This window comes from Callithrix jacchus, chromosome 2, assembly GCF_049354715.1.
Source record: "Callithrix jacchus isolate 240 chromosome 2, calJac240_pri, whole genome shotgun sequence".
NCBI classification, from domain to species: domain Eukaryota; kingdom Metazoa; phylum Chordata; class Mammalia; order Primates; family Cebidae; genus Callithrix; species Callithrix jacchus.
The window spans coordinates 176,596,280-176,668,368 of NC_133503.1; the positions used below are offsets into that span (position 1 = coordinate 176,596,280).

General features: G+C 33.4%; 1 long non-coding RNA gene across 1 annotated transcript; it reads right to left on the bottom strand.

The window, feature by feature from the left end:
• Nucleotides 1-8,784: 8,784 nt before the first annotated feature.
• LOC144581516 (uncharacterized) lies at nt 8,785-39,801 on the bottom strand. Its single transcript, XR_013532408.1, has 2 exons — nt 39,617-39,801; nt 8,785-9,410 (listed from the first exon to the last, which is right to left on the bottom strand). It is a non-coding gene; the product is annotated as an uncharacterized LOC144581516 (long non-coding RNA).
• Between the last annotated feature and the right edge of the window lie 32,288 nt (nt 39,802-72,089).

The following is a 72,089-nucleotide window of genomic DNA, read 5'->3' on the forward strand; positions in this document are numbered from 1 at the left end:
ATATTTAAATGATTTTATTTAATACTGGAAAATAACATATAACAATATATATGGTTCAATTTTTGTATACTATCAACTCATCTAGAAAAAAATAAGTAAAAATTAAATTGAGTAAAATGTTTTTCATAGACCCAATAGGCTTACTATTGCTAAGCCTTTACAACTGGGATGTAGTCAACAGATTTTAAGAAATAATTCATTTTAAAAATGTACAGTAAATAAAATATATGTTGTTTTTGTTATAAAATACAAATTTACTAAATTAGATATCAGTTTTTACCTATGAAAATTATAATATTTATGAATTAATAAACTAAGGTTTACTAGAGATACATACTCTTTTTATCACACTACTAATAAAAGTTTATATAGCTAAAATAAAACATAATGGAACACTTGGTAATATACATTCAACAACCCAAGTTCGGTGTATTCTTTGACTTTTTACTTTATTCACTGTATTGTGTTTTATTATGGACACTCCCCAATACAAACAAACAAACACAAACTCATTGAATTTTCCTTTGGGTTTTTGCTATACAAAATTGATTTTTCATGGCTTACCCATATTTTTGAAAGTATCTACAACATCATATCCTTGATATTTTTTACTCAAAATAATCAAATAAAAATAATAAAAAAGAATAAAAATGAATTATTTTATTTTTGGCCTTCAAATATGTCAGTATTATCATATATTCCACCTCTGAATCATATTTGATTGCATTATTTTCCTTATACTGTCATGATCTCTCTCTTAATCCATGCTCATTATTTTTGATTTAGACAGTAACTGAGTTACTCACCTCCTTTCTTTATCTCTTCTACCTCTTTAATTCATTAACCCATTTTAGCCCACTTGGTTCAGATAATATACAGGTAAATGGGTTGAAAATACAGAAAATAAACAACGTTCTCATTCAACAACGTGCTCTGGATTGGACAAAAAGATTCTAAAATAGAGATTAAAAAGTTCATGTCAGATAAAAAGAAACTCAGTTAAGGACTTACTCTAACCCTTGAAGGATATAATGGCAGAAAACATTGGCAGATACAGGAGCAATGAATTCCAAGTAGATGGAGCAATGTACTGATAATCTAAATCTTGAAAGTACTAGTGTACTCACAAGTTAGTGTGTCTAGAAATTAATGAGTAAAAAAAGTGAGTGAGTGATCTTTGATCCATTTAGAAAAGTAAGTGAAAGCAGAGCATTCAGAGTTTGGTAGGGCATTGTAAGGAGCTTTAATTTTTTTTTAAAACAGTGGAAAATCTTTACATATATTAAGAGGGAAACAGATGGAAACTCTTCTGATCTGTTTGAACAGATCATCCCAGCGCAATTAACATTGAAAATATAGTTGCAATTCTATTAATTTCTGGGTTGGAAAACATTTATTTCAAGTGTTTATTATTTATTTACTTTTTATGCTTTGATTTTTATCTCATTCTAGGAAATTGTTAATTTTAATCATTAATTTAAGAATATACTTTACAGACCTTTTTTTAAATTTTGCTTTGTTTTGTTTCTGTGAATCACTGACAGAACAAATTATTGCTTCTATCCCACAAAATTATCATTTTCTGTAGTTTCTGCATTTCGCTAGAGATTATTTACTTTGGAAGTAAAACTGTGGAATGTCTAAGATAAAATGTGAATGACTACGTTTCATGAATTTTAGTTTGTGTTTAAATCGGTAGCCTTAAATATTTATGAGAAAAAAATGAAAAGGATGAATTTAAGACATAAACAGCTATGTCATGTATGTAATAAGACAAAAAACACAAAATTATTAAGAGGAAAATAAAAATTAAACAAATTGAATATATGAAAACAGTATAGTTTAGAAAACTTAAAAATTATAGATATGCACTATGTGTGTCATAGCACATGTACTATATATAAATAATGTATAGTTAGTTGATCCTGTATATTATACTTTTATACAGCATAAAATAAATTGGTGTAGTCATTATGGAAAAAATCATGGTAGTTCCTCAAAAAATTAAAAAATAGAACTACTCTATGACCCATCAATCTTACTTCTAGGTATATATCCAAAGAAAGAAATCATTTTCTTGAAAAGATATCTGCACTCTCCTGTTCACAGCAGCACTCTTCACAATAGCCAGGATATGGAAACAGCCTAAGTGTTCATCACTGGCTGAATGAATAAATAAAATATGATACTGCAGATAGATATGACCTTATTCAGTATTAAAAAAAAAAAAAAAAAGAAATCCTGCCATTTGCCACACATGGATGTATCCATAGAATATTATGCTAAGCTTAGCAAATAAGTCAGGCATATGATCTCTCTCTCTTTTTCTTTTGAGACAATGTCTGGCTCTGCTGCTCAGGCTGGAGTGCAGTGGCAAGTAATCTCGGCTCACTGCTAACTCCACCTACTGAGTTCAAGCCATTCTTGAGCCTCAGCCTCCGGAATAGTTGGGATTACAGGCATCCGTCACCATGCCTGGGGCTACTTTTTGTGTTTTTAGCAGAGACGGGATTTCACTATCTTGGCCAGGCTGATCTTGAACTCCTGAACTTGAGATCCACCCACCTCTGCTTCCCAAAGTGTTGGGATTACAGGCGTGAGCCACAGTGCCCAGCCCATCTCTCTTATATGTGCAACCTAAAAAAGTTTAACTCTTAGAAACAGAGTAGAATGAGGGTAGCCAGGGGTTGGAGGGTGGGGGAAATGGTTGAATGCTGATCAAATAATGCAAATGTTCAGTTAAACAGGATGAACCAGTGAACAAGTTCTGGAGCTTTAAAGTCAGTATAGTGACCATAACAAGTTATACTAAATTGTATACTAGATATTTGCTGGGGGAATGTTTTCAGAACAACAAAAAGGAAACCATGTGAATGGTGCACATCATCACATTGCACGATGTAAATAAGAGCATACTTAATTGTTCAACTATACATCAACAAATCTAGGGGGACAAAAAAAAGAGAACATAAAATGGGACCAAAAATGAGGACTTAAAACATGTTTTCTGTCATATTTATGAAATTGTGCTTAAAATTATTCTATAGTATTTCCCTATAGAAAGGGGGAAATACACATTTTAGACCAGAACTTTTGTGTTTTTGTACTGAGCAATTATGTGATATAAAACATTTGGATTTTTCTATAGATAATTAGCTAAGTGTAACCTAGCAGTAGCAATTAGAATACTGTAAATAAGGCTGGGCACGGTGGCTCACACCTGTAATCCCAGCACTTTGGGAGGCCGAGGTGGGTGGATCATGAGGTCAAGAGATTGAGACCATCCTGGTCAACATGGTGAAACCCCGTCTCTACTAAAAATACAAAAAATTAGCTGGGCACGGTGGTGCGTGCCTGTAATCCCAGCTACTCAGGAGGCTGAGGCAGGAGAATTGCCTGAACCCAGGAGGCGGATGTTGCGGTGAGCCAAGATCGTGCCATTGCACTCCAGTCTGGGTAACAAGAGCGAAACTCCATCTCAATTAAAAAAAAAAAAAAAAGAATACTGTAAATAATTTCAACCTGAAATATTTTCAGAGTACGGCAATAATAAATATAATTTATTGCCTTACGATGGCTGTATTACTGAATAACTGCTTTGCAGGTTTGCAAATACCCGTTATTTTTTACTTTTCTGGATAAATTACTTCATTAATGACAAAAACATGAAACCAATCTTTATTTTATTTTATTTTTTTTCTTTTGAGATGGAGCCTTGCTCTGTCTCCCAGTCTGTAGTGCAGTGGCACTATCTCAGCTCACTGCAACCTCTGCCTCCTGCCTCCTGGGTTCAAGTGATTCTCCTGCGTCAGCTCCCCAAGTAGTTGGGATTATAGGCATGTGCCACCACGCCCAACTAATTTTTGTATTTTTATTAGTGATGGAGTTTTACTATGTTGGCCAGCTGGTCTGGAACTCCTGACCTCAGGTGATCCAACCATCTCGGCCTCCCAAAGTGCTGGGATTACAGGCATAAGCCACCACAACCGGCCAAAGATCAACTTATTCTTCATTTTGCAGAAATGATGCTTCACAAAAGTGCCAATGTATGCTTTAATATTTTCTGAGGATATGAATAGCATTTTTTCAATATTTTTATTTTAGTAAATGTGTTATATCTACAAAAGGAAATGGAATAAAATATTTTGAGAAAAAATGAAAACAGTTTTATCACACTTGCCATTTCAATTCATCTAAAACAAGACACATGTCAACTGGAATGTACCATGCATTATTGTATTGATTTATTTTAGTTACACACCAATACACATACACACACAATACTATGGAAGAAAGTTAAAATGTTTTATGGTTATTTAGTATACTCTCATGGTATAGAACACTATGCAAAGGAAAAAATAATAAATTAATTGACATAGAATACATTTTATACATATGTGAGAATTAGCTGTCATTCAATCTGTAACTCCTTTATACAATACTTCCTATAGTAAAGTATTACAACCACAGTAAGTAAATTCTTTTGAAATTAGCTGTGGATATTTCAAGCCTCATGAAAATAAAGTATGTTGTTTGTAAGGGTTACAATAGAAGATTAAATATCTATAGGAGCTATAACTCCCAAGATACCACAGTGGTATAGATTACCCATAAATCCTATGAACCGTAGCTATTCCTATCAAAAGAGTAACAGCCACTCTGTAAGGTGTCAGGAGGTTATAAAGGAACTTGGCAGTCTTATGAACCATATCCATTTATTTTATAGGAACATGTACCAGTACTTCCTTTATGAGATTTACGAGTATTTCAATAAAAAGACATTATTGAAAAAAGTAATTGCAGTAGTAGTGATTTCTTTAATTTTGTACTTTTCAAAAAAACACTAATCCACTTATGGAAAATAATAAACCTACCACTTAACTTTTACGAATGTCAGCTAAAAAGATTTCTTTCTGCCTGTTACAGATATTCCCACAATTCCACAACAATCTATTCCCTCAGTATTACTCATTGAGTTTATATACTCTAAACTCAGCAATTAATAGATTTATTACCAAAAGGATGACATTAGAAGTTATAATACTTAAGCCACTATTATGTTTTTTTTAATTGTACCTATAACACTCGAATTTTAAAATCAATAAACACATATAATCATTGATATTTACTGAATATATCGATGTTTTTAGATAATTTAACATTTTTTTTAATTGTACCTATAACACTTGAATTTTAAAATCAATAAACACATATAATCATTGATATTTACTGAATATATCGATGTTTTTAGATAATTTAACATTTGACTATATTTAGTTTAAGCTGTATAATTGATATAATTTAATTCATATTTATTATTGTTTTGAAAAATTACTTTTAGCTGCAGGAATCCCTTTCTTTCACATATTAAATGACAAAGTTGCAAAAATTGCTGATTTCATTTCATGACTAAAATATATTAAGCAGTTGGGCATGGTGGCTCACACCTGTAAGCTCAACATTTTGGGAGGCTAAGATGTGAGGATTTCTTGGGGCCAGGAGTTCAAGACCAGCCTGGGCAACATATGAGAACCGATTCCATGCAAAAAAATTAAAACAAAAATTTAGCTGAGTGTGGCAGCATGAACCCGTATTCCTAGCTACTCAGGAAACTGAAGTGGGAGGATTGCGTGAGCCCAGGAGTTAGAGGCTGCAGTAGCCAAGGTATACTCAAATTAAATTTTCATGAACATATGAATAAAGGAAATGTGGTATACATATAAAATGGCACACTATTGAAATATAAAAGAGAAATAAATTTTGTCATTCATAGAAACATAGATGAGCTTGAAGGACATTATGTTAAGTGAAATGAGCCAGGAGCAGAAGAAAAATAGATCTCATGTTCTCACTCATGCGTGGAAGCTAAAATTTGGTATCAGAGAAGTAAAGAGTAGAATAGTCATTACTAGAAGCTGGGAAGGATGGGAGGAGAAGGGAATAGCCATAGTTTGGTTAACAGATACAAATTTACAGCTAAATAGGAGGACTAAGTCCTAGTGTTTCATAGCACTTTGGTATTACTATAATTAACAACAATTTGTTGTATATTTTCAAATAGCTAAAAGAGCAAATTTTGAATGTTCTCAACACAAAGAAATAAATGTTTGAAGTGATGAGTATGCTAACAACTTTGGTTTGATCTTTACACATTGTATGTACACATAAAAATTTCATATTGTATCTCATAAATATATACATTATGTAGAAATTAAAATTAATAATACAATCAAAATATAAAGATGCTACAATGTTAGAAGCAGACGAAGAGTTTAAGATGCTACAATCATGCTGGATTTTAAGGCATAGGAAATGGCCAAAGTCAGGATATACAAACCGCCTCTAGAAGCTGAAAAGTTTAAGGAAAGGAATTCTCCCCAGGAGCCTCCAGAACGAACTAGCTCTGTTCACATCTTGACTTTGGACCCATGAGACTACTTCTGACCTCCAAAGCTGTATTATAATAAACATTTGTTGTTTCTGTGGCTGGAGGTAGTGATGCACAGCTGTAGTTCAGCTATTTGTAAAGCTGTGGCAGGAGGATCACTTGATCCCAGTAGTTCAAGCTTGCAATGAGCGATTATTGTGCCACTGCATTTGAGCCTGGGCAAAGGAGTGAGACTCTACCTGTAAACAAATAAATAAATACGATTTGTTTTAAGATACTTTTTGGTAATTTGTTACAGCTGCCACAGGAAATTAGTGCACCTGGGAATTAAAACTTACATCTTTCTCAAGGCCACAGGAAATTGTGGAAAGTCCACCATATTGAGGGTTATGAAGGAGAGTCTTTTATTTCCAGCACAGCATAAAAACTTCTGAGTCCTTTCTCCAAATATGAAACCCAATCTTTCTTTCTCCTTCCATGTCTTGCTTTGAAAAAGAAGTATTTGAGTTGGTAATAATTCGGTGCCTACAATCTAGCCACCTTAGAGAAACTGTAGCCTGTTCCTTCAGAGATATGCTACTGTCCCAGAGCCTAGATACAAAACCTGATCTGTGTGTCTTTGTTAGATAAAGAATAGAACAGAGAAAGAATAGAAGGAATCTATTCAGGTTCCTAACCTATTTCTTAATTGGATTATTTGTTTTCTTTCTCTAGAGTTGTTTGAGTTCCTTACATACGTTGGATATTAGCACTTATTAGATTTATGGCATGCTAATATTTTCTCCCAATTCGTAAGTTGCCTTTTCACTCTGCTAACTGTTCTCTTTGATGAGCAGGTTTTTATTTTGATGTAATTTCACTTATCTATCTTTGTTTTCATTGCCTAGACTTTGCAGGGTCAAATGTCAAAAAAAAAAAAAAAATTGGCCAGACTAATGTAAGATAGTTTTTCCTTTAGGTTTTCTTCAAATAGTTCTAAGGTGGTTTCAGTTCTTATGTTTCAGTCTTTAATCAATTTTGAGTTAATTTTCTTAGATTATGTGAAATGAGAGTCCAATTTAATTCTTTGAACAGAATTCAGTTTTAACAACACCAGTTGTTGAGAAGACTATACATTTCCCATTTGTATATTCTTGATACCTTTGAGGGAGATCAACTGACTGAAGATGTGTGGATTTATTTCTGAGTTCTCTATTTTGTTGCATTGGTTGATGTGTCAGTTTTTAAGGCTAGTACCATGCAATTTTAATTCCTATCACTTTGTAGTATAGTTTGAAATCTGGTAGTGTAATTCCTTCAGTTTTGTTATTTTTGCTCTTTTTGCTCATGATTCCTTTGTCTATTTGCATTTTTTATGGTTCCATATAAATTTTAGGATTTTTTTCTTATTCTATAACAAAGATACTGGAATTTTGATAGGGATTTTATTGAATCTGTAGTTCACTTTTGGTAGTATGGAAATTGTAACAATATTTATTTTTCCAATCCATGAACAGATATATCTTTGTATTTATTTGTGTATTCTTCCATTTCTTTAATTAATAGCTAAAAATATTAAAAATTATTGATACTATTAATCATTAGGAAAATGAAAATTAAAACCACAGTGAGATACTGCCTCACACCTTTTAGAATGGGTCTGATCAGAAAGAGGAAAGAAAACAAGTATTGGCAAGGATGTGTATCAAAGAGAATCCTTGTACAATGTTCCAGAAAATGTAAATTAGTACAACTCTTATAGAAAATAGTATGGAGATTCCTGAGAAAACTGAAAATAGAATTACCTATGATCCCTTAATCCCACTTTTGTCTGAAAATTTAACCAAAAACATAAAATCAGTATGTGGAAGACATGTCTACAATCCCACGTTTATTGCAGCATATTCATAATGGCCATATTATGGACTCAGGCATCCATCAAATGATGATTGCATAAACAAGATGTTGTATGTATACAAAATGTCATACTACAAAACCTCAAAGGCCTAAAGACAGAAATACCATCTGACCCAGAAATTCCATTACTGAATATATACCCAAAGGAATATAAATCAACTTTAAAATAAGGAAGAAATTCTGCCATTTGCAGCAACATGGATGGAATTGGAGAAAATTTTGCTAAGTGAAATATGCCAAACACAGCAAGAAAAATACTACATGTTCTCCCTGATATGTGTAGGCTAAAAACAATGAACTCGTAGAAGCAAAGACTAGAAGGTGGTTATGAAAGGCTAGGAGGTGAGGAGAATAGGGAGATGATAGTCTGTTGGGGTCCGGCACATCTGCCGGGGGGCTACTGACCTGCGGGAGTCCCCATGACCACCAACCCCATGACCATCAACCTGAGGGAGAGAGCACACGGAAGTGAAAGAAGAAAGTAAAGCGGAGTCTGGAGGTCTGAATGACTTGTAGTCAAGCAGCAGCTTTATTTTTGTGGGTCACAGCTTTTATACCTGTTTTCTTGTTACATTTAATTTAGCTCAGCAGAAAAGGGGGCAAACAGAAAAGGGAACAGAAATCACGTAAAAACAGTTATCAGGGGCTTGTGATAACAGCTCACAAAGCAGTTTTAAAGGGGCTTGTGATAATAGCTTACAAAGCAGTTTTAAGGGGGCTTGTGATAATAGCTTACAAAGCAGTTTAAGAGTTAATATATGTTTTTCAAAGATACACAGTGCAAGCAAACAATGGTTCCCTTAAGGTGGCTTGTTAATCATGTTTTCCATCAGGAGGTACAACAGAGGCTTAGCTCCTGAGAAAATATGGGCGGGGGTCTTTGCCCCTCTCAGGCATCTCAATTGCAGCAAGCCTATTGCTTACACAGAGACTAAAGGGGATATGAAGCAGTCAGCACAATGTCCTCATAAACCGCAGGCCCTTACTCTGCATTCTGTTTTTGCCTCAGTGGCTTAGCCATTTTTACCTTGACTCAACAGCCCTCGAGAGCTGGGGGAGAGCAGATAGGTCCAGCAGCCAAGATGGGGTGAGTCACGCTAACTGTCTCAAGCCCTTGGCATGAACACTGCAATAGTCAAAGAGTACAAAGCCTCAGTTAGGAGGAATACTTTTAAATTTTTAAATCACTAACACACCATGTCAACTATAACTGTACAATTCAGTATTGTTAAACTTGTCTGTACACAATTATAAAAAAAAGATCTGCATTTTAGTTTGAATCTTGCCAAATAGTCTGTGGATATTTCATTCTCCACCCCCACCTTTTTTTGTTTGTTTCCATCTACAACATATTTCTTGACCCTTCCTCCCCTAGGACACTAGTTTAACCCTGTGGATTGGTAAAAAGCAACAAACACAGTGTAACCTCTTACTGGTCTTGGCAAGAACCTTAAATCAGGACAAAAATCATTCAGGCTACACTAATAAAAACAATTGGGACATAAGTTTAATCAGGAATATAGAATCTGTTACCATCCTAGGGAAACTAGAGGTAGTTTCTTCCTTCCACTTCTGCTAAGGGACATGCAATAATTTCATAACATGGTTTAATTTCATTTACATTAATTGTTGTGAGTCTAAAAAATAAGGTAAACTTTGTTCTATCACATTTATTGTCAAGCAATGGAGGGTAATTTTGCTTGAGTAGCTTTTGTCTATTCTTTTTTCTTAACTGATTAGTTAAATAACTTTTTAAAGACTTTACACTACTCAGAGTGTTCAATGGAAAAATAGTCTACAGGACAAAACCAAGAGTCAAATGTCACCTCATTTTGAATTTTTTACTCTTTGTGCTCTTAGTTTGAAGAGTCATGACTTGGACAATGTCTAATACCTATAGTATCAGGGATACTGGGAATAAAATAAATTGTCATAAGATGCTGACTGCTAAGCCTCTCTGCTGTTGTGACTTTATACAGGCTATTTCCCGAATATTAGGTATCTATCATAGCTGAGTTGGGTTTGCAGGGTCAGTACTGAATATTTAAGGGTTAATCTGATAGCAACTCACACTTTCTAGGTATAAAATTCTTCAATCTTAAATCATGTAACCAAGGACTGTATAATTATGACACTATAATAATATTTAAGACATGAGTTTATTGTACTATAGTTATTGTTCAGCTAGTGAAACAATTCCAATATCTTCTCTAAATAACAATTTAAAAATGTCTTTCTAATAAATCAAACTAAACCATATGAACATTTTGTGAAAATTTATATTTATACATATTTCATCAAAGTAGCATCCCTAATTAGATGAATGATGGACTGAATAACCAATTTTATTGTTAATTTTTCATTCTGACATCCTATTCCATTTATTTCAATTATAATGTTTTATGTATATTATGAATTATTTGTATGATAAATTAGCTCATGCATTTTTAACAAAAAAATTGTGCTAAAGAGAGCATGGTATTTGATAAAATTTTCCTCAAATAAGGGCAGAAATTCTGACATAAATATACATATTTATTAAAAAATATCAACACTTTTTAATTTTGGTTTGTAATTCTTAACACAATGTTTGTACTAACTGTTAAGATATCAAAACAAAATTTAAGAATTACCCAATGTAATTAAATAAAGTAGTCAGATATTTATAGAATACATTAATTGTTATTGGAGATGTGAATTTGCCAACTGGGAAAAGTCCAACACAAACAGTTTGTTAAAATTATAAATATTTAAAGACAGTAAAGTGTGAAAGAAAAGAAAGAAAGAAATTATTCTATTTGCCCATATGATTGTCTGTTTTGGTTTGTAAAATTGTATCTCTTTTTTCACTAATTTTGCCTTTTCAGACAATAAAAATATAAATACAAATCAATTCTTTTGAAATGAAAATAGTCTCAGTAAGGGGCTTGGTCATTTCAAATATGAAATTCTGTGTGCATGTATATGTATTCTTAATAAAGTAATTAATTTATGCTATTATCACTATTAGTTGACATTGTCTTGTTAAGAAAAATGCATTAAAAGAATAAAAGTAAGTCTGAGCTCTAGCAATAGGACAAAGTATGTATAAATATTAGTCTTTATTACCAGGATTTTACAAAAGAGAGCCTATGGTAAATTTATGTAAATTACTAAGCAGCAATCTATTTATCACAAATCTATTCAAATTGCAAGGCAAGTTTGAAATTGTGATAGATCTTTAAAAAGACCACATTTTTTGCCATCCCTGTCTGAATATCCTTTGCAATGTGACTTTTATTTATTTATTTATTTTGGATAAATTTAAAAGGTACAAGTGCTATTTTATTACATGAATATATTGCGTAGTAATGAAGTCTGGGCTTTTAGTGTATCCATCACCTTAAAAATGTACATTGTATTCATTAAGTAATTTCTCATTACCTACCCACCTCTGAACTCTGCACCTTTTTAAGTTTCCAATATCTATCACTCCATACTCTATGTTGATATATACACATATTCTGCTCTCACTTATAATAAGGGAGAACATAAAGTATTTGCCTTTTGGTTTCTGTGTTATTTCTAGTGTAAAATATGTGCAATTAATCTAAGTCTTCTTTTAAATAACACGACACTGTTTCATGGGTAGTGTGAGGATTCTATAATAACAAAATACTCCCAGTTTCTCCCTCCCTTCTCTTTTACTATTACTGTTATTCATTTTGCTCACATTAAAGTGTCCATAAATATTATTTTATGGATATATGTATGCATTTTTATACATGAGCATACAAAATCAGATATGGTGTTGCTATCATTATTTTGTACAAACTGTTAACAGCTTTATCAAGTAAGAATAATACATATAAAAGTGTTTTATTTACTCGCATCTATTTTCCAGTTTATTTTTCTTTCTTCATGGAGATATATGTTTTTGACCTATATTAATTTCCTTCTCTCTAAAGAACTTCTTTTAGTATTGCTTTCAAGGCATGTTTACTGGCAACAAGTTCCCTCATTTTGGGGAGGTCTAAGGAAGTCTTTATTTCTCCTTAACTTTTGAAAGATAATTTCACAGGACACAGAATTCTGGGTTGATTTTTTTATCCTCTTAATTCTAAATGCTTCATTTCATTTTGTGTTGTTCATGTTTCCTAAGGAAAAGTCAGATATAGTTCTTATCTTTGCTCCTTAGAGGTAACATTAATTCTCCCATTTGGTTTCTTTAAATAGTTTTTAAAAAATTTTTTTATCTTTGATTCTCTGCAGTTTGAATAGGGATATGTGTTCATGTGGTTTTGTTGTTGTGTGTGTTTTGGTTGGTTGTTTTTCATTTATTGTGCTTGATGTTCTCTGAGATGCCCGTATCTCTGGTTTGGTGTCTTGCATTAATTAGAGAATTCTCAGTCAGTATTGGTTTAAATATTTCTTTTTTTCATTTCTCTTTCTTCTTCTTCCGGTTTTCTTTCTTTTTTTTTTTTTTTTAATGTATATTATACCTTATGTTGCTACTCCACCATTCTTGGATATTCTATTTCATGTAATAGCTCACTTTTTTTCTTTGCTTTTCAATTTTTAATGTTTCTTTTCTTTTTTACTTTCAGTTCTGGGATACATGTGCAGAACATGTAGGTTTGTTTCTATTTTTTTTTTTTTTTTTTTTTTGAGACGGAGTTTCACTCCCATCACCAGGCTGGAGTGCAATGGCATGATCTCGGCTTACTGCAACCTCTGCCTCCTGGGTTCAGGCAATTCTCCTGCCTCAGTCTCCTGAGTAGCTGGGATTACAGGCATGCGCCACCATGCCCAGCTAATTTTTTGTATTTTTAGTAGAGACGGGGTTTCACCATGTTGACCAGGATGTTCTCGATCTGTTGACCTCGTGATCCACCCGCCTCGGCCTCCCAAAGTGCTGGGATTACAGGTTTGAGTCACCGTGCCCGGCCTGTTTCTATTCTTATCGCCTGGAGCTCAGAGACTCTTCAGCCCTGTCTGGTGTATTAATGACTCTGTCATCGGTACTTTTCCTTTTGTTACAATGTTTTTGATCTCTAGAACTTTTTTATTCTTTCTGCTATTTTTATTTCATTTGCTTACCTTGACCAATTGTTCTTATATGCTGTCTATATTATTCTTTAGCACCCTTAGCAGGTAAATTATAGAGCTTTTCAATTTCCAGTCTGATAATTTAAATAGCTCTGTCATATTCAAGACTAGATCTGATACTTGCTGTGTCTCTTCAAACTGTGGGGTTTTTTTTCCCCTTATCCTATGCCTTGTAATTTTTTCTTAATAGTCAGGCATGATTTACTGGTTATAAGGACATTTGATAAGTGGGCCTTTTATAGTGTGGTAAAATATGGGGGACAAGAAGCATTCTATAGTCCTATGATTAAGTCTAAGTCTTTTAGTGAGCTTGTTCCCCTCGACTGTGAGCCTCTCAAGTGTCTGTTTTTCTTCCACCTTAGGTGGAACAGGTAGACTGGTGTGGGTTGATATTAGGTATTTCCTTCTCTTATGTGGCAGGCTATCATGATCTAGGGTGGGCATTTCCCTTCCCACATATCTGTTAGGTTGAAACAACTCCAATAAATTAGACTGGTAATACAGTTTCTCTTAAGGGCAGACCTGGTTACAGAAAAAACCCCAGAATGTTCCAACATATTTCTCAATGGTTGCTTTCCTTGTCCCTGTGTGGGAAGAATGAGAAGATTTTTTCATCTCATCTTCAGCATGAGATTCTATTAGAGCTCTAGGAGACAAAATTTACAAAAAAGAGGAAAACTTCTGTTTTTGTTTTTTTTTTTTTATGTGCAGACTTGTCCACAAAGAACATCCCACAGTTCATCAATTACAGTTGAACTTTTTCAACTGCAGTACTGAGTTTCCATGTAGGTTTCTGCTTGTGAGTTTCTGCTTTTGTAAATCATGATTTGTTCTATGTCTGACTGTCTGTCTCTCAGCTCGGGAGAGGACAGTGGTTTGCCCTATAACTTCACTTCTCTGAAGGACTTAAGAAGAGTCATTTGTTTTCTAATTTTTTCAGCTTTTTACTTGTTGTTAGAAGAGAATGATGACTGGCAATCTTAATGCATGCTGGGCTGGAAACTGGAAAACCCACCTACCGATTTTTTACCAGTTGAGAAGCTATGATCTTTAACCAGAATTTTAAAACAAGTTTTAATAATCAGATAAAATCAAATAAATACCATGAAAGTAATGAAATCTATCATTTTCAAACATATACAGACACATTTAGGTAAAAGAGACATGATCAACCTTGACAACTCACTTTCTTAAATTCATTTCAAAACACAAGTTAAATAAATAAATTGTTCTATGTGTGTTTCCATTCATGAAAGTTTTTGATAACACATAATAAATACTTTAATATCCTTTGCTATTAAAGTATCCTATTTTGTGATAAATGTAAAATATGTTTGAGAAATTGTCCTTTGTGGGCCACTATAATTTCTGTTGGTTAAAGTTTTTCAAAAAATCATTTAGTTTACATAAATCAACATTTCAAATTCACAATTCTCTTTTCAGTCTTATCTGTGTGATTAATTACCACATGTTAAAACAGAGCTATTTGCAGTTAAAAGTGATACAATGCTTTTATACTTTTAAATAGTAGTCCCCATGGTTAGCCTGTATAAGGAGACTGAGTTAGTAAGATTTATACTCATGCTCATCTTACTCCCCTTCTTTGAAAATTGGTCATTGTCTACATAGAAATTTGATAATTATTAGTCACTGAGGAATCTGGGCAGACTTGCGTCACTCTCCCATCTCAACATTAGCTTCCAGAGCAATCCTCACCTCGGTGCAGAATTCACACTTTCATTGTATTTATTAAAAATATGACATCTATTCCAGTTGTTTTTTTTTATTGGAAATTCTTAGAAATGTCTTCTGTTCTTATGAGTGCTGCAATTAAACATAGGATAATACTAAACTATATTTAACATTCAGCTGGCCCACTGTACGGGTGGGCTCTGCTTCCATGAATTCAACCAACTGTAGATCACAAATATTCAGAAAAAGAAAGAAAAAAATAACAATATAACAATAAGAAATTCAGACTAAATTTCAGTGTAAGAACTATTTACAAAGCATTTTACATTGCATTAGGTGTTACATATAATCTAGAAAATATTTAAAGTATACAAGAGGATATGTGTAGGTTATATGCAAATACTATATCACTTTATATAAGAGAATTGAGCATCCATGATTCATGGGTGATCTTCAAACCATTTATCCACAGATACTAAGGGAAGACTGTATCATAAAATTTTATAAAGATGTCAACTAGAGAAACAATCAAACAAAAACCTTAAGCTCTTTCTGTGATTTCTTTAGGAGTCTTCCTCCAAGAAAATGCATACAAATATTGTGTAGTAGACTTTTGATATTGCAGACAAATATTGCCATGTAAGTTAACTGTTTTATATATATTCAAAATATGTGAATTTATAAAATGTTATTTTTATATAATGTATAAATGTAGCTCAATGGTTGTCTATATTTAACGTCATTTCAAAAGACTTACAAAGAGACTTAGACTCCCACACAATCATAGTGGGAGACTTTTACACCCCATTGTCAATATTAGACAGATCAACGAGACAGAAAATTAACAAGGATATCCCGGACTTGAATTCAGACCTGGACCAAGCAAACCTAATAGAAATTTACAGAACTGTCCACACCAAATCCACAGAATATACATTCTTCTCAGCACCACATTGCACCTTCTCTAAAATTGACCACATAATTGGAAGTAAATCACTCCTCAGCAAATGCAAAAGAACAGAAATCATAACAAACAGTCTCTCAGACCACAGTGCAATCAAGTTAGAACTCAGAATTCAGAAACTAACTCAGAACTGCACAGCTTCATGGAACCTGAACAGGCGGCTCTTGAATATTGACTGGACAAACAATGAAATGAAGGCAGAAATAAAGATGTTCTTCAAAAGACAAATGGTAATTTTAAAACACCTTCTTTAAATAATTTGTTGTATATTTCAATACAATATCACATTTCAATCCTATGAACCTGACCAATGCTATGAACCTACAGGTATTATGAAATTCCTTTTTTCTCTTAAATTAAAATAATATCTGACATTATAGAGAATATTATAAATGATAAAACAAATGTTTACCTTAAATACCATTTTTTGTAAAGCTCTTTGTTAATGATATTGTAATTTTGTGCATAGCATAAAATTTAAAAGGAAACCTCTAAATGCATAATATAATGTTAATTTTATAAAATATTTATCCTAATATAATTGTTATAAATATGTATGCATTTCTTGTATTTTTGCAGGTTTTTTTCAATTTTGGGGTGTGTTTTTAAAAAGCATAATTTATCTCATTGTCCTGAAAAACATAATCACAAGCTATTGTCTTTTTAAGAAACATACAAAATATCTTTGCTCTTAAAAAATTTGCTTCTTATTTGTAGTATAAATTTTACTGATACCTAGCTGTGTTTAACAGGACATTATTTCACGCATTTCAATATTTCAGGCAACTCTTAAGTCTAAGGAAAGTGCATATACATGTTTATTTTTTGCATTCACACTTGAGTCTTTAAAAATAAATTGAAACATACAGTTATCATGAGTAATATCTAGTTTATCATGAAACAAATCAGTTTATTAAAAATATAAATTTCTATTTACATCATATTTCTAACATATTGGAAATATACTATTCTTAAAGTAATTTTCAGCCAGAAACCTATCATTTACTTTATTAATTTCTTAATTACTAAAAAAAACTACATAAATCTCAGTGAATATTACTGGTATATTATTAATGAATTTACCAACATTGAACGGGATCCTGTAATTTGATCATATCATAACATGAGAGAAATAAAGCATGACTTTTTCCTAGAGAAAGAGAAAAAGAGAAAGAACAAAAGAGAGAAAAATCTCCTTACCTCAATTACCCCAGCCCAGCTTTTCCCAAATACTTTTAGTCTATATATATCAAACCATTCTTTTTGGCACACTTAGAAAATTGTAAATTTCCATTTTCTCTCACTTCATTTATAAAAGAAAACAAAAATAAAGCTTCATGCTTCTATTCTTTATTAATACTTAGTAGTTTAAGTTAATTTAAGAGAAATTACCCATGGTGTATCTAGTCTTTATAAATTTTTTCAGCCGCATGTATCCTTCAACAGACAATCAACTAGCAGCTTTAAACTGACTGTGGATTTGTCATCCACCAATAACCACCATTCATTTTAAATAAGAGAAGCGTCTCTGTGGTCTGAATTGTGTTTCTTCTTTCACAGAGATTATATTTTTCCACCTACTAGATAGATTGCTCAGGTTGTATCAAAGACAAGCAATTCATCTGTGACAAACCAAGATCCATAATAGAGTTAAGAATCCCAGTACCTGCCTCCTATCCAGTAAGAAATGTTGGGTTTATCCTTCATGGATTAGAAAAAAGAAAGTAACTGACCCATGAAATAAGAAACATAGCTGAATAACTTCGGATGGCAAAGGACAAAAGTTGTTGACTGAGCATCACACAACTTTGAAGCACAAAATAGTCCAGTGCAGTGAGGGAGGGTCATCCCAGATGCATGAATCTGTCTGCAAAGTGTGATCTAATTTTTACATAAGGACAACATAATCAAAATTAAAATGGTTGTCACTAAGATTCTTACAAAATAATTTATCTTTTATGAACCTACACACACTTTGATCTGAACCAGCACAAATGTATATTTACCTGTGTAGCAATATGAGTTTGAAAACAATTATTCTTGAAGGCTTTAAAATATGTGACCTGTCTGGGTATGTAATCACTGCCTAAACAAAATAAATAATATTAATATTATTTATAGTGTTAACACATGTGACACTTTCAAAGTAGCCAGGAATACCTCAACGGTTTTATTTACAAAATGTTTAGTTGTTAGAAAAGCATTATGCAGTAGTTACCATTTGATCCACTTTTGATAGTTGAGGAAACTGAGGGATAGAATGTTGGATTAAATTTGCCAGGTCACTAGACTAGTTCACTGTGGAGAGAGAGATTTCAAATTCTGAGAGTCTGAAATCACAGCACGTACATTTAACACTCTAATATGTCACACTTTGTCTATTAACAAAAATTTATTTCTTGGCCAAATTTTAGGCTTCTGAGATTCTTCTACACCCATCTGTGCACCTCCTTGTAAAATCCAGTTTTAACAAAGAACCTCACTAAGGCAGTTTACCAGAAACTCCCTTAATATCTGGTCATTTGGTTATCTGATCAAGTTCTTCATCCTCTCCTTTCCCTCAGGCAATGTCTGATTACCTGGCTTGTTTTCAACAAAAATTCTGTAAGTCAGTTTAGCCAGAAACCCCCTTGCCTTTGATATTTCCTCTTAGCAATTTTCCATCTACTGAATCCCAACCTGCTCTGTGGCTAAAAATTCCCACCTGCCCAAGCTGTATTCAGAGTTAAGCCCAATCTCTATCTTCCTCTGCAGGACCCCTTTGCAGTGGTCTTTGTTGGTCCTAAAGAAAATCTGCTTCCTGTGCTGGTGTAATTGAATATCTTTTAATTATGTTTAATATATAAACATTCAAGCATAATTTAATATGTTTTTCTTAATCCAGCCATCTATTCTTAAGTCAAAACAAATAATAAATGTAGCATTTAATCTACATTTGTGCCAATAAAAAAAAATCCAGTATACAAGGTACCCTTAGAAAAATACCAACGCATTCCCCGTAAGTAATTGTTGGAGGGAAATAAAATAAAACCCAAGAAAATAAATGACTAGTAAGTAACTCAGAAACATGAAAATCAACTATTTTTAGTAAATTTGAAGATTTGGATGGCTCAAGTATCAAGGTGATACTTTATTCAATTTCTGGACAGCTCTGAGCTATAATTGCTTATTATGAAATAAATTTGGCTTCTGTAATTTACCTCAATAATCATAGTTCTGTTATCTATTTTTATATAAGACTTTCCTGAAATTTGGAGAAGGACTTTATTTTTATTTCCAACATGAATTTGTTTAGGCACTTCATTCTACCGTTACTTGTACTTTGCTAAATTTTGACGGTGTACATTTACTGCCACTTGTCTAAAGGTATTAACTTTCTGATGTGTATTCATGCATTTATGTAGCTATGAATTTCGATTACATTTTATATGGAATCAAATTATATATTGAATCTTTCGTATTAAAAAAATAGATATTACCAGATTTCTAGAAAGCCCCCTTGTGCACTATTTGAATCATTAGCCTATTCCAAAAGTAAACACAATTTTACAAAAACATAGAGACAGATCTCATTTATTGCCCAGGCTATAGTGCAGTGGTGCAAGCGAAGCTCACCCTGGGCCCAAGGGATCTCCCACCTCGGCCTCCTGAGTAGCCAGGGCTACAGATGTGTGCCACGCTGCCCAGATAATTTTTAATTTTCTTTTTTTTAATTTGAGAGGCACAGTATCACTGTGTTGCCTGGTTGGTCTTGAGATTCCGGTTTCAAGTGGGCCTCTCCCTCTTTGGCCTCCCAAACCTGGGATTATAGGTGTGAGCTACCATACATGGCCATAAATACTTTAAATTCCAACATCGTGGATTTGTTTTATCTTTTGACTATATTAAAACTGTTATGTTTGTGTGTGTGTGTGGTGTGTGTCACTATTTTCTGTCTGGTTTCTTTAGCTAAATAAAGTTTTTAATATTAAGTCATTGTTAAATTGTTTTAGTTAGTATTAATTCACTTATTTTCATTGCTATATGATATTATTTCAATAAATATATCATTAATTTAACCATTCTGTTGCTTCTGAGCATTGTGCTTTTTTCTTAATTGTGAGTATCTCACATGGTTCTATGAATATTTTTCTTATCTTCTGCTGAATATGTGAATACATTCTGTTGGATATTTTTCTTTATATAAACAAAAGAGTAATTTCTGACTCATGGTGTTTGTATAAGTTCACCTAATAGAAGGTGGAAAATATTTTTACACTGATTGCTTCATTAGACATTCCCAACAGCAGAATATCAGAGTTATGCTTGTTAGACATTCTCATAAGCATTTAGTTATATTGTCTTCTTTTTTTCATTGTAGATGTTTTACAGCATAAGTTATAGTAGGTATCAATTATAAGGCTTAGTTTATTTTTTTCTGGTTGCTAATGGAGTTGAGTAACTCTTCATGTTTCTATTGAGTATTTTGAAGTCCAGTCCTATAAAGTGTCATTTCAAATCTTTTACCAATTTTATATGATACTTTTCCTCTTCTACTAGACTGCTAAAAGTTTATTGTATATGTTGTATATAAATGCTTTATTAAATGTATTTTTACAATTATCTCCTGTCTTCGGTGTCTTTATGGTAAACCAATTTTTAATCTGAATATAGTCTAATATTTATTTTTTTCCTGTAGAAATAACAGTTGTTTGTGTCCTATTAAAAATATTTGCCTACTTCACTTTAACTCATCAAAGGCAATATTCATGGATCCATATAGTTAAAATTTTTTGTTATGTTTTATTTGACTTTAAAGCAGAAATTGTAATTTGGTGGTGATACCAAGCTTCTTCATAAAGCACTAATTAGTTCCCCACCACTTACAAATTTCAAATTTTGAGCTAAGCATAGGAACACAACACTTTAAACAGCTTTGGAAAATACTTCTTCCCTTTAATGTAATGTATATTTCAAATTAGCCAACCAATAATTTTTAAATATGTAACATTATAATAAAAAGTGAAGGAAGCATTTAGAGAGAAATTAGAAGTGAGATGTTTACTTTCTATTCTATTTTACACCATAATTTTTGTGTTAACTTCTCAAAATGTCTCTGTGTTTTTTCCTTTAAGTTTTCCATCAGCAACCAAAGGAACTAAGTTAGTTCAGTTCACCTCCACACAAGTTTGATCAGATTGACTAGTTAGTAGACACAAAGCTCCCCTGTCCTATATAGTATGTGATGTTTTACTGAATTTTGAGAAATGCAAATAGGATCCAATGTGGTTAATTTAAAAATATCCCACAGTAGTTTTACTGTTAAACTAAAGAGGCAATGTTAAAATCATGTGCTTGTAAAATCACATATATAGTCCAAGAATGCAAGATACCCTTAAGCTTGTGCTTTCAGACCTTAGAAAGTCATTTTTATGAAAAGTTGTGAATTTAAATGCATATGTATATGAGTGTATTTATTTTTCAAAAACATCCATAAATATCCAATTTTGAGAGTGTGTGATTCACCCCATATACATTACAAGCAACTGTCTTTGAAGAATTTTTCTTGTAAAAATAATGTAAAAAATTGCACTGAGTAAATATGGCATGCTGTTAGTTGTTGGAGCCTGTTTATGATTACTGTCATGCTGGTGTGATTCTTTTTCCATTTATACTCTCAGAGTGAACCATTTTTATAGAGTGATGAATATTAAAAGATATGAAATAGGACTTTTTAATTGACTCTCCAGTATTTTAATATTTCAAGTTTGTAAGTTTCTGGTAACTGAAAGCAGTGTTATTTCTCAACACTAAATATTATTAAGCCTTCTGTTATATATTATGTTTAAAGAAAATTATTAAATTGGAAAATGATGAATATCCACTAATGTTGCTCAGACAATTACCTTTCTCTGTACTTTAGTTATCAATTTATGATGATTAACACTGAAATATATGGAGAGACAGCAAAGGTAAGGAAGAAAAGCTTGTTTCTAGTTTTGTTTATCCCAGGCCTACATATTTGATTTTAAAATTCAGATAAAATACTTTAATTTTTATTTGTATTTTAAAAATATGTTATTAAAGTAAGACTTTAACTGTTGAGGACTTTGGGAGTAGGATTCATGGACATTCTGCAACTTTTATGTAAGTCCAAAGTATGCTTAAATTTAAAAAGATATATTACAAAATATAAAACTACCATCAAAGACAATCTCTTGTAAAAAGTCATTGTATAAAATTAAGATTGATGGCTGAAGTTGTGCAAGGATTTGGGGAATGAAAGGGCTGAGGATGCTATCCGAACACAAGATGAAAATTATCTCAAATCAACTTAAGTTGACCTTTTCAATTCTCAAGTTAGAATATTCTATAGATACAAGAAACATTAAGAGAAAAAAATCGAATAATTTTTCTCATGCATGTAGTTCACTTGTAGTCTGATAGTATTTAGTGTATTCATATTTTTTAAATAAATGTATAAAATGTATGTTGAACTCTTACTGAGCATTTTGTGAAGAAAGCCAATGATTAGATAAACCAAGCCCATCCCTGCTTTAAGAAATGTAAAACTAGTGAGGAACCTAGGAAACCATAAAATAAGCATGTAACCACAGGTAAATTTGCATCATGGTGTGTATGAGGAAACTGTGTTCAGGTTAATAAAAGTATATAGGTTGTGTAGAGGAAATGGAGTTTCTCCTATTATTGAAAATCGTAAAATTTCCTTTGATGAAGGCTAATAAGGATCTTATTGTGTTACAAACAGCTTTGCTTAATGGTCTGGAAAGAGCTGAAAGTGGACTTCCAAGGTGTCTCATTCCATTAAGGGCTGGCCCGAAACAGAGTAAAGAAAAAAAATTATCTCAGTCAGCAGAACATTGAGCAGTTCATTTAACTGCCTCCTTCCCCACCCCCGCCTTTTTTTTTAAGGATAGACAGTCTGAATATATGCTATAAAATAGTAATATCTTGGTAATAATTTAGAACAATAGTCTGGAACTAAATATGGTAGATTTTGAAAAAAGAGATGTGGGTGTCCCTCTTGATGTTGGTCCACAGCCTTAAAATATGTGTACTAGTGTAAACAAGTGATATCTCATATCACTTGCAGGGGAGGAGAACTGCTCTTCCGGGAGCTACAGTCCCAAGGGTGTCAGTCTACTCTGTGGTTCAAGGTCACCAAGAAAGACACAACTCACTCAGGCCATTGTGGGATGGAAAGCTATTGGAGGGAACAACATTTTACTCAAAGACGAGCAGATCAAGATTAGCTTCAATGGTGTCTGTTGCTTTCCCATGGCCAGTGTGTCTCATTCCACAGCACACATAGGATGAGAGGTCTCCATGCACTGTCTCATTCAGCAAGTGAAGGACCCTCTTCCCCTGTTGTTATGTTTTTTCAGAGTATTTCATTGACCCTTTTATACTCTACATGAGGGTTTCTCAGCACAGTTTGTATGGATTCCTTAATTAACAGATTAGTGAACCCCTGCTCTCACATCTTGGGAATGTGGGGGTGTGGAAGCATTTGTATCCAGAATGGTTATAGCAGTGGGGTTGGCCAGAAGCCATATGGCATACATGCTTAAGCAGAAGAAAAGATACACATTGAGTCTGAAACAGAAGAAGATATTTCCAAACATAGGCCATAAACCCAGCACAACATGTGAGAGCTCTTTTATACTATGTAAGAATGTTCTGGGCTCAAGGCCCATTCTCATGTGTCCCAGCATGGGTCAACTATCACTGCCTGCATATGACCGCACATATAACATCCATGTAAATGTTTTCCAAAGTCCTTATTGCAGAAGAGGTTCTTCATAATTTGTCTTGTATATATCATTCAGCTTCCTTTTTTCACGATCCAACGGGTTACTCAAAGGGCTCACGAACTGTGTTGACAGGTTTGCTGAAAGGTAGACTGTATCTAGGCTAAATGTTTTGTACTTTCCTCCATAAAGCTTAGCCTATGAATTTCCCATTCTAGGTGGCTGTTATGGAACTCACTGCAAGATACCATAATCTAAAGGGATTAGTCCTCACCTTCTTGAAAGCAGCAGGTTGATGACATTGGGTAGATTCCACTATAGAAGTAGAGAATGTGGGGGCAAAAAATTACCTGTATCACTGAGTATTGCATATATTGTAGATTTAATTTTCTTCGTTTCATGTGTTGCTACTTGCAGTCCCACCATCTGAGGCATCCCACACATAACCACAGAGTAGGATTCATAGTGAAAAATGTAAAGCAATATGCTGATTCTCGTGGGTGAAATGGTCTTACTATTTTATGCCACAAATCAAAAGCAGCTGAATCCATAGAATGGTAAATAGTCTTCAAAAAACTTGGATTCAGTGGATTCTAAAGGAAAAAGTATCTTTCAAGGAGAAAGTGTTAAGAGTGGTGAATGTCTGAGTTCTTGGCAGCAAATCTGTATGGATCTGCAGCAACCTCAATTCTTGCCTTCTCAGAAGAAAGAATTTGACTGAGGGGCATAAGGCAGTAAAAGGGTCCAAAGAAAGTTTCAGAGTGGGCATGGACATTTATTAAAAAGCTTTAAGGCAGGAATGGAAGAAAAGAAAGTATCTTTTTGAAAGCGACCCAAATGTACACCTTGGTGATCAAGTGTCGATTTTATCCTTGAACCTAGAACTGTATAAGCTGGCCTACTTGCATCTTGTGCCCCTTTCCCTTAATTCGTCCCTTAGAGTGAGCAACTGGCATGTGGAGTGCCTTCCTTGTACTTGGGAAGTGAGCAAGCAGTGTAATTAAGAAATTGTACCTATGCTCACCGGAGGCTTTCTTCCTTTATCTGGTGGAATGCCTTTGGAAGTTCGTGCTCCGCCATGCTGTCTCTTAATGCGCATGCTCAAGCTCACTCGTGCAGTTCCTGAGATCTTATTGGAAGTTGCTGATTACCAATTTTACGTGTTTTTATATTTGGGAAACTGCCTATTCCTGGCACTGGCTGCAACCAATTATCATTTTAGTGTGACAACTGCCAGACCACCAAGAAAAGGTCTCTCCCTGGTACCAGATGCGACCAACTATCATTTTAGAGCGGCAATGAAACAACTGCTGAACCAGCTTCTTACTGGTCGCCTAACATTCCTGTTGGGTCGAGGCAGGGAGTCCTCTCCTGCTGGGCTCATGTCTCCCTAGCTACCTATTGTAACAAAAGTACTGTCCTGCAGGAAATTTCTTAACTCTTAAGTCAATATATTGTTCGATTACTTTCATCACCAGACTGCAAAGAGACACTTCATGACTTACTAGCACATTTTGATATATTTCTCATTTTCATAAGGCCTACTTATTGAGCTTTTTTTCCCCATAATATCAAAACTAGAATTGATCTATAAGGTAGATGGGTAACAGCAGATATTGATATTTGTTTTGGCTGGATTTGTTGTTGTTTGTTGTTGTTGCTTGATTTTTTTTATTTTTACTGAATAAACCTTCATGCCACTGGGTAACCATTTAATAATAGGTCATAAAAATTATTACCCTCTGCTTCATAAATCTATAAACTTTATTACATATGCTCTAACAAAATTCAGTCAGAGTCCATGGTAAGAAGTCTCTATTTTTGCATGTAAAATGTGTGGTCATAATGTTCATAAAATTTAAAATGTAAGTAAACTAATCTCAGCTCAGAAAAGTTAAGCTAGGTTGAATTGGAGTCATTTCATGAACTGAAAAACTATGAATCCAGAAGTCACACAGTATGAATGAGTTAACAACATGTTTAAGTGAAATCTTTTTTAGTAATAATATACATCTTCAAGTAGAATCATTGGTACTCAATGGGGCTCAATTGTTCTTTAATTAAGGCATTTGCAAACTTATTTTGGAATCATGTAGATTAATTAGGCACTGTAGGAAATCTTTATGAGAGTGGTATAAGAATTTGAATCTCCAGCCAAGAAAAGAAAAACCTCTGTGATGAGTAATTAGAACATGAACCCATCAGTGAGTTGATGGAAATAGAGACAGTCGATCAGATAGCCTTTCTGTGCCAAGTCCTGCATGAACATATGCATGTCAACACACTGTTCTATTAGGCACTAAAACCCAAAGTGCCTCTGACAGCAAGAACATAGGCCAGGCTTTTCTCTATAAATAAAGTCCACAGAGCATAATGGAGAGCTAGATTCATACCTAATAGCATAAGAAGTTCAGGCAATTTCAGAATACTTACAAACTGGATTCTCTGGATCTTCTAGTGACTTGGATAGTGTGAATTTGGATAGTGTGAATTTGAGTGATGATGCTGAATGGGTAGACATGTCTGAGGAAGAATGCAGAGGTCTTCATTTAAAATTGTGTAGATCTAATTACGGTTTATCCTGAGATATATAGAGTGAGTTTCCCATAGTGCTTGGTCATAAGTGGTGTTTTATTGACCTCACATTTTATTGTCTTTTTCATCTTTTTTCTCTGTCTCAGGACTATTTTAGTGACATGAAGAAAGCTATGTCAAGGTATTTTTAATTTTTTTTATTTTAATTTGATTCCCACACTTAAGTATACACCCAATACTTTCTCTCTCTCTCTCTCTCTGTGTGTGTGTGTGTGAGTGTGTGTGTGTGTGTGTGTGTGCCTACTCAATTGATCATTGATACTGGTAAGTTCACATCTGAATGGAATGTTCACTGTTTCAGGAAAGCTATTTCAAAGTATGCAGTAACAGCCCGAAAAGAATAACTAAAATATTTTGATTTAACGATATATACTTCAAAAACTTTGCACGAGTTAGTAAGTTTCCTTCTTATAACAAGCCTATTAAATAGGAACTGTTTTATTCCCATTTTATATTAAAGATAAAGAAAAGTTGAGTAGTTTGCCTAAGCTCACACACTTAGCTGATGGAGACTGGGTGAGGAATGGCACCCTCTGACCAGCCCATTGGTGTGAATTTAACATCCATGCTATCCAGCTGTATGAATTTTGCAATAAACATTCACTTTTATAAATCTTTCTTACATTGAAATTTATTATAACATAAATTATAACAATATTATTATTATATAAAATGGTAGTATATACCATTATCTGAAATACTACAACAAAGAGAAAAAAAAAATCCTGGAGGTATATTAACTATGGTTGTGGCTGGGTGACAGTATTATTGTGGATTTACTTTTTGTACTTTTCTGCACTTTCTGTGTCTTCTCTGACAGACATATTTCATGAGGAACAAAACACAAAAATGCTTTTAGCCGTTGTTTTATGGCTTAGTTCAGTCTAGCTAAGATATTAATTACCTTTGATGGCTGCACAGAGGATGTGGCAACTTTTGATACGTTCTGTTGTTTTAAGTAGTTTTATAATGCCAAGAACAAAATGACTTATGTAACCATGCTCTTAATAAATGCTAGTGAAAGGGATAATTTTGCTATAGTAGGTAACTGTGGCCAGCTGTACACTGTTTATTTTCAAGGTGAACCACGTTGTGTAAGCCCAACTTGTCTGGTTGGTGAAAACGTTCTAAGTATAGAAATATTTTGTTTGGGAGTGATTCTCATCAACCAGTTAAGAGACAGTCCTGAGATTATATTTGTAAATATGATAATAACTTGAGTTTTTCTCAAATCATAGCTGCAGTGATTTACTTTCCTGATAATCTTATTAACATTTTTCATGCAGAAACAGAATTTGCAGGCACATCATACTTTGTACGTTTTTTAGATTCTTATAAATATTCTATTAATTATTGTGAACTAATAGTGTGCTATATGACTCCATGAATAAAACATGATTCAGGGTAACTTAAAAGGATAAATTGTGAGGGAATTTTAGTTGACTTTTTCAAAATTAGATGAGTAACACTCATTGTGTTTCAATAAGCTATTTCTACTCAGCATATGTATAAATAATCAAAAAACAATTCTATTCCTTTCTATGAAACATTAAGCTAGAAGTTTTATTGAAAATAATATACTATATGTGTTATTAAATCTGTTTTAGTTTTAACAATTCAAATATTGTGTTATAAATATAAAGATAATTAAGATGGAATAGAATTTGTAGCTTTCAAATTATAATTACAAAAACATCCAAAATATTATTAAATTAGACTAAGCTCAATTTTTCTTTAGCCTAGAAAGTAACTAATGCATTCATAAAATATACTCTACCTTGAGAAATTTAAAGAGTTTGACTAAATGTCTGTCATACATGAAAAATATTTCTTGAATAAGTAGCGTATTCTTTATGTATTATATATACATATCTTTTACTCTTTCATATCATCCTAAGATCTTACAAAGAATCCATAAGCATCAAGCATCATTATGCATATTCCCACACTCATCAGAAGATATTTTATTGTTTAAATTCCCATTATCATGTAAGTTAGGAAGGCCCTGGTTCATACCTCCCTAACAAAAAGGAAATTTTGAACTTTGGCAATAATAGAAAAGGTATGTAAGAATGGAGTTTAAAAATGATTGTTTTTTGCATTCACATTCCTGGAAATAATACGTATTATTAAACACCAATCTTTAGCCATTTTCCAGAAAAGAGAAGAAGTCGGTATTTCATGGCTTTTATTTTTCATTTTTTATAATTGATTTATTCATTCAACTAAAAAAGAATTAAATATTTGCTGTGTAGTAGGCAAAATTGTACATGTTGAAGACAAATCAGGATCCGAAATATGCAAACCTCTTAATGTCGGTTCTTTGGCTGGTAGATTTTTAAAATAGTTTCTACTTTTATATATAGATTAATTTTAAAAATAATATAGTTATGATTTATATATATTAAAAATAGTTTCTAAATTTGTATCTTTTTAAAATCTTTACTTTCATTTAAATATTTAAAAGGCCTACAGAAACCCTTGGTAGAAATATTTCAGCATGTTAAATATATCGTTATGTTAAGAAATTATATATCTATTGTTGTTTTTTTATGAATTCTTATATTAATTTGGGTTTGTAATTTATCAAAACGGCTTTTAACATTTAAGCATTTTGGAAAATCCTTAACTTATTTGTTTTATAAGGTATGAATACTAAAACATACTTTTATTTTCTTCTCTAAATCCCTCTCAAGACTGCTATGTTGGCCAATACATTTACCAATTAAATATTTATTACAGCCTATTTTGTTTTGTTATTGTTGCTGTTATTATTTCGTATATGTTGTTTTATTATGCTTTAGCATATAATTTAAGAACTGTTTTTTAAGGAAGAAAAATCTTTCAGAGTACTTCAGTCTGAAGAATGAATTGGTTCGCTATTGCTGTAAAACAAAGTCTGCTAAATGTCAGTAACTTAAAACGATTCCTAACAATTACATATTAGTCAAAAGATCACATGCAAACCTTTTGAAAATTTCTATTCAGTTCTCGTAGAAGTAGGCAATTAGCTGCGGGTCATGTAAGTGGTTTTGCTGATTTTGTCTGGGTTCCCTTAAGTTTTGTGTTAGCAAGCTGGCTGGTCTAGAATAATCCCAATTGAGACTCCGTATTCTCTTTCACATAATGCTAGACAGAATACTTTCTAGTTTATCTGTATATTTGTAGGAACAAAACAGTAACTGTTTTCCTTTTTTTGGAAACTGAGTTTCAGAAGGTTTGCTATGCAGCAACCACTGCATCAGAAATTGGTCTAGTATGGGATGTTGCCGTAACAAAATATCTAAAATATTTGACATTCTTTTCATAACTTTTAGTGGACAGAAGCTGAAAAATGCAAATTCAGTAGTGAAGGCTGTAAAATGGCAAGGGAAATGTTAACGAAGGATGATAAAAATGGTAACCTCCTAGTCTGTAGCAAAGCAACTGGCATAACTATAACCAGAAAACATGAAAAATGGAAACTTTATGTAATGAACATTTGAGTTTGACTACTGCGATGCCCATGCAAAATATTGAAATGTCAGCTAATTGCTCCTAGCTGTGTCTGATAATTGCAAGAAAGAGATGAGCCAGAAGATGATGGCCAGTTTGTACTTATAATGTAAAAGAAATATAAAGAAGTCAGGTCTTATTAGGTTAGAAAGTAACTTCTCATTTGTAGCTTCTCAATCCTCCCTCAAGGGCAGAAAATATTTCTTAACATTTAATTTGAAAATCACTTAACAGTGCCTTGAGTATATAGTGATAAATCCTCAGTTAGTAATTTTTAAAGAAATTAATGTAATTAGTCCAGACTTCAGTTTTTTTAACTCCAAAGAAAATGGAAGCCTGACTGGATGAGAACTTTTTTTTATGTCTTTTCAAATATCTGAGACATAATTCTAGCTTGTGACTGGAAAGATGTCTTGGCTTTTCATTTTGGCTTTGTCTTTTCTGGAGCTTCATTCATTCACTCATTCATGCACTTTTTCAATAGACATTATTAGGACATTCTAGTATAAAGTGGTCAGGATAGAAAAGCATGTAAAATTCAACAGCTTGCTATTATGCCTAGTGCATTCTAAAAGAGAGAGACAATCATGCTGTAAGAACTCAGACAGAAAATTGAATGTCTAGCTGTGCTTCTGAGTGTCAGAGCAGAGCTAAATCATACATTCAGTGCAATCACTGAATACCCCCAAAGAGGGCCACGGCAAACTAGAATACTGTGTGAGATTTTTATCTTAAACTTTTATTCAACTTTGCCTTAGAATCTATAAATATAAAAATTGACTTTGCTATAAATATAATTTTTTAAATTAAAAAATAATTGCGACCTTTTAAAAGACATAGCAATATGGAAAAACACACAGAAAAAAATAATTTTACTTTGGGAATAAATAAATACGTCATATAGGAAGTAATATCTGTGTTCAATATTGTAGCATGTAGTAAGATGCAAAAAGTAGAACAAAAATATGTGATTTACTATAATTACCATTTTATACATTAGAAAGCTGAAGGAGATAGAGGATAAGCATATCGTTGAAGAAAATAGAATAAAAGGTAGCGTCTGGATTTAAACTGGCAGTAAGATTCAGGAAACTTCTCAAGAGATTAAGCTAAACTTTTTTTTTTAATTGATCAACATAGTATATTTTTCCTGTATGCAATAAAAACCTACTGAAGATTTGAGCTGGGATAGAATGCAATTAGATTTGCATTTAGAGCAGCTGAAAAATAAGAAAATCAATGAGAATAATTATGCAAAGTTAAAGAAAACAAACATGAGAATTTGTGTTTTCAAAGACAGATTTCACATCATTTTCTTCTTCTTTTTTTTTTTTTCTTTTTTAGAGCCTGTCAATTTGGGCAGTAAACGAAGATTTCTAGTCACAGACTTATATGAGACAGGTACAGACTAGCAGTTCTCCCCAAATGGTGAAACACAAGAGGAGAAAAAGTTATGAAGAACAGAAGGGCTCAGTTTTGCAGATGTTCTGTTTGAAGACTAAAAGTACTAGACCCTAATCAAAGGTTAAAAAAAAAATGCAGAGACCTCGGTTTGGCATGCATGACCACTTTGGCTCTAGCAGCATTTCGTGGTATGTAAGAGGTAAAATGAGAGGCCACCTGAAACCACAATGTCTACACTTTAAAAGGCAGGGTGAACCAGAAGTAAATATATTTCCTTTCAAAATCTCAAGCATTGTGTTTAGATTAAAATGATGATCTATTGTTAGGACACAAAGTAATAACATAATAAAATAATTCTCTTAGAAGAGATAAAAAGAGCCTAGACATCCAATATTGTTTTTCCAAAAATAAATTTAATCCATAATGTCCAGCATCCAACCAAAATAATGCGGACCATTAGATGACATGCCAACATAAATAGAAAACAAAAGAAACAATAAACAATAGGAGAATTCAACAGGAAAATTATTATATTTGTCAGACACATGCTATAAAGCAATCATGCTTTTATTTAGAGTGAGATAGAAGCATGAAATATAAAATTTTGGCAGAAAACTGGAAACTATACAAATTGAAAAAGGCTTTAAAAAATTAGAAAGAAAATATGCATCATTGGGATATTACTTAAAATTTAAGGAAAATTAAAAGAACCAACATTGTAATTTGTGTGTCATCTTTGTGGAGCAGGTAAGTTAATCTTCACTGTACATTGAAAATTTTATTATATGTGCGTCAAAGCAAGCACAAGAGAAGCATCTAAACAATAGAGAGAAACTCAAAAAGCAAACAGACTAATTTTATAGAAACAAATCACTGAAAGCTGATTTTTCAACAGTAACAATGGAAGCTGAAGAGTTAAATATCTTCTGTTTGTTGATGTAACATAACAGCCAATTAAAAATTTTAAACTCACTAAATTTCTTTAACACTGACATAAAATAAAGACATTTTTTTGACTAGTGAAATAGAGTTCGTGTCATTGCACTTACACAGTGCTGGGATTTTCTTTGAGGAAAGTTTTTGATAAAAATTTTAATTTATGTTACATATGGGGTAATTTTTAAATTATTTTTTCTTGTATCTATTTTGGTAAATTGTAATTTTCAACTAATTTGTAAATTTTATCTGAATTTTCAAATTTATTGGCAAAAATTTATTTATAATATCCCTCAATGTTTTTTCATTAACTGTAAAATCTATGTGGATATCTCCTATTTTGTTCAGGATATTGATAATTAGTTTTCTCTTTGGTTTCTACATCAATCTTGAGAGATTTTGTCATATAATTTTACAGCAGCCAAATTTTGCTTTACTGATATTCTCTATAGAATATTTGTTTTCTATATCAATGCTTCTCATTTAATTTTTTTCTGCTTTCTACTTTTGTTTAAACTTATTTCTGACTTTTAAAGTTATAAGCTTACATTATTTATATTCAAACTTCACTTTTTTCTAACATTGGCACTTGAAGTCACAAATTTCTATTACCTATTTATTTAAAATAAAGATATTATTAGGTGCATAAAAAGTGTAGTATATCTGCTTGAAGTGACCATTTTGTAATTATAAAATATTTCTTTTTAGTTTTGTTTACATTTATTTTCTGAAGAACCTCTTTGTCTTTCTGAAATAAAGCCATGCCAGTTGGTTTGTATATATTCACTTTGAACCTACAGCATTGCCTTATTTAATATTTATTCTTCATCCAGCATATTTATTTTTAATTTCGTCTGATGACCTACTATATTTTGGTTGAAGTAGTACTGAATATATTTATGTTTAATTCAATTATTTATATAATTTTGTTTAGGTCTGCTATTTTATTACTTGCTTTCTCTATTTTCTGTTTTCTTCCTCTGTGATTGATGCTGCTGTTTTTAGGTGTTTTGTTCCTCAGTCCTATCATTTTTTTATTTCTCTTTCTGCATTAGTCAGGTTTTAGTTATTCAATTTTCTCCTTTACTAACGTTTGTTATAATTTTTAGTATCACCATATCTAGCAAATACCCTGTAAATTACCAAAAGTATCTGTATCGAATTTATTTATCTTCAATTTATTTTCTTATCATATTAAAAAACATGATAAACTATTTCCATTTATTTCTCAGTATTGCTATTTTGCCATTTTACTTCTAAACATATTATAAATCCCACAAGATATTGCTATTTTATTTTATTTATTTATTTATTAATTTTGAGATGGAGTCTCACGTCTAGCTCTGTCACCCAGGCTGGATGGCAGTGCTCACTGCAAACTCCGCCTCCCACTTATCATTGTGAAGACATTATTCTATTATTTGGCATATTCCATAGTTTCTGTTAAAGTTAGTCATTCTTGCTGTTTTCTCTAGCTTCTTTTAAGGATTTTCTCATTATGTTTGATTTTTGTTAGTACTATAATATTTATTTTGTGTGCAATTGTGGTTGATGTGTTTTCACCCTGTGTCCCCACCCAAATCTCATCTGGAATTGTAATCCCCGTGTGTGGAGGAGGAAAGTGTTTGGATTTCAGGGGCAATTTCCCCTATATAGTTTCCTAATAGTGAGTGAATTCTCAGGAGATCTGATGCTTTTAGAAATGGTAGTTTTTCCTGTGTACACACAGGCTCTCTTTCTCGCCTGGGACTTATAAGACATGCCTGCTTCCTCTTCCCCCATTATTGTAAGTTTCCTGAGGCCTCCCTAGCCATGTGGAATTGTGAGTCAATTAAATATCTTTCCTTATAAATTACCCAGTCTTGTGAAGATCTTTAAAACACTGTGAGAACAAATATTTATTTGTTTGTGAGATATGCCGAGTCTCTCAAATCTGTCGATCTAAAAAAATCAAATATGGAACTCTCTTGACCATTATTTCTCAAAATAATGCTCTGTCTCCTTATCTTTGCTTCTCTGGAAATCAAATTACAAGTAGATTAGATTTACTTCTTTTCTTTCTTTCTTTTTTACTGTTGCATAGTTTTCCATTTTTGATTCTGTATTTTCCATTCTTTTTCAATTTATTTTGCACATTACTGGACTCAGCAGTTTCTTTTAGCATTTCTCTATTTCAATTTACTATTTTTATTTTCTTTACCAAGTTTGTTTTCTCCAAATGTAATGTAATATATAATGAATATTAAAATTAACAATGATTAAAGTTTGCATAAAATAAACATATTTCTACATTGCTTTTAAAAATATATTTCTAAGCCAACAAGGATAAAATGACTCTAATTTCAGAATTAGATACATAAACTGTGTAAGCACTTGTGGTAAACACATGTGAGACACCCCAAGGACTCCCGAAAATATTTGGAATTAGTTTTTGGGGGCTTGAGTTTTGCATTACACAGGTATGGACAAGAGCTGTTGTAACATGAATTATTATAATTAGGTGACTACCTAGGTAGGTAAGACCAAGAAAAACTCAAGTTCTAGACATAAAAGATGTGACAATGAAGAGGCCTAGGAGTGAGCAGGTATAAATCAGCTCAAAAAGAACTCAGTGAAAAAAACAAAATGAAACAATCAAACAAAAACAAATTGTGATCTCTTATTGGAGATTATGGTGAATTCTTGTTCTTTTTTTCGGTTAAATTGGCTGCCTCAAGGAAAATTATATGCTAAAGTTTTGTTTTTTTTCATTTAAAAAAAAATCACTTTAAATTCTGGGATACATATACAGAACGTGTGGGTTTGTCACATAGGTATATATGTGCCATGGTGGTTTGCCATACCTATCAACTCATCATCTTTTTGATGCAACTACCTAGTACATGTAGGTTTTAAGGCCTGTACGCATTAGGTATTTGTCCTAATCCTCTCCCTCCCCTGGTCCCCCACTCCCCAACAGGCCCTCATGTGTGATGTTCCCCTCCTTGTGTCCTTGAGTTCTCATTGTTCAGCTCCCACTTGTGAGTGAGAACATCATTGTTTTATTTTCAGTTCCTGAGTCAGTTTGCTGAGAATAATATCTTCCATCTTCATCCATGTCACTGCAAAGGTCATGAATTCATGCTTTTTTATGGCTATATAGTATTCCAGGGTGTATATTTGCCACATTTTCTTTTTTTTTTTTTTTAGTTTTACTTTAAGTTCTGGGGTACATGTGCAGATCTTGCAGGATTGTTACATAGATAAACACATGCCATGGTGGTTTGCTGCCTCCATCCCGGGAGTTATCTCTCCATAACTCCTCATGCCCCAACAGACTTCAGTGTGTGATGTTCCCCTCCCTATGTCCATGTATTCTCATTTTTAAATATCCACTTAGAGTGAGAACATGCGGTGTTTGGTTTTCTGGTTTTTTGCTGGTATGCTGATGATGATAGTGTCCAGATTCTTCCATGTCCCTGCAAATGGCATGAACTCATCCTTTTTTATGGCTGCATAGTATTCCATTGTGTATATGTACCACATTTTCTTTATCCAGTCTATCATTGATGGGCATTTGGGTTGGTTCCAAGTCTTTGCTATTGTAAACAGTGCTGCAGTGAACATACATGTGCATATTTCTTTATAATAGATTGATTTATAATCTTTTGGGTACCCAGTAATGGGACTGCTGGGTCAAATGGAATTCCTATTTCTAGATCCTTGAGGAATCTCCACACTGTCTTCCACTATAGCTGAACTAATTTACACTCCCAGCAACAGTGTAAAAGTGTTCCTATTTCTCCACATTCTGTCCAGCATCTGTTGTCTCCAGATTTTTTAATGATTGCCTTTCTAACTGGCATGAGGTGGTATCTCAATGTGGTTTCAATTTGTATTTCTCTAAGAATGAGTGATGATGAGCATTTTATTCATATGTTTGTTGGCTGCATAAATGTCTTCTTTTGAAAAATGTCTGTTCATATCTTTTACCCACTTTTTGATGAGATTGTTTTTTTCTTGTATATTCATTTTAGTTTTTTGTAGATTCTGGATATTAGCCCTTTGTCAGATGGGTAGCTTGCAAAATTGTTTCCCCATTCTGTTGGTTGGTGGTTCACTCTAATGATTATTTCTTTGCTGTGCAGAAGCTCTTAAGTTTAATAAAATCCCATTTGTCTATTTTGGTTTTTGTTGACATTGCTTTTGGTGTTTTAGTCATGAAGTCCTTGCCTATGCCTATGTCCTGAATGGGAAAACAAGCAATGGGGAAAGGATTCCCTGTTTAATAAATGGCATTGCGAAAGCTGGCTAGCCACGTGCAGAAAGCTGAAACTGGACACCTTCCTTACACCTTACACAAAAATTAACGCCAGATGTATTACAGTTTTAAACATAAGACCTAACACCATAAAAACTCCAGAAGAAAACCAAGTATGTTTTTATATCCACCAATAATTAACTTTTGTTTTTGAAATATATATTGTACTCCTTTTTTGATATATTCCATCTTATCATTGATTTTGTTCATCTTTTCTCTCTTTTTTTTGGTTAATTGTAATGTCCAGATGATCTCTGGGTTGCTTTATGTTTATTATTTTATCTTTTTATTATCAATCTCTTTATTCTGATCTTCTGTATACATTACAAATTATTAATTTAGATAGTTGAAAATATATTTTAGGAGCCTTTCTATAAAGAACTTAGACTTATTTTTTTACTGGCAGATAGTTAAATTACTGGCAATTGTCATTAATTCTACCGATGCCTTGTTATAGTTATTTTTTGAAGGGAACATGAAAGGTTTTTTATATGATTGGTTTGTTTGTGGTTTATTTGCTTTCTTAACCCCTAAAAGAAACTAGCATTTACTTCTAGGGTATGACTCTAATTCACCCTCAGGTGGGTGTCTGGGATGCTTGAGGAATCTCTGTTCTAAGACCAACCCCCTACTATATTTCACTCTCTGTGCAATTGCTAAAATCTACTCAGGTGCATTCCTACCAGCAGCTGCTCTCTAGCAGTCTCTTTTTTAAAGTGGTTATGATTTTTTTATTTGCCCATGTTTCATGAGCTTTATGACACTGGATTCAGAGAACATGAATTAATTTTTCTTTTTATTTTTTACATTTACACCTAAAACATGTTTTTCTCATTTAAAACATTAAGTTATCAGTATATATTCTTTTCATTTATTTTGTTAACTTTATTATCAAATGTATAACTTCAAAACAGGACATAAAGTTGTCCCGTTTGTGCTGCTGTAACAAAATACCTGAGATTGGATACTTTATAAAAAACAGAAGTTTCTTTTAACACAAAATAAATATTGATAACTTATAAATATTGATATAAGTTAAGTTCTTATATTACTTATACATATTTATGTAGTAAGTAGGTATAAGTTCTTATATATAATATATAGTATAAGTTCTTATATTATTTACACATATTTATGTATAATGTTATAAATATTGATAAGATAATATACTGATAACATATTACTTATACATTTTATGTATTACTTATACATTACTTATACATTTATGTATAAGTAATTTACATAATTATTTATACATTTTATGTATAAGTAATATGTTATACATTTTATGTATAAGTAATATAAGAAGTTGTAAACTTTTCAATTTTCCAAAGTAAATATATATTGAATGTATACTAACTATTACACCATATTATTAAATAAACCTTTTGGAAACAACTGAATAATAAACACTTTTTCATTGTTTATCTCAGTGTTACAAACAAACTAAATCAGGACATTCTATGGTAGATATAAAGAATAGTACACTGTTTACTGCTATAACAAAGAAGGAGATATTTAAAAATAGTAGAAAAAATATTTAAATTAATTATAATATCAAAATATTTAAAAGAAGTATTCACTGTAAACAATAATAGTTGAAGATAAAACTTATTACATATATTATCAAGATATTGTTGGACCATTTAATAACTGCTGCATTAATTTAAGAGTAGCCATTTCAGTTTTTAACCTTATAAACTGAATTCTTAATGCAAAATATAGGTAAATATGTTTTCATGGAAATTATCTAGAAATTGTATAACAGATTTTTTAAAAAATAGGATAAAGTTGTTCTTCATTCAATGTATAAACTCTACATGTATAATTAAATTAGAACAGAGTTTAGTAAAAATCAGTGTCAAATTATTTAAACATCAAGAGTATTATTTTTTAAATTTCACTTCAAATTAAGGCAAAATTAAAATAATGCCATAATATTTTTTAGAAATTAGTTTCTTATTTACTGTTTCCATAAGCATAGATTTGTCGGACATCAATTTGTAACATGAATACATTAAGTGTTTCTTTCTACCTCTAGAAATTAAAGAGAAAATAATGTAGATACATTATACTAATAAAGTTAAATTAATTCAGTAGTTGAATTTTAAAGAATATTACAAGGTGATTAAAATTCAAAATGAGATAAATTATGTTAACATACAAGATATAAGTGCAATGCATGAATACGATAGAATATTGATAATACCAAAAGAAACAGGAAGAAAGGAAGATCATTATTTATAACACTATAAAGTTATAATGGGCTCAAATATATAATCAAAAAATAATACTGTAATCAGTTATTGTGGAATTAAATGTCAGTGAAAACCATTAAATTGTAGCTTAATTTTTCTAGCTCATAATTCAAAACATGACCATTTTGCATATTAAGCCTACATGAATACCACTATAGTTATTGGTTTGAAAATTTTATGTTGCTACTAAATAGATTTTATATTAAATTCCCTACATATTATGACTTCAAAAAACTAATCTTCTACCACAAAATATACTCAATTTTCTAAGATTCATAGAAACTGAAAGGCAAAAGGTACTTTTAAAGTCATTTTTGACTAATTTTACAAATAAAGGAATAAAAAATCCACACAAAATATTTGATCAACATATATTGTTACTTGTTTATAAAGATAACCTGATTTCTGCTTTTCTCCCTGTACTAAGAAAAGGAAAGGACTCACTTGTTATGCTGATGCTCTCCATTGAGGCTTCGCTTGTAAAAGTTTTAGAATTTTTGGTCCTGATTTCCTCCCCCCAAAATAGAAAGCAATAGAGATAAACCTTCATTGCCTTGAAATCCACACAAGAATGGCTAATCTAGTGAAAGTGCCAGCCTATGATTCGGTATCTACCCTCTTATAATGTTATTTAATTATAACTCCTATGTGAACAGGGCTAGTCCTTAGTTTTTCTTCCATGAGAAAGCCTAGATGGAGACCGTTAGTGTTGGATGCAGCCATCCACAGAAAGCAAACCATACAGTCACTACTGACACAGAAAGATTACCAAGGAGTCCTGTTGGTGCTGCTCTAACAAAATACCTGAGACTAGATAATTTATTAAAAAACGGAAGTTTGTCTTCTCACAGTTCTGGAGGCTGGAAAGTTCAAAATCAAGGCGCCGGCATGTTTGGTTGTCTGGTGAAGGCTGCTCTCTGATTCTGAGATGGTTGGCTGCTGCGTTCTTTGTAGGGGAAGGGCACTGTGTCCTCACAAAGCAGAAATAGAAGGACAAGAAAACTGAGTGCAAAATGAAGCCTCTTTCATAAGAACCTTCCCATTCACAAGGGTGGAGCTCCCAGGATGGGATTGTCTTAAAGAACCCACTTCTTAATACTATATCACATTAGCATTAAGTTTCAGCGATTGAATTTTTGAGGAAACATTTTCAAAGCATAAAACAAGGCTATTCACACATAAATCAGTCATAAATTGTTTCTAGAAATAAAACAAACTAAATGAATCCTGTAAGATCTTGTGCTAAAAATCGCCTAGAGAGTCTTAATAAAATATTGCCTGTATCCATTTAAACGCATGACTGAATTAAAAAATAAGAAATATATTGAAGTTCAATTTTAAAATTATTTAAAAACATAGTGCTAAGTGTGAGTGAACATGCCTATTCCTGTTACAATAATAGAAGCATCTAAGGTTTCATGCCTAAAGGAATTCATCAGATGAGGCCATGATCCTATATAAGAAAGGTGAAGTTTAAAAATAAGTGCCACCAAAAGCCAAACATACATTTACAAGTACCACAGAGAGATTACAAAGGTGTTTGGATTTTTGTTTGTTTGCTTTTATTTTGTGTGGATGTCTGTGTGTGTGTGTGTGTGTGTGTTTTTCCTCCCTGTCTAGTCCCTAGCTTAAAAAGTTTGGGTAGGGCCAAGATGAAAAACAAAAATTGAACAAAAACTTCAAGCGAATTTAGGGGTTTATCTATGTTTAAGCAAATTTAGTGCTTTACATTCATACTGTATCTTTGATTCACCATCTTTGACCTAGAATATAATGTGTTTGAATTAATAATGTCTCTGGTTCACGTAGTAGAAAAAGAAAAAAAACAGAACAGACAAACATAAACAGACAATGTCCCATACCGTTTCAAAAATTTATTTTTTTAGGATCTGTTTCTAGAGAATTACCATGTTTCTTTGAGGATTTAGTAACATTTTGCTTTTTCACACTTCCAGTATTATTACACTGATTTCTTCATAACTGAAGAAACAGTCACTTCTTATTTTTTGATTTACTTTCATTGGGGCAGGACATTCTTTTTCAGATGTGACTAGGACATATGTTGACTGAGGTCATTTGACTTTGCTTTTCAGTGCTTCAGCAGAGAATACTTCGTGTGGTTTCCTTGATTATAAATAGCCTTAGGGTGGTAGCATTCTCACATGTCAGTTGTAGTAGTTGTGTACTGGGCAGGTGAGTGGGCTTACAGTCTTCTGGGTAGCTGGGATGGTGTGGGTGATGGCAGTAGCAGAGACCAGAGGTAGTGAGAAGCTTGTCTTTTTCCCAAACCCTGTGCGCTTGTGTCAGAAGATGTGATGAACTGTATAGGTTGACTTTCAGGTTGACTTCTAGGTAGCACTTGCAGGTGACAGCCAACTGCAGCAGTGGCAGTAGCATTTATGCTTGACCTTTGTTAACCAGGAGGGGTACTTGGGTGTCCCAGGTGATAGGTTGGCCCATGAAACATTCAGTGGTTCAGAGGTCCCTTGCTAGGTCTCTGAGGTTTAGGGCAACTGTGGGGAGTCAAAGAAGCTAGGCAGGGCTGGTCCAGGCAAGCCTGTACTTGGAACCTGCAATAGCAGAACCAAGTGCCAACCCAGAGAGGTGTGAGGCTCCACAGACAAGCGCACAAGAGTGGGACCCATTTCAATCTCACACTCTAGACCCAGTGGGGCTCCCTTCCACAGCCCAACAGCAAAGTTCATGTCAAATCTCACTCAATTAGCACTGATAATAGTGATCTAAAGATAAAGAATCCCAAGTCAGAAAACATGAAGACCTTATTCTCAGTAGACAAGAGATGGCCAACACAAGCAACAGCCAAATTACTCACACCAACACATTTAAAATTAAAGTAGCTTAGACAGATTCAACAATAAATAAATATACATGCATATGTATATGTGTATTTAAGACATAAAGAATCCATTATGGGGGAAGCCATATAAAAAAACCATTGAAAATTTAAGAATAAGTAAAATTGAATTTATATAAAAGGATTCTGTATCTGTATATATTTATATTGAGTAGATTAGCCATGGAGATTAAAATGAAATGGCTATATACTATACAAAGATAGATTAATTTATAGATAATATTAGTAAAAAGAAAGATATGAAGAAGTAATTCATAATAAAGCCCCAAATGATTGAACAGTTGTGATATATAAAATAGAAGTAAATCAAAATAGAATTTCAAATGATACAGGTCGACATATTTCTAAGAGATTTCTCAGAAAGTGATATTGCTTTAGGGACAGAGACACAATATTCAAAGGAACAAAGATAACTGCAAATGGGTAGAAGTGCTCAAATTCAGGGAGCATAAGCAAGAGAATACACTCAGAGATTTTACAATGCCTGGCAAATGCAAATTAGTGTACATTTGAAGATAAAACACATCTAAAATATGGATCTCTCAGCCTGTGTTTCAGCCAAGGGTGTTTATGTGATTAGATTTCAGGTTAATGAGATGTAAGCATATCTGAGGTGGTCGATTTTCCAAATATCTGCAAATTAAAGAAAAGCTGTTTGTCCAGGAGTTCTTTGCTCCTGTTCCATGGTCTGCAATGTGATTTTGGCAGTGAGCACCTTTCACCTTGAATGGAGAAATTCAAGTAAAATGAGATGAACATCGCAGGGATAACACAACAAGAAAGTAGGGACCAAGGTCCCTGCTACTCTAAGACATTCATATTGTTTTATCATTTGAGGAGAAAATAATAGAGAAAGGGAGAGAAGAAGGGAGATGGTAATAAAGGGACAAAGCTGTAGGAGAGGAAAGAGACAGAAGTTTAGACTTTGTCAAATAGTCTATTTATGATAATAAAGTTAGAGAATATCAGCTTATGGCATTCATTACAGCCATGCGAAATTTGTAAGTTACTCACAGAAAACTTAGAGACTAAAAGCATTAAAATTAAAGGTTGGAAAAATACATAACTAATAAGCAAAATTACTATTGGCCAAAAAAATGTGGAAATGATATGAACAAAAAATTGGCTGAGACGAACAAACTTAAATGGCTAACAAACATAAAAAATGTCAATTTTGGTAGTAGTCATTGGGAAAGAAAATTGACATATATGGATATGTGTGTGTGTTATACATATGCATAAATGCATGCATTCATATAGGTATATATTAACCTTTAATATTTAAACTAGTAGAAATCTTAAGACGAGAAAACCTTGGCAAATAAACGTTTATAGTATATATTGTTATAAACATTACAGAAAGAAACATGCCAGTGCCTATTTAAATAAAAATCTTTACATATACTAAACCAACAATTCCACTATTGAAGTTCATCTGTATAGAAATATCTGTATATTAAAATAATAAATGTGCCTCTTTAAAAATATAAGATTCAGGTACGTAAGTTGCTAGGGCCACCATAACAAAGTAACACAGATTGAGTGGCTTAAAGAATGGCCTTTTCTTTTTTGTTTTTTTTTTGGAAGGAATCTTGCTCTGTTGCCCAGGCTAGACTGCAATGGCACAGTCTTAGCTCACTGCAACCTCTGCCTTCCAAGTTCAAGTGATTCTCTTTCCTCAACCTCCTTAGTAGCTGGAATTACAGGTGCCCATCACCATGCCCTGCTAATTTTTTATATTTTTAGTAGAGATGGGGTTTCACCATGTTGGCCAGGCTGGTCTTGAACTCCTGACCTGGCGATCTGCCTGCTTCTGCCTTCCAAAGTGCTGGGATTACAGGTGTGAGCCACCGTTCCCTGCTGGTAGAATGAACTTTTATTTTCTCCCAGTTCAGAAGGCTAGAAGTCCAAAATCAAGATGTCAGCAGAGCTGGTTTCTTTCTGAGACTTCTGTCCTTGGCTTGTAGATAGATGGCTCTGTTTTTATAAGGCCCTGTATACTTATCTGTATCCTAATCTTCTCTTTATTTTAGGACTCCAGTCATTAGATTAGAACCCACTCTAATGACCTCATTTAACTTATTTACTCTTTGAAAAGCATTTTCTCCAACTACAGTCATATCTTGAGATAGTGAGAGTTAGAAGCCTAGCACATAAACTTTGAGGAGGACATAATTTAACCTGTAACAATATGGATGGCTATTCTACTGTATTTTTAGTAATAAAAGTGCAGAAAAATAATGAATTACCAGTAAGAAATTGTGTAAAATTATAAATAATCTCTACTACAATATATTATATAACTTTAAAACATGATTTTATTAATTTATATTAACATGTTTGGATATCATAATACGTTATGCTACAGTTTGGATATTTTTGTCCTCCAAATCTTATGTTGAACTAGAATATCCAGTATTGGAGGTGAGGCCTGATGGAAGGTGATTGGCTCATGGGGCAGTTTCTCATGGTTTAACACCCTCCCCCTTGATGTTGTCAAGAAGAAAGTGAGTTTCTATGAGATCTGGTAGTTTGAAAGTGTGTGGCACCTCCTCCTTTGCTTCCTTGTTCTGACTCTCACCGTGTGACCTGCTGGCTTTCCCACTGCCATCTCCCATGATTAGATGTCTTCTCCAAAAGCAGATGCTGGTGCCCTGCTTCCTGTGTACCCGGCAGAGCTTTCAGCCAGTTAAGCCTCCTTTTTGCTTTTTTAATAAATTGGCCAGTCTCAAGTATTTCTTTACAGCAATTCAAAAATGGCCTAATATATGTTGTCAAGAGGAAAATGTAATGATACTATTTTCCTAGAAGGGGACATTTTTCCATTTTGCTTGCTAGAACTTAATTTGATAATTTATTTTCTTGCTGTTAAGTTCCTTATATATTTTGGATATTGCCACCTTACCAGATGTGTATTTTGCAAATGTTTTTCTAGAAGGGGAATTTGTGGTTGGTCTACTATGTTAATTGATCTTTTTGATGTATTGAAGCTTTTCAGTTTGATGCAATCTCATTTGTCTATTTTTGATTTGGTTACCTGTGCTTTTGGGGTCATATTGAAAGAAAAAAGTCATTACTCAGTCCAGTGTCGTGAAGCATTTTCCCACATGTTTTTGTCTAGCAGTTTTACTGTTTCAAGTTCTATATTAAAGTTTTTAATCCTGTTAGACTTAATCTTTGTGTGTAGAGTAAGATAAGCATACAATTTTAATCCTCTGCGTGTAGACATTCAGTTTTTCCAGTACCATTTGCTGAAGAGACTATCTTTTTTCCATTGTGTGCTCTTGCCAATTTTGCTGGAAATTAATTGACCTTAAATGTATGCATTTGTTTTGATTTATTTATGTGCTCTCTATCCTGTTCCATTTGTTGGCATGTCTGTTTTTATGCCAGTATCATGCTATTTTTATTACTATAGTTTTGTAACACATTTTAAAATTAAGTAGTATAATGCCTCTAGCTTTGTTTTTTAAATGATTAAAATTATCATAGAATTTAGTTATTGAAGATCAAAGTACTGTGATGAAATTGACAATGGCATATAGTTAACTGTGGTATAAATGTATAAAAGTTAAGGCATGAAGAAACAAAGCATAGTGCCGGTCTCCTTGGAAATAAGATTGTGTAGTGGGAGGAAAGAAAAAGAAAACAACATCAAAGGCAAGACTGGACTGTACACAGTCAGTATCTTAGTCAGAATTCATCAATTAGGTTAATATTTATATATCACCTATTACATCATGAGTGACCACAAAGTAGAAGCCGGGATTCTTAGGCAGGTGAAGATTCTGCCAAATAGTAAGGTAATATCAGGAATAGAAAAGATGTAATCACTTTCATCAACATTTATTTATGCAAGATCATGAATCAAGAGTCATTTATAAGATTTATGTACATGTGAGCACATCTGCATTATTGAATAATAGCACATTTTAAAATATGGTAATATTGAATATTTGAATATTCATTGAATACATTAATCTTGTTGATTTTATGTATATATTCTATATTTTGGATCAATATTTTCTGCCACCTTAAGTATCTTTATAGAAAGCTACACTCAAGAAATATACAGTAATCAATATGATTGTATGCTAACAAAACAGATATGAAAAAAGCTTAAGGACATTTTGAAATGATAATAAATAAACCACAGAGTAATGCTACAAGAAAATAAAAACATCAGCTATTGGGAAAAATCACTGGTTTTCACTAGTCTATTTCAGGTTCATTTATCTACTATGATTCAGGGTAGTTTAATGCTTAACAAATCATTTACATTAATGTCAAGAAAATAAAGTTAAACAACCATGCTAAAATTTTTTCTGCAATTTTTTTTTTTAATTTGTAAGATTTTATTTTTAAATACACCAATCATTTTCTGTTGATTCCAATAGTGATAACTTGAGGCATACTAGTATATTAGCAGGCTTACAAAATAATTATATTGAAGTTCCAGGATACATGTTATTTTTTTTTCTTAATCTGCTATTAGCTAAACTTAGGAACTTTAAAAATCTACAAAATACCTTTGTTTAGATGCTATTGGATGAATTATTAATTTATCCGTCTTCTTTTTGTATGTACATATCAACTTGAAAATGCCCATGCTCAATATCTCAGGATTCCTGTAAATTAGAACTCGTTATGTGAGAAGTAAGCAAAGGTCTCTTGGAAAGCTTTGAGAAAATTTTGTTTTCCTTGGTAAAAGTGGTTGGCAAAGCTTCTTTCCTGACGTTGCCAAGACTTTAAAGACTGAAGTGATGACAAACAACTTGTTACAATGAAAAAAAAGGCTAAGAATATTTCAGATACAAAGGCTTCACACTAGCCATTTTGTTAGTAACAGAAATGAATTCCCTTTAAATTCGCTTTTAGGCCATCTACTTGGATTTTCCATTACAATCAAAACCATTTCTAATTTATACATAAAGATTCATTTTTCTTTTTAAGCATACATAGGAAGTACAAAAAAGAGAAAGATTTTTAAGATTTAGTGTAATATAAATTATTTATGGGTTTTATTGTCTCACTTATTAAACTGATTTTCATGAATTCCTTTAAGAAGATATTTATTAAAAATTATCTATTGCATATTTCCTACAGCTCTTAATAAATAAATGTTCAAGAAAAGATAAATTATGGAATCTAAATCTTCTAAGAATGGCAACAAAAACTTGTAAGATACATTTTTCAGCATGATCTACAATTCTTTAATTTTCTTGTTATAGAATAGCATTGTATGTCCAAAATGTGCTCTTCATCTTGCAGGATATTTCTTGAAACAAAAATGAAACTGAATAATACTAAGCCAAGCAAGTTACAATTTGTTGATTACTCTTCACACTCCCTATGGATCAATTAAATAAGTATTTTTTTTCTCCATCATTTGTTTTCTCCTATTAAAATTTTTGCAATGTAGGGGATAGATTATAGATACATACCCTGATGATGGTTAGAAAATTAGGAATAAAGCAATGTATATATTGTAAAATATCACTTAAAACTGCCAGTTTTTGTTTCAGTTTTAATAAGATTTCATATTCATATTTTTTCTATGTTCTTTCTTAGAATCAATATATTATTGACATTGAGTTGGTCATTTTTTAGAAATTACCTATTAGGTAGATATATTTTCTAGCTGTTTTAATGGCTTAAATTGGTAAATATCATGTTAAGAATCATTTATAGGGTGTTAAATGTATGTCTTGATCTGTACAAATCAGCACCTTATTTCACAAAACCAATATGTAAGAACATTTACTATAATTTTATGAATGGGTAATTGAAGCCCAAATAGCATAATAATTTATCTAAGTTCACACAACTGATAACTGGCACAGATAGGATTTGAACTCTAGCAATCTCACTTCAGAAACTGACTTTATCCATTAAGGTTTTAGTGTTTTTTTTTATTTTTAATGTTAAAGTCCAAAGAAAGTACCCTTTTTAATGCTGACATTCTTACTTAGAAATAAAAAAATATTTAAAGTTTTTCTGGTCAACAAAATAAAGTATTTCTATACTTCTGATTTTATTTTCTGGCAGGGCATTTTTAGAGTTTTCTGTCATCATACCATATAGATAATATGTTGTCAATAAGATGTCCTTTTAATATAACATTTTAATAACAATTATTTTACACAAGTCAATAAATTAAAGAGTACTTTTTTTTTAGACAAAATTTTGCTCTGTTGCCTAGACTGGAGTGCAGTGATGTGATTATGGTTGACTGCAGCCTCGACCTTCTAGGCACAAGTGATTCTCCTACCTCAGCCTCCTGAGTAGCTTGGACTACAGGCCTGTGCCATGACACCTGGCTAAATTTTTGTCATTTTATTTTGATTTTTTTGTGAAGACAAGGTCTTCTTATTTTGCCCAAGCTGGTCTTCAACTGCTGGGCTAAAGGGATCCTCCCAACTCAGCTGCCCTAAGTGCCGTGATTACAAGCATGAGCCACTGTTCATGGCCCTAAAAATTACTTTAGAAGTTTTTATGAAACTGTCAATTTTAGGCTACAATTGAAATCTCAGATTCAGTATGTAAAACTTATTATATTTTCTGATAATTATTTTGGTTTATATTGGCTTTATAAGCAAATACACAAGTTATTTTGTCTAATATTCTTTATAAAAATAAACTAATGCATTGAGATTAAAAGATAATAAACATTAAATAACTTAATAAATTAGTACATAGAAAAGAGTCAAATGACAGTGTATAGATCTTAGTTATAAGAGAAGCTGTAAAACTAAAATTAATGTCTATTTTTAATTAGAAATTTTAAAAATAAGTTACTTAGTTTTTCAATTATTTTTGAAATGTGAATACATGGAATTCATAATCCATATAGTTAAATTAAATTCTTAATTGAAATTAAGTTATGATTTATTTTAACATTTTGAAAATAAAGCTTTATATACCAAATGGAAAATAAAAAAATGTGGTTTAGGTATATCTTTTCATAATTGTCTCCAACGTGATTGATCATTGATTAGCTGTAATTTTTCAATGACTAAAATTAGGAGATTTCTCTGTCTGTATGAATGCATCATTTCCCTTTCATAGCCTGTTGCAATATGGGTGTTCCAATGTTAACATAGTATTTTATACTTTTTATACCTTTAATCATAATGTCAGCCTAGGTTTTATAAACTGAATTTCTGTGATTTGATCTATGGAGTAAGTTGTTGATTATTTTTGGCTTTCCCAACAACCAGGGTTACTAAGGTGTTGTATCAAAGCAAAAACAAAATCAGAATGAATTTATAATAGAATGATTTCTGAAATAAAACAAGTTGAAAATGCACAGAAAAACAATAGTATAGTAGTCCTCCTTATCCCAGTTTCACTTACCACAGTTTTCAGTCACCAGTGGTCAACTGTAGTTTGAAAAGATTTAATGGAAAATTCCAAGAATAAACAATTTCTAAGTTTTGAACTGCACACAGTTCTGAGTAGCATGATGAGCTTGTGCCCCATCCCAAGTGGAACTGAATGTGAATCATCCTTTTGGCCCACAAATCCATGCTGTCTATGCTCCCTGTAGGTGAATCACTAAGGAGCTAGCTGTGTTATTGGATCAACTGGTTGATATCACAGTGCTAGTGTTCAAGTCACCCTTATTCTACTTCATAATGGTCCCAAAGTGCAAGAGCAATGATGTTAGCAATTTGGATATACCAAAGAGAAGCTGTAAAGTGCTTCCTTTAAGTGAAAAGGTCAAAGTTCTCAATAAGGAAAGAAAAAATATACGCACTGAGGTTGCTAAGATCTATGTATAGCACAATAAGGAATGTTAAGAGAGAGGGACCATATTCACATAATTTTATTAGAGTATATTGCTCTAATTGGTATATTCTATATTAAATAATGTCATCAATCACTCACTGTGACTAATCTGTAAACTTTATGACAGGTGTGTATTTTAAAAAGCATAGTACAGATATATATAGCCTTCAGTACTATCCATGGTTTCAGGCATCCACAGAAGGTCTTGAAACATATTCTCCATGGATAAGTGGGGACTACTGCTTCAGAAATTATTCTGAAATCACAGAACACATAACCTATTAATAAAACAAAAACAAGAACTAGTTACGTGTGGCATAGGGTACACTTTTGGAAAGCAGACCTTTATTAAAGGATCAAAAGTACGGAATTTCTTCATATAAAGATACTCTATTTCCCCTTCTTCTTCACATATAGGAGGAAGTTTAGGAACTATAATATATCACATTTATCATACTTTCTTATGTATTTGCAGGGTAACAAAGAAGTATCTAAAGCATACTTTCTAAATATATCACTTTGGATACATTTGTAATACTTATTATTTAAAACATTTGAATTCTTTAGTATTTATAAAACTACAATGGGAAACTTTCAGCCAAATCTAATATTGTTAATATAAAGACAGAGAAAATATATACACAGACCGAGTACACAGTTCTTGCAAACTATAAATCTAAATTTGTGTCTTAATCATGGCCCTAAGGATAATATACTTTTCATGGTTGAAAAATAATGTAGTCCTTCCATATCTTTTCTACATAAGCAATCTAGGAATAAATAAATAAATACAGACGATTTTTATTAGCATAATATCTCCTGACCTACCTGTGACAAAGACTCTTTCCTTTGAGTAAAACTTCAGTCAGATACTTGAGTCCTTTCTGACTAGTCCTGACCTTGGACTTTTCTCTCTGTCCTTGTAGAATCCTATCTGAACAAGAATCTTGCTAAGTCAGTGAAGGAGTTAAAAATGTTTACCCACAAAATATGCTGCCCTGGCGTATTTACTATTTTCAATAAAACAATGCCTCTGCCAAAAAAATAAAACCAAAATACCCAAGGCAGGTTCAAGAAGATCACTCTGACTTTACCCTGGTTTTTTAAAAACAAGAGTTGAAATTCCCATGTGAAACACATATTCTCTATACAAAAAGTAGTAACATTCTTACCATTAATGATTGGAAGTTGAAGCTGAGGAAAATCTGTACAAATAATCTTATTAAACTAACCTTTATCTTCCTAGTCACTTCTCTAACCAATAAATTACTGTAGCCCAAGCCCCTTTGCCTCACCACATTTCACAACTAACTACCCTTATTTAATGCAGTAAATAAGAGTTGGACTCTGCCTCTTCATGGTGGTGCACGCCTGTAATCCAGCTACTCAGGAGACCGAGGCAGGAGAATTGCTTGAACTTGGGAGGTGGAGTTTGCAGTGAGCTGAGATGGTGCCACTGCACTTCAGCCTGACAGAAAAAAAAAGTCATAAAGAAGAGAAAATACATGATTAGTAAATATATTTTCTCTTCTTCATTATATATATGATTATATCTATAAAATATATTATATATATTGTATGCTATATATATTTTTTAAATGTGATCATGCATTATCATTTTATATATATGATAATATATAAAAAAAAATCATCACGAAGGTCTTCATCCTCATTGTCCTCCTATTCAACAGACTGAGGAGGAGAAGGGAAAGGAATTGGTCACTGTCTCATGTTGGCAGAATCAGAAACATTGGAGGCTGTGTAAAGGGAGGTAAGAGAGGCAGATACACTGGTGTAAATTTTACTGAAAAAAAATTCACACATGAACACTGCAGTTTAAAGCCATGCTGTTCAAGAGTCTAGTGTATTAAATAAATCAGTATGTCTTCCTCCTATTTATCTATATTATCTTAATTTAATTCTCAGGTCCAGCATGGGACCTTAAGACAGAAGAGATAAAGTTTTGTCTTCCCTACAACAGTTTACTAAAAATTCCCCACCAATGGTAAAATACCTTATCACCGTGGTCTGCCTTCAGCAATAATTCTGTCAAGTCAGATTAGCCAGAAATATCTTGTTTTTGATGTTTCCTCTTAGTTATTTTTTATCCACTTATATTCAGTCTGCTTCTTATTTATAAATCCCTATTTGTCCTCGTTAGAGTCAGAGTTGAGTCCAATCTCTCTTCCCCGCTGCCACACACCATGGCAACAGTGCCTATACTAATGGCCCCCTTGAATAACCATCTTTAACAAGTGTCATAAATATTTTTTTCTTAAACATCAGTAATAATTTTACTATGCAAAGGTATACTTCAGACATATTAAATGATAGAGCAAATGAGAAATAGAATTACAAAAGCAGAAGAAAATGTAAGAGAATTAAAGCTGATTAAGGTTTAAATCTCATAGTCATCATAAAATTGATGGAAAAAAACCCAGAAACATTCCGTCATATCAGTAAATGGAAAGTCTATTTAGAGAGCAGTTAAAATCCCAGAAATCCAGCCCTTTGAAAGTTGATTCTCAGAAGATGATAAAACCTTTAGACACTTGTTCAACTCAAGCACGAAAATATATGAAAATCTACATTCAGAACATTGATTCTCTCAGCAACCTTGCTGAACTCAACAATAAAATCACTGCATTTCTTTAATAAAATAATGTCTCCCCAATTTTATAATGTCCACCAATCAATAGGCATTTTTCATGCAATTGTAAATTACAGTGGCTCTCAATAAATGTACACTAATCTCCTGATGGCTGAGGAAATCCTCATTATAAACAAAAACAAAGAAAAACAACAACAGAAGAGGATTGAAGAAAAATCTTGTAAATGCCTGGAGAAAAATCAATCCAATTCAAGACAAAAACAAAAAGAAAAAAGAAATGAGAGAGTCATGGAATCCTCTAAGATAAAGCAGTTGTCTACTAGGAGCAACATAGCCAACTGACAATTAAAAAATTAAAACAGAACATTTGGAGAAAAATAATAACACAAATAACCTGGAAAATAAAAGCTGGAAGCAGAAACTTTCTAAAGAATTAAAAATAACAGTTGGGGAAATTTTTTGGAGTGTAGACAAAAATATGACGAATAATAGAAATTACATGGAATTGGTGAAGTTAGTAAATGAACAGTACAACATAGCACTAAGAAATAAAATTGCACATATAAAATTTAACATATGATATATGGGGCATTTCAAATAAGTGATTAAAGTTTAGACAATTCAATACACGGAGAATTTGCTATTTATATTAATATAACTAGAAACCTACTGTATATCATATAATCACACCATTAAAGTTATAAATATAAAATTCAAAATTTTATTTTTGGACAAAATATAAGAATTATATACGGATATACTTTTATGATATTAGGTATGATCGATCTCTTTAATAAGAAAGAAACATCAAAATCTTGAATAAAAGTGTAAAAGTATTTTATAAACTTGTTCTGAAAGATTTCTTTGAAAAGATTAAAAATGCACACATATATTACACAATTAAGAAAACATCAAAATATAATTTTAAAAATCTGTGAACAAAAAGAAAAGTTATATCTAGTGATATTTCAAATGAGATGAAAGTACATTTTAAAGCGTATAATACTTGAAAAAGTTAACTTTGTAAGATAAAATCTTGACAAAGATGCTAATTGTATATATTCTCAAGAATATGAATCTTACTTATGACCATTTAGCAAAGTAATTTAGAAATATCTAGTTGAATATATGACTATTCTACCAAACAGCAGTTTAGATCATTTGTATTAGATTTCTAATGACATCTTTCATATATATTTATATACAAAAAGATTGATAAAAGTGTTAAAATTATCATTATTTTTGTAAGGCCAAATATTTGGAAATGATGTGTAAGGATATCAACAGAATAACTGATAAATTGTCATGTAGTTATTTAACATTTTACGTCAGAAAATAATCAGAAATATATATATGTAAACATGATTAAATATTGCAAACATAATATTTATCAAGGAAAGAATGTTAAAAAAGACATTAGCAGAAATTCAAATCACTCAAATTTTGATATATTCAAACCACTAGATATAATTAGAAATTTAATTATGTCTAATTATAATAATAGATCTAATTCTATGTAATTATGATTAGAAATAAGTCATAGGTTGATAGAAATGGATAGATAAGAAAGGTCATATACGGTAAGAATAAATACAAGACATTCATAATGATTGATGGTATTTTTGAATTGTATTCCTGAATGACATTCACAAGTTAAAAAGAAGTTCTAATAAGTATAGTATTATTGGAAACATTACAGAAAAGACTTTAAATCAATTTTTAACATTTGATTTATTCAGTTTATTCATGATCATTATTACAAATAAAATATTTTCTTATAGAAATAATACTTTTAAACTTAATATTGAAAAAGGTAAATGAAGAAATAACTAGAATTTTCTCTGTATAAAATATATTTAAAAATAATCCTGGGGCCAGGCGCAGTGGCTCACGCCTGTAATCCCAGCACTTTGGGAGGCCGAGGCGGGTAGATCACGAGGTCAAGAGATCGAGACCATCCTGGTCAACATGGTGAAACCACCGTCTCTACTAAAAACACAAAAAAAATTAGCTGGGCATGGTGGCGCGTGCCTGTAATCCCAGCTACTCAGGAGGCTGAGGCAGAAGAATTGCCTGAACCCAGGAGGCGGAGGTTGCCGTGAGCGGAGATTGCCCCATTGCACTTCAGCCTGGGTAACAAGAGCGAAACTCTGTCTCAAAAAAATAAAAATAAAAATAAAAAATAATCCTGAAAAACGGATTCCAAAATAGGAGGCCCTTCTCTCCTACTGTTAACTGAGATCCATAGCTGTGAACAATAAATTGAAACACAGCCTTTTTGCTTAAACATTATATGTATATATTATTATACACATTTACTCCTAACATACTTGAAGCACTGCATATTCACATAATAGTTTTAAAAAACAGGAAATATCAAAGTTCCAACATGAGACAGATGATATATCCAAATGATAATCCAGGAATATTTTAATAAAGCTACTATTTTTAAAGGTATTGATAGCTGTAGGTCAGATGTTTTGTGTTACCCTTGCGTAAATGCTTCTTTCCTCATGTGTTAACTGGGGACGTTAGGAAGCAGAGAAAAGGTGAGTAAATTAGCAGCTCATTGACTTATAAGCCACTGCTAATGAAGTTTACATTAAGCTTCTGGGTGTTCTACATCCAACTCTCCTATATGCAACCTTAAATTTATAACTGAATTCTTCTCTACATGACTAATTTGATGATTCATTGAATCAAAAAACACCCAGGACATGATGATAAGCACTGCTCTTGTTCAAGGTCCTACTCAAAACTGTCAGCTTCAGGGCTTTCCCAATAAATGAATTTAAAAAGCATGACTCAAGATGATATTTCCTAATCCAAATGTAACCAGCAAAAACCATGACTCTTTTTCATTGGTCAAACAGAATGGATCATCATTTTAGAATCTCACTGGAAGAAATATCTTTACATTCTTTGACTACTTATTCTCTAAAAATTTAACAATTCCCTGGAACCTACCCAAGTTTATAATTCATCCTTCATTGCACAGTTGCTTGTAAACACATAGGGTATTTACAAGCTCATATTTATTATGTCTAATTAGCATGATGCCATCAACATAATATCCAATGGAATCCTCTGTGAGATTTGATCATTATAATTTTTTTCCGATTGTATTATGTACCAGCAGAATATTGATTTACTTGTGGAACAAGAGAAAGACTTTTTCCTGCTTGTATAGTATTGTTTTGTAAATGCAAACTGCATGATATTTTTCTTACTGATGTGAAAACCAAGGAAGAATTTGCAGCAATTTTTATGCCAAGTGCTATGTTGATTTGCTTGAGCAAAGATACTATATCTGGAAAGAAAACTCTGATGGGCATCATGACCCGATTTAGCCTGTAACTCTCTATAATTATTATGCATTATTCAATTGGTTTATGTGCCAGGAAATCAAACAAGTTAAATGGGAGATGTAGGAATCAATATGCCTTCATTCGTGAGGTCCTTGATGATAAAAATAATCTCTTCAGATCCTCAGGGATGAAATAATTCTTTGATTTATTTTTCTTTTCTTTTCTTTTTCATGAGTATGTAGTTCCAGGGACTTCTGTGTAGCTCGTTCTGCCGTAATACTACTCCACAGATATTGAAACTAGTGTAGAAATACTTCTAATTTATTTATTTTATGATTTTGAAAATAACACAATTTATTATCAGTCTCACTGGACTTTTGTTAAATTTACCTGAACCAACATTCTTTGTATTACCTTACATTCATAAATCTCTTGTTTCACTAGTGAGCCAGAGTAGAATTGGCTCCCTGGGAAGCAGTAAAAGTTCAGAACCAACATATGATATTCTCCAAAAGGTAATACTCATTTCCTAGCACTCTGTCATCCTAATGAAGAGTTGCAGGTCTTTCTTGGGAATGCTTGAGGGAGGGTTCACAGGTTACACTTATGGGCATGTTGTAAGATTCTGTTTACATATTTTCCTCCCTCTCAGTAAAAGGGCTTCTCTTGGGTAAACCAACATCTGGAAACTGTGTAAGAGGTTAAGTGTCTCATGGTTTTCACTTGAGTGAAGGTTCTGGTGTTCTGTACTAAAATTTTTCCTTCTGTACATGCGAAATAGCTCCTTAACAGCCTGCTAATCTCTGACATTTCTAGGGACCCATAATTTGTTTGATGACTGCTGTAGATAGCACTCCATTGCCCCTTGTATCTGATAAGCATGGCTATCTAGCCTCTAAGATCCTTCTATTTTCATTGAGTTAGAGGAACTCAATTATACTCACAGTTTGCTACCATCATTTTCAACCCATAGGTGACATTTATAAGCTTTTCTTTTTCTCTTTCTTTTTTTTTTTTTGGAGACAGCATCTTGCTGTGTCACCTGGGCTGGAGTGCGGTGGCTTAATCTCAGCTCTGCAGCCTCTGCCTTCTGGGTTCAAGTGATCCTCCCGCAGCAGCCTCCCACATAGCTGGGATTACAGTTGTGCACCACCATGCCTGGCTCTCTTTTTGTATTTTAGTAGACACAGGGTTTTGACACATTGGCCAGGCTGGTCTTGAATTCCCAGACTCAGGTGATCAGCCTGCCTGAGCCTCTGAAACATAAGCTTTTGAATCATATCCTCTCCCTTCTTCTGCCAAATTTAAATGTCTGGGTGAAAGTACCATCTTCCAATTCCTCTGTGTGGTATCAGTGGATAATATTTCCACTATTCCCACTTACAAGTGGGGTTAAGGTGAAGGTCAAACTAAGAGTGGGGGCCTGAGTTGAAATATAAACAGTTTTATTTCTTCTCATATTAGAATTTTAAAAATCTGAGTAGTGTTCTATTCATAAATTTCCCTTGGAGACAGTAAGTAGAAAAATAGTTTATTTTTTAGTATTCTCCATCAAAATGTAAATATCCCTGAAACAGGCTACACAGCATTCCTGAAATGTGGTTCAAGCACAACTTGTATCAAAATTTTCTAGAGGCAGATATTAGGACTGAAGCATCCTGGGTCTCATACAGGTACAATTGAATCAAATACTCTAGAGGAAATATCTGATAATGTGCATAATTTTTTTTTTTTTTTTTGAGATGGAATTTCACTCTTGTTACCCAGGCTGGAGTGCAATGTCACGATCTCGGCTCACTGCTTCCTCCGCCTCCTGGGTTCAGGCAATTCTCCTGCCTCAGCCTCCTGAGTAGCTGGGATTACAGGCACGTGCCACCGTGCCCAGCTAATTTTTTGTATTTTTAGTAGAGACGGGGTTTCACCATGTTGACCAGGATGGTCTCAATCTCTTGACCTCATGATCCACCCACCTCGGCCTCCCAAAGTGCTGGGATTACAGGTGTGAGCCACCGCTGATAATGTGCATTTTAACAAATTTTAGATGGTAGCTATGCATGTCATATCTCAGATGCCATAATATATAGGTAGTTATAATAATCACAATTTAGAATTGTGCTACCATTAAATAAAGTATACGGGAGGCCATTGTTTTGGATTAAGCTCTGGAACTAGGCCCCAGCACACCAGACCAAACCAAAATGTAGTCACTCGGGCTAAATGCCAAATAAGCCAAATGAAATTTTAAGAAAGTAGATAAATCCCATAACAGTTCAGTTTTGTTTTTTTTTTTTTAAATTTTCTGAAAACAGGAGATTCGGGTCTACCTGATTCAGCATGAAAAGGAAGTTCCCACTGCTTTAACCCTTACAAAAACTATGTAACCTCAAGTAACTTAATGTTAATCAACTATTTTTCTATTGTTCTATTTCCTTATCTCACCTTACAGAAGCCACTTTTCTGCTATTGTTCCTTGAAAGAGCTCATTCTATTTTTTAGAATGAAGGCTTCTTCAATTCATGAATCAAGAAAAAAAGCCAATTAGATTTTTAACAGTTTGTTTTAATTTTGTTTTGAAATATTCAAAACAGATTCTCAGTGTATCAGGAAAAAGACATTGAAGAAAAAAAGAAAGGAAAAGTGGAAAAGTGCCATGTTGTCTTTATAATAACTCCCTTTTTCTTTGGGTCATAAAATAATGTCTTAATACTTACATTAAATAGTACCCACAGTATACTACTTACCACTCACCACATAATTTCCTATTTGCTTTGGTTTGCATTTCACCTCCAAAACTCATCTTGAAATTTAATTGCCCTTGTAAAAGTATTGGGAATTTAAGGTCTTTAAGAGGGATTTAGGGTATGAAGGCTCTATATTTATGATTAGATTAATGCCTTTACTGTGTGAATGAGTTATTTAGAGGTGGGTTCCTGAAAAAAGGATGGAGTTTGTCTAGCTTCCTCTCTCTGGCTGCTGTGCTCACTTGCACTTCCACTATGGGCTAACAAAGAAAGAAGGCCCTCTCCAGATACCAACACCATGCTCTTGGACTTCTCAGCCTCCAGAACTCTAAGCCAAATAATTTTTTTTATTTATAAGTTATCTAGCCTGTGTTATTCTGTTATAGCAACAGAAAGCAAACTAAGACACTACTTCTCACCTCAACTATCATAGTGATTAGAGAACAGTTGCTAAGCTCTTTATTAACATAGGATTAAGACCTCTTAAAATGGTAGTTGACAGCTGTCTTGAAGTGAGACTAGACCTAAAATAACTGCCAGTAGGGATGGATGTGATAATTGCTAGGTACAGAATGGAATCAGAAGTAGAATTTGGGACTAGCTAGGCATCAGGATGTGGTAGGATCAAGCAGTGTTTATCACATATCCCCCCACTCCCACTTTCTGTTCTAGCCATCTGCTTCCTTTTCCAAATGGTTGCTTCTCTTCCTGAAGGCTTTCACTTGAAATGATAGAGACTTAATGATGAGTGGAGTTAATAAGTCAGCTTCCCCATCTCATGAGAGGGAAACCATTGAGACACATTTTGTATGTTTTCTCAACCTCCCCTGCAGGTAGATTTCCAGGGGTTCACAACAGTTACCTGCTTATTAACTTACCATATACCATATTTCTTTCTTTTCTGGCTTACTAACCCCCCACTTAAACATGCTTCCTGGAATCTAAATCCCTTCCAAATGAACTTCTTCCACTCAAATCTTTGTCTCACAGACTATTTTTAGGTTATCACAATCTAAGACAAGAAAATATTAACTATATGAACTTGGTTATTTTTAGTTTGGCCAGGATGTGGGAAGGTGAAATTGACTATTAGAATTTAAAATAGTATAGTCTTTTCTCTCTACATTAAGATTACAAGCACCTAGCTCAAAGAGGAAACAATTAGAATTAATTTACCATAAAATCAATTAGTAAAAGAGTTGCAAATCCTTTGTTTCATGGAGTAAGCACTGTGTAAGAATCAGTGATGAGGCTGGAAATAGAAGAAAATTATTTGCTGCAATGAAGAGATTGATTTGAGGAATTACTTTAGAATTATGGCCGAGGTTAAATTTAATTCTTAGTTTTTATAGGGTAATAACAGTGCTTACATAATCTTTGAAAACTTATGCCACTAAAATTTTATATCTGAAAAAATTGACCTTCAGTTCAAAAATAGCAAACATTTTAAAGTAAAACTGAACTCAGGGAATATTCCACAATGAATTATTTGTGGAAAAAAAATGACAGCATTGAATTTTGAATATTGAATTCTTGTTAACATAATACTCTGTTACTATTTTCATGTTAACAAAAAAAATCTAGAATTAAGATCTCTTGAAAACTGACCACTGTGAACATTAACGTAAGTTATGTATAGGGAAAAAAAAAAAACAAAATGATTAAACATTGATCATGTGATAAACAGGAGGATGGATGAGATGAACAGAATGTAAAAGCGTTTACTTTGTTTTAATCTGGAAGTCAATGGATAATGTAAGATAGAATTTTAATTATTTTAAAAATTAAGTAAAAGAAGACAATGCCTGCCAGTTTTTCCTCATTATTATAGAAGATTATTCTAGACTAATAACTATCATGGAGAACCATTCACTTTAAGTTCTTAATTTTTTTTTTTTTTTTTTTTTTTTATGCAGAGTCTTGCTCTGTCGCCCAGGCTGGTGTGCAATGGCACTATCTCAGCTCACTGCAACCTCCGCCTCCTGGATTCAAGCAATTCTCCTGCCTCAGCCTCCCAAATAGCTAAGATTAAAGGTGCCTGCCACCGTGCCTGGCTGATTTTTGTATTTTTAGTAAAGTTGGGGTTTCACCATCTTGGCCAGACTGGTCTTGAACTCCTGACCTTGTGATCCACCCATCTCAGCCTCCCAAATTGCTTGGTTTACAGGCGTGAGACACCGCGCCTGGCCAATTTCTTAATTTTACATCAATTTCTGCCAAATTCAATAAAATTTATCATATTTTGCTTATCATAGTTTAAAAGCAGGCACTCAGTTTTAACTCCTGTCATCTATTTTTAGAAATGGATATGAAATTTTATAGCACAATGACAATTATTTCTCAGTAGGCGTATTCCTGGGCTTTTTTTCCCATTCTTAATATTTTTTAATGTATTCAAAATAGGCTTGCATATATTTTAAAAATCCACCGTATTATTACTACCTTCAATATTTAAAAAAAAAATAAGAAGCTTTAATATGTAACTCTATAGTTTTTACAATAGAGTAAGATAGTATGTTAGAATAGCAATTGTGTCCCTGTTTTTTACCATCATAAAATAATCTGAAACACATACTAATGTATAGGGCCGATCACACATAAATTTGTGTTTCTAAACTCCATATTTGTTTTAAATCACGTCATATTTTAGTTTCAGTGTTTCATCAGTATGCTTTTATGCATTTTCAATCATACAGGCATTCATGGCAAATTTGTGACCTCCTCATATTCATTCTCCTGCTCTAAGCTTTCCTGTGTGTTTCATATTCTAGATAGACATAGCTACTGTTGATGTCATTGGACTTTATGTGGAGGGGATCACCATCTTGGACCAGAAATACAGAATACTGCTTTTTTTTTTTTGTTATAATTAGATAATCTTCAGTCCCTGGAGTTTTCAAAGCTGTGTCTATTATTCTTGAAAGCCTTGTGTTCTTGTGACTATTATCCTTGAAAGCCTTGTGTCCTTTCCAAAATAAATAAAAGGATTGCTGCCTGCCATTGTAGAAACTCCATTACTGTCCACTTCAGCCACTAGCCACCTAACTTTCCTACCACTCAAAGCATTATTACGTCATATTACTTGCCCTATCCTTTGCCCTCTGGGCCTCCCACAATGCATTTGTTGGTGCCCTTGGTGGTGCTTTATAATCCCCTTATGCTCTCTTCAATTTTTCTCATTCTTATTTTTTTTCTGCTTCTCATAACTAAGCATTTCATTTGTATTATCTTCAAATTTACTGATTTTTTTTGCTTAGTTGTACTTTTTAGCTCCAGAATTTCTGATTCTTTCCTTGTTATAATTTATATTTCTTAGTATTCTTATTTTATTTATATATTATTTTCTTTATTTCCCATAGTTATTTATTAAGGTTTTCTTTTAATGTTTAGAGTTTAGCATACTTGACAGTTATTTTTTGTTTTAAAAATCTTATTTCTGTATATAATTATTTATAACTGGCTACTCAGGTTGTATGCATTCATGCTGTGCAACATGATGCTTTCATATATGTATACATTGTAGAATGGCTAAGTCAGGCTTATCAACAGATCCATTGCAAGACATTTATTTTAAAGTTATCCTAATGAAGTAAAAAATATCCAAGGTTTGACTTCCTTAGGGAGAATTGATGCATTACTTTAAATCAGTATATTTTTCTGTTACTTTTGTCATTTTTTGGTTAAAAAGTAGACATTTGAATATTATAATGAGGTAATTTTGGAAATTAGATTTTCTCCCTTTCCCAGAGTTTGCTGTTACTTTATTGTTGTGTTTTTGGTTATTCAATTGAAAGCTTTAGTAGTCAATTTGCTTAGTGTCTTTTGCAAACTATTCTTGTAAAGGCTTTATCCCTTGTATGCATTCAAAAATGTCTCTGTATCTTCGGTAGCGTTTACCCAGTGTTTTGACAGAGATTTCCTTTGAAAGAGAATGCTGATAGCTAAAACCAACCATCCAACTAACTAAAAAACCACTTTTCTGAATCTGAAGGGGGTGCTCTTTCAACACTCAACCAGGCTTTTTTGATCCTAAGAATCAACCAAAAATGATATGCTTGTGTCTTCCTAGATTTTTCTAAGCATTTTGTATCTCTCTGGGCCTGAGCACAGCCTTCTAAATTTGTCCTCATATAAGCATGTTGTTGAATGTCCTAGCTTTCCAAAGAAACTCTTCCTAGCTTTCACTCCCAAGCTGTCGGTATTGTATGTCTCAAAGTACCCTTTTACCACAAGAGTCTGCAGGTTATTGGGTTGGCTTGCAGTGTTTTTGAGCAATGCCTAGTGCTTGCTTCCTGTCCTGGATTCTAAATTAGTTGAAACAGATATGAGTGCCTTACATCACTCCCTCATGTGGCCTATATACAGATGAGAACACACAGATGAAATAATTTGCAATTAGTCTGTTCTTTTCACTCCACAGAGAACAGAGTATTACTCTGGGAATATGGATGTCCCTCTTCAAGAGTGCTGCCGTGCCCAAGGGGGTTGAAACAAAAAGAGTAAAAACTTCAAAAGTATTTTCTATATTTTTTGTTTTTATTTTTACTTTTTTGCGTGATGTTTTTTGTTTTGTTTTTCTTAATGTTTATTTTAGATACAGGGTACATATGCAGATTTGGTACATGGGAACATTGCATGATGTTGACGTTTGGAGTACAGATACTGACACTCCAGCAGGTAGTTTCTTTTAATCCGCAGCCCCATCCCCCATAGTAGTCCTCAGTGTCTATTGTTCCCATATTTATGTCCATTTCTATTCAATGTTTAGTTACCACTTATAAGTGAGAATATGCAGTATTAATTTTCTGTTTCTGCATTAATTTGCCTAGAATTATGACCTCCAGCTTCATTCATGTTACTGCAAAGGAAATTATTTCAATCTTTTATGGCCGTGTAACATTCCATGGTGTATATTTACCACGGGCACCTGGGTTGATTACATGTCTTTACTATTGTGAACAGGAATAAACATACAAGCGCATGCGTGTTTCTGGCAAAATGATTTTTTTTCTTTTGGGTATATATCTAATGTGAGATTGCTGGGTCAAATAGTAGGTCTATTTTAAGTTATATGAGAAACCTTCACACTGCTTTTCACAGTGGCTGGACTAATTTTCATTCCCATCCAGAGTGCATAGCATTACATTTTCTCCCAAGCGTCACTAGTATCTATTGTTTTTTTAATAGTAGCTATTCTGATTGGTGTGAGATGGTATCTGTTTGTGGTTTTGATTTGCATTTTTCTAATGATTAGTAATGCTATGCATATTTTCATATGTTCATTGGCCCCTTATATGTATTTTAATGGGAAGGGTTTGTTAGTGTTCTTTGTCCATTTTTTAAATGGGATTATTTTGTTTCACTTGTTAATTTGTTTAAGTAAGCTACAAAATCAGGATAATATACCCTTGTCAGATGCATGGTTTGCAAATAATTTCTCCCATTCTGTGGGTTGTCTGTTTACTCTATCGATAGTTTCTTTTTCTGTTCAGAGGATCTTTAGTTTAATTGGGTCCCACTTTATTTGTGGTATTGTTGTGATTTCTTTAAGAGTCGTAGTTAAAAATTTCTTGCCAAGACTGTCAAGAAGAGTATTTATTATATTGCCTTTCAGGATTTTTGTGGTTTGAGGTTTTACATTTAAATATTTAATCCATTTTGAATTCATTTTTGTGTGGCAAAAAGTAGGTGTGCAGCTTCTATCTTCTGCATATGACTAGCCAGTTATTTCAGCACCATTTATTGAATTGAGAGTCCTTTCCCCAGTGCTGGTTTCCATCAGCCTTGCCAGATATTAGATGATTGCAGGTCTTCTATTCTGTGTTGTAGGTGTGTGACTTTATTTCTGAGTCTTTTATTCTGTGTTGCAGGTATGTGACTTTATTTCTGAGTCTTTTGTTCCATTTTCCTCTGTGTCTGTTTTTGTACCAGTACAAAATGTTTTGATTACTATGGCTTTATTCTACAGTTCTAAGTAAGGTAGTGCAATGACTCTCCTTTGTTTTTGCTTAGGATTGCTTTGACAATTCAGGCTCTCTTTTGGTTCTATATGAATTTTGGAATAGTTTTTTTTCTAATTCTGTGAAGAATGACATTGGTATTTTGATAGTAATATTATTGAATCTGTAAATAGCTTTGGGCAACATGGCCATTTTTATGATAGTGATTCCTCCAATCCATGAGAATGAAATGTTTTTTCCATTTATTTGTGTCGTCTCATCTCTCTCAGCAGGGTTTTGTAGTTCTTCTTGTAGAGATCTTTCACCTCCTTGGTTAGCTGTATTCCTAGGTGTTTCATTTTCTTTGTGGCTATTGTAAGTGGGATTGTGTTCTTCATTTCCCTCTCAGTTGTTGTTGAATAGAAATGCTATTGTACCTTAATTTTGTATCCAGACACTTTACTGTATTCAAATCATTTATCAATACTAGTAACCTTATGTCAGTGTCCCTTTGATTTCTAGGTACAGATTCATATTATCAGTGAAGAGAGACAGTTTGACTTCTTTTCTTATTTAGATGCCTTTTATTTCTTCGTTGTGCCTGATTGTTCTGGCTAGGAATTCCAGTATTGTGTTAAATAAGAGTAGTGTGAGTGGACATCTTTATCTTGCTTCAGTTCTCAAGGGGAGTGCTTACAGCTTTTGTTCATTCAGTAGGATGTTTACTTTGGGTTTGTCATAGATGGCTTTCATTATTTTGAGGTATTTTTCTGATGTCATAAAGAGATGTTGGATTTTTATCAAATGCCTTTTCTGCGTCTACTGAGATGATCATATGGTTTATGCTTTTGGTTCTGTTTATGTGGTAAATCACATTTATTAATTTGTGTATGTTGAATCAGCTTTGCATTCTAGCAGTAATGCCTACTTGATTGTGCTGTATTAAATTTTTTATGTGCTTCAGGAGTCAATTTGCTAGTATTTTGTTGAGGACTTTTGCATATATAGTCATGAGAGGTGTTGGTCTGATGCTTTCTTTTTTTGTTGTATATCTCCCAAATTTTGATTTAAGGCTTATGTTGGCTTCATAGCCTTAGCAAGGAGTCCTTGTTCCTCAATTTTTTGGAATGGCTTCAGTAGGATTGGTATTAGGTCTTCTTCGTATGTCTATTAGAATTTGGCTATGAATTCATCTGGTCCAGGGTTTCTTTTTGTTCTTCACTACTAACTCAACTTCAAAAGTTAACATTGCTCTACTGAGGGTTTCAGACTCTTCCTGATCTAATCTTGGTAGATCGTGTGCTCCCAGGTATTTATTCATTTCTGCCATATTTTTGAATTTTTGATCATAGAGTTGTTCACGGTGCTCTCTGAGGATCTTCTGTGTTTCTGAGTGATCAGTTGTAATATCACCTTCATCATCACTGACAGTGCTTATGTGGACCTTCCCTTTCTTTGTCTTTGTTAATCAAGCCAGGGGGTCTCTCACAATCTTATCTGTCTTTTCAAATCACCAATTCTTGTTTTCATTGATCTTTTATGTGAATTTTTGCATCTCAATTTCAGTAAGTTCTCTCATTTTAGTTATTTTTCTCTGGCTAGCTTCAGAGTTGGTTTACTTTTTTCTTTTTCTTTTTTTCCCCTTAGGTTCTTTTATCTTAGATTGATAATTTGAGACATTTTTAACTTCTTGATGAAAGCATTTAGGACTATAAACTTTCCCCTTGGCACTGCTTTAGCTGCATCACAGATATTTTTGTAAGTTGTGTCTGTGTTTTCATTAATTTCAAATAATTTTTTATTTCTGCCTCAGTTTTGATGTTTACCCAGGAGTTACTCAGGTGTAAGTTTTAATTAAAAAAATTTTTTTGGTATCTTATTTATTTATTTATTTTGAGGTGGCGTTTTGCTCTTGTTGCCTAGGCTGGAGTGCAATGGCGTGATCTCAGCTCACTGCAACCTCTGCCTCCCGGGTTCAAGTGACTCGCCTACCTCAGCCTCCCGAGTAGCTGGAATTATAGCCATCTGCCACCACACCCTGCTAATTTTGCATTTTTCATAGAGACGGGGTTTCTCCATGTTGTCAGGCTGGTCTTGAACTCCCGACCTCAGGCGATCCATCCATCTCAGCCTCCCAAAGTGCTGGAACTGCATGTGTGAGCCACCATGCCCAGTCGCAGGCATAAGATTTTTTTTTTTTTTTTTTGAATTTCCATGTATTTGTGTTGCTTTCAGAATTTTTTTGTTGTTAACTTTTATTTTTATTGCACTGTGTTCAAGAGTATATATGATGTGATTTCAAGTTTTTTTAATTTATGGAGGCTTGCTTTATGACTGAGCACTTAGCTGATCATAAAATATGTTCCATGTGCAAATAAGAAGAATGTCTGTTCTGTAGTTGTTGGATGGAGTTTCTATAGATGTCTGTTATGTCCAATTAGTCAAGTGTTGAGTTTAAGTTCAGAGGTTCTTTGTTTATTTACTTATTTATTTATTTATTTTAAACTTAATAATCTCTCTAATGCTGTCAGCAGGTTATTGAAGTCTCCCAATATTATTGTGTGATTGTCCAAGTCTTTTTGCAGGCCAAGAAAAAGTTGTTTTATAAATCTGGGTTCTCTAGTGTTGGGTACATATATAATGGGGGTAAAGCTTCTTGTTTTACTGCATTCTTTATCATCATGTAATACTCTTTCTTAATTTATATTGGTTTAACTTGTGTTTTATCTGACATAAAAATAGTGCCTTCTGTTCTCTTTTCTTTTCCATTTCCATGGTAGATCTCACTCTACCCTTTTACTTTTTGCCTGTAGGTGTTGTTACATGTGAGATATGTCTTTGTAAGACAAAAGATGGTTGGGTTTGTCTTTGTATCCAGTCTGCCACTCTGTGTCTTTTAAATGGGGCATTTCGCACATTTCTATTCAAGGTTAGTGTTGATATGTGTGATATTAACCCTGTAGTATTGTTAACTGCTATTTATGTAGGCTTGATTCTGTAGTTCCTTTATAGTGCCTGTGAGCTATGTGCTTAAGCGTACTCTCGTGGTGGCAGGTGTGGTTCTTTTGGCTTCATGCTTATCACTCTCTTAAAGCCGTCCTGTATGGCTGGTCTAATTAAAATGTATTTCTTCAGCATTTGCTTGTCAGAGAAAGATGTCATTTATTCTTCACTTATGGAGATAAATTTGGAAGGATATGAAATTATTGGTTGGAATTTTTTTTTCTTAAGTTCCCCAATCTCTTCTGGCTTGTAGGTTTCTTGCTGAGAAGTATACTGCTAGCCTGATGAGGTTCCCTCTGTAGGTGACTTGCCTATTCTTTCTAGTGACTTTTAAGCTTTTCTGATTGGCCTTGGTGAATATGATATATGCCTTCAGGATGACTATGTTGTATATTATCTGTCTGAGACTGTTTGTATTTCTTGAATTCGTGTATGAACCCCTCAAGGGTAATTAGAGAATCTTTCATGGACTATAGCATCAGATGTGTTATATTTTCTAAGTTTTTTTTTCTTTCCTTCTCTCTCAGGAATGCCAGTAAGTCACAGACTTTGCCTCTTTACATAATCCCACATTTCTTAGAGGTTTTGTTCATGTTTCTTAATTCTTTTTTTCTTTTTTATGTCTGACTGAGTTGACTTGAATAACTGGTCTGAGCTCTGAGATTCTTTTCTCAGCTTGGTCTATTCTGCTGTTAATACTTCCAATTGTATAAAATTCTTATAACATGTTTTCTAGCTGAAGTCTTTCAGTTTGGATCTTTCTTAAAATGGGAATTTCATCTTTCAGCTTTGAATAATTTTACTGGATTGCTTGGTTTCCTTGGATGAAATTTTACCTTTCTCTTCAATCTCAATGAGCTTCCTTGTCATCCAGATTCCAAATTCTATGTCTGCCATTTCAGACAATTCAGACTGGTTAAGAACCATTGTTAGGGAACTACATGAGTGGGATTGTTTGGAAGTAAGGTGACACTCTGGCTTTTTGAATTGCCACAGCTCTTAAGTTGATTCTTTCTCATCTGAGAAGGCTGGTGTTCTTTTAATTGTAGTATAAATTGAATATAGTCTGTTGGCTTCATTTTTGAAAGTTTTCTGAAAGGCCCTATATAGGGCTTTGTTGTAGAATTCTTGCTATTGTTTTTGCAGGGGGACATTCTAAAGTGATCTCTGGTGTAGCTTCAGCTGTGATCCGGCAGAAGGCTCTTGAGAGCAATGAGCATAGATAGGCTTTTAGTCATGTGATTCCTTCATGTGTCTTGGAGTTTACAGCTATGTTCTACAGTGTGAGGGGAAGAGAGGTGACTCCATCACCTAGTCTGCTTGTAGGCTTTGGGGGAGCCACCTCTCATCACTGACACTGTATTCACTACTTTGTTTTGTTGTGGTTAGGTCTTTTGGGCCACAGGGCTCCCTTGGGAGAGAGATCTGGTAGGGAAATAGGCTATACCCTTACCAGACCTACCCTGTGGAGGAAGGCAGGGCTAGGTCCCATGCCAGCCTATAAACCTGTGCAACTCAGCCCTCTTAGTTTTCTGAGGGTGTTCAATCTGTTCAAGTGCCAAGCACAGATTACAGCTTGACACTCCTGAGCCAGAGGCCACAGCCCTGGCACACAAGGATCTGCTTGTAGCTCCCTCCTGGGGATGCCTGCGGTTGGGTTCTGTGTGTGGTATGGGATCCGAGGTGTTCCCAGGCTGCCAGAACACATGAGAGTATAACGAAGCACCCAGCCTGGGCAGCAGCAGAGGCTGCACTGTGTACACACTCCTATAGAGTGACCAGGCAGGGGTCTTGGGAGGGGCTGGTGGGCAAGCCATCCTTCCCTGTGGGACTGGAGCATATCTGTCCAGTCCCACAGGGAAGCAGATCCTGCTTTCTCCCTCTCAGTTTGCTAGCTCCAGAGTCTGTCAGGAGGAACCAGGTAGCCCTTAGGAGTGAGTGCTTTTAGCCAGACTCCACTGGACCTTCCCCATGCTCTAAAGTTCCAAGCTCTGTGCCTGCTGCAGTTCTGTGTCTGTCTAATATCCAATGAGATTCTTCTGCCAGCTCCCACATAGGTGAGGGTATGGGGTCCCCTGCAGCTAGGATCCCAGAGGTCTGTGGCAAGAGTGAGCAGTTTCCCAGCCCTGTCAGTCACCTCTTTCCCAGATGCCATTTAGGAACAGGGACCAGCTGTAACATTCAGACACTCCACAGAGTTCTCATCTTCCTCCTTCTTCAGCCTCAGTGACTGCATCTTTTCTCCATCCAATTCAGCATTTGCAGCATTTTCTGGCTGTATCTAGTCTACCATCTTGGAAAAAGGAATTTTCAACAGTTTTGATGTTGTCTTTTTCTTAACATTTACTTGGTTACCATAAACCTTGGACTGCTATCTGGAGTTCTGCCAGAGTTGGTTCTGACTGTTTCTGTGTGTTTTTCAGTATTTCTTTGGGAGGGTATGAGCTTGGAGAATGGTTTGCTTGAGTTACTTACACCGTTACTTTTTCCACATGCTTTTTGTCACACATACCAATCCTATGGACAGAATTAAAAGGGACTATGTAAGAAGGTTAATACCAGGAGTCAGGGATGAGAGCAGTGACCCCCTCTTAGTGGCCTGCAGGCTTCCCCAGGCATGGACATAAAAGAAAATCTTGAGTTCCTTCAAAGGAAATTCCAGGAAGCTGACAGGCCTTAAAAAGTAAATAAATAACTTGATAAATAAGAAGATAATAGTAACTTAAAGCAATAGTGAGGAGACTTAGGGTCATGTGAATATTTGTTTCCCTATAGAATCTAAAGATAACATCCTAACATATGTCTCTGGGTGTTTTTTTTAGAAATGCAGACTTCTACCCAATAGATCTACTGGCATGAAAACCTCAAAGGGAAACTGAGGACTGAACTCTGTCCACCATTCTTTTTTTAAAATGTCTTCCTGAGAGATTGGAAGAGGTCACACCCCAGGCCAGAACCAATATTTTACTAATCCCAAATTTTTAGGCAAAGCTTTGCCTCCTAAACCAATCTCAAATCAGAAAAATAATTGAATTTACCTATGAACTGTGAATCCCACTTAAAAATATCTCTCCCTTATTGACACAAATAATGTGCAACCTGTATGTGTTGATTTACAATTTTGCCTGTAATTTCTGTTTTCCTGAAATGCATCCCTTATTTTAAAAACTCTTTCCTACACACCTGCTGGAAAGGTCAGGAGGTAGGTGTCAGTTGCCTGGTCCTCCTTGCTTGATGCCCTGCAAATAATCACCTTTCTTTCAATGGTTGCAAACCTTGGTGTAGATGTCTGGTCTTACTGCACTGGGCAAGTGAACCCCAGTTTATTTCTATAGCACTATCACAAGTTAATTTTAATTTTAATTTTTTTCAGTGAGAAAAATCAGACTAAACATAACTATTACGAGAAAATTTTGTTAATATTTTTCATTCTGCATTTCAGAATCTTGGCATAAAAATAAACATAATTCGCTTAGTTCATGTTTATGACCATGTAAGTGCACACTCATGTGTGGATGCACACAATAAAGTAGAAAATGTCTTTAATCAGAAAAAATATTAAGATGACTTGATCAGAAAATATTCTCAACAGGAAACATGATACATGACGAGAGTTAATAGAAGACACTTTTATAAAATTTTGCATAGGTTTAAGCAAACAAAGATGGCTACACACCAGGTTGAGTGCAATAGTAGGAAGTCAGTGTCATATCCAGGCTTGAGATGAAAAAGGAAGAAATTTTGTAACCAAAAACCGAAGACTTATAAGGTCATGAGTGGGAATAACATGATAAGAGTCACAGCACAAAAAGTAAAACAAACAAACAAACCAAAAACCCTGGAGATATTGATAGCTTATACTCATTCACCATCTTCCAGTCCCGGATCTCTCTATGCTACACCTCCGATTAGCCAAAGATATGCTGATGCCTGGGGAAAAATGAGCTGGGTTGATGTCATTCACAAAGTTCAGCTTCCAAAGACACAGTTCAAAGTGGAGGAGGATGGATGCTGGATCAGAATGGGTAAATGGGAAATAGTTAGCATAGTTTAAGATGACTTTCATACATTCAATAGAGGCAAATGTAATGAAATGGTAAAAAACAAACAAAAATACAGTAGAATAGGTTAAAAAAAGCCAGGTGAGAGTTAAATATGAAATATATGACTTAACCTCCTCTGCGATAAAGTTAGACCATTTACTTACCTCTTTCAGCCAATGCAAAGATCAAATTTTGATCAGTTGAATGAATGGTAATGTTATAAAGGAACAGAAAATTTACTGAGGTTCAGCGTTATTACTCCCAGTACTGTGGCCAAGAAGACATTCCTCGTGTCAGTCCTCACACAAAAAACTGCAATTTATTGAATGCTTCAATTTTACAAAAAAATACAGGACAAGTTTAATAAAACTACATCTTATAGTATCCCATAATGGCTGTTGCCAAAGGTATTTCAATAAAACCATTCTAAGGAGGCTGAAATAAAGTACTTTACATTTGCAGCCTCAGCTGTTCTGATGTGATCTAGGGATAGATAATGTAGAATGGATAAACTGCATGCCCCAAATGTTACATCAAAAAGCTTGTATTTTCTGCAAAGCACCAAGGAATTGGCACTTACACTTCCTGATAGGTACTTTGGGTGCAGATAAACTACATTGCAGGTCACATTAAGGGCCAGGTGATATTTCTTGCAACTCTCCAGCCACCTATGTTCCCTTCCATTCTTCTTCATGAGCTCTCTCTCTTTCTGGCTTTTAAAATTAGTGTTTTCTTGGGATTTCTTTCTTCCCCCATTTACCTTTACAATGCATGCATGCTGTACATGAACAATGTAATCGATCTTCATACTTTCAATTTTTTATGTAATGTTAATTCCCCAATGCTTGCAAACTATTCTATTTTTTTTCTTGAGCTCCAGACCCCAAAATTCCATTTATGTACTGGACACCTCCATTTGGATGCTTTAACTTTGATGTGGTTTCATCACTGTAGATAAGTCTGGTTTTTTTTGGACTGCCCACAAACTATCAATCTCTATAGTACTATTGT